At 40.1% G+C, this 72,089-nt stretch overlaps 1 protein-coding gene across 1 annotated transcript; it reads left to right on the top strand.

The window, feature by feature from the left end:
* Positions 1–36,371: 36,371 nt before the first annotated feature.
* Positions 36,372–54,585, top strand: RCN1 (reticulocalbin 1). Its single transcript, XM_060766481.2, has 6 exons — positions 36,372–36,899; positions 46,128–46,321; positions 47,158–47,336; positions 48,306–48,366; positions 52,027–52,226; positions 53,724–54,585. Exons 1-6 carry the CDS (start codon positions 36,640–36,642, stop codon positions 53,829–53,831), a joined length of 1,002 nt encoding a protein of 333 aa, XP_060622464.2. The 5' UTR covers positions 36,372–36,639; the 3' UTR covers positions 53,832–54,585.
* Positions 54,586–72,089: the final 17,504 nt, after the last annotated feature.

Below are 72,089 nucleotides of genomic sequence, written 5' to 3'. Positions count from 1 at the left end.
TTGTCCTCTTCAATATGACTGCTTTTGGGAGATTTGAAAAAATGTTACCACACTCACCTTTTGCCTTCTCTTCTCCAGACAAAACATGAGCAGTTTTGTAACTTTTACCTCATAGGGTTGGTTTTCCACTGTTGACAGTTTTCTTCCCATTTTCTGTCTTCTTCTTAAATAATACCCAGAACTGGTTTGATGGTATTTTCCTGCATAGCAGGAAATTGGATTGGATGGCCCTTGTGGTCTCTTCCAACCCAATGATGAAATAAGTGCTAATAAGTATAGGATAAACTCTCCTCCAGAAAAGCATTCTCAATGACCACTAGAAGAATACAAAGCAATGTTGACATTTCCTCCATAAAGTACTTGATATACCTATGGAATAAGAACCATTTCAGACTATATCAAGTAGAGTATTTGTACAGTAGTTAGTAAGAGTGTAAGCCAGAGGGTAGGGAAATGTTTTGTTGTTCTTTTAGCTGGAAGTGCCATGTATAATGATGGCACTAAATAAGTAAATAAATAAATAAATAAATAAAGTCATGAGGGCTGGGCAAAGACTTTTTTTTTTGCCTAAAACAAAGAACAATATGGTCAAAAGATTACTGGATCGGGTGTTGATCTTTATGTCAATAATGGTGATAGGATAGTGTTCTCCATTGCATCCTGATCCAATAAGCCAATTTAGAGTTTCTTAGGAAGTCCATGGGACACATAGTTCTGTCCATCTGCCAAACATCTGCCATCACAGATAGCTAGGTCTCTTTCACCTAATCAGACAGTATCCAAGGAAAACATGCAAAGGGAAAGGGAAAGATAAAACTTCCAGTTCTGCAAACCAACTCTTTTCCAATCTAGAGCACTTTCAGAACATATGATGTTCATTTTTTATCCTTATTTTACCAGGTAGACTAATGCATTTGTGGTAATAAATATGGAATATAGTCAAATTGTATAACCAAATCTAATCAAGTTTTCCAATTTCACTGGGAAAAATATTGGCATAGCCTGCCTCATAATTTTCAACACATAAAACTGGATTGTTTAAAAAAAACATATACGTATATACAGATGGTTAATTTCAAAGGCTCCATCAAAAACAGAAGCTTTACAGAAAGCACAATTCCCTTCTATAAAGAGAGCAATATGACTCCTTGCTTTTCTCAGGCTGGTCCAATTTGAATAGCTAGCTTTCGTTTAGTAATGCGATACAGGAGTGTATTTACAGATTGGCAGACTGTACTACATTTCCAAGCCTCTCAGTGTGCATTATGTACAAAAATACATGCCTATCACACGAGCACCTCATGGGTAGCTGACCACATTGTATGACATTCAGTTTAATAGCCTGAAAATACAGCAAGCCTTGTTCAGGTTTGTTCACTTGATAAACTGTGACAAGTCAATTGTCATGCAAGATTATTCTGAAGTCTGAGATTCCAGTTATTTAGTGTCTTCAAAAAATTGGTTCTGGAGAATTCAAGAACTTAACATTCTAATGGCAAGCCCCTGCCACCATTGTCTCTTCCCACAATTGTAATTCTATGTTCTGATAATAAAATTTCATTAGTGTCGGCACATTCTCTTCCTAGTCTTTGAAGTACTGTCTCGTGCTGAAACAATTAGCAGTACTTTACGTCCTATCACTTGACTGTTTGACAAGCAGTGTGAGCGAACTAAATTGTGAGGAATTAAAATTTCTGACAATTCCCATTACTTTTAAATTGCTGATAAATTAAAGGATATTTACTTCTACAAATATTAAAGGTTGTTTAAAATTTAAACTGACTTTATTTTATCAGGAGGTTCTGCAATGTGCTAATTCAAAATGACTACACGGCCTTATTTGAATAAATTACCAAGTCATATTCCAAACGCCAAGGACATTTCCTCCAGGCAGGTTTTTTTTTCCTCTCTCTTCCCCCTGCCTCCCATTTTCTCCAGTCTTCTTCCTCTTTACTGTTTGTGTCAGTAGTAAAAGAAAACAGAAATACTTATGAATATTTCAGGATTGCAGGTCAGTGAGTTATGTGTTTACTTTAACCAAGAATAATGGTGAAGCGGATTAGTATACATCTGATATTTAATAATAAGTATGCTCTGTGCACTATTGATTCTGTCACAAGACATTAATTGGAAAGAAAAAAAATGTTGGCTGGGATCCTGTTCAGTATTTACAAGATTGTAAACCTGATTTACAATCTCATAACTTATGGGATTCATATTTACAGATTCATGTTTACAGTCTTTTAAACCACAAAGTGCTCTAAACAAGGGGTCCAGGAGGCACTTCAGAGGGAGGCACTGGGAAGTGATGGCTGCAGAGCTCTCTCAGTACTGGGACACGTTGAGATGGGCAGCTTTGGAGACCCCTTAAGGTCTTGCTGCAGCTGCTTTTAGATGATGAGCATCCTATTCAATATTTATTTATTTAAAAATACATTGAGTAGATAGTAACACAATCTGTGAGTAAATAATTAACAACGGTTGTACGTATGCATTCTAGATATTAAAGTATTTTATATTATCGATTTACCTTCTTTATAAAATTGATTCTTCTCAATACATTTTTTATTTTCTCCCCATTTTTTGTCCACCAAATGTTCTTGAGTTCTCTTGTCCTTCTTTGGACCTCAACTTTTGGACTAGTGTAGATCTTTTTCTTAGCAGTGCAGTTGGTGTCTCTCTGCTATGTTTGGAAAGCTTTCCTTTTCTTCTCAATTAACTGTTGGATCTCTTTGTCATTTTCGTCAAAGCAGCCTTGATGTTTTTCAGTTTGATATCCAATGGTTTCTTCACAGACTGTGATGATGGAAGTATTCAGTTTGTTCCAATGTTCCTCAACATTTTCAGGGTGTACTATGGGTAGATGATCCCTTAGTGTTGTTTGGAGAAAGGCATGTTTGGAGGGTTCTTGAAGGGCTTGGGTATTCACTTTCTTCTTTGGAGTCTGTGTTTGGGGGCCAACTTGATGGTTATCATGGATCAGATTAACCTGTGGTCTGTCCAGTAGACATCAGCACTTGTCATGGTTCTTGTGAGAAGCACGTTGCAGCAGTCTCTGCCACGTGTAATTACATAGTCTAAGAGTTGCCAATGCTTTGGCCAGGGGTGCTTCCATGATGTCTGGAGAAAGAGCATGTTGCTGATGACCTGGTTGTGATCCACACATTTGGTGAGAAGCAGGATCTCCAATAGGATGGTGGCCAGCTGACAGTGATTTTTTTCCTTGATGTCTTCATCAGCATCTAGTGTTGGTGCATAGATGGCCTGTGGGTTTTTGGCGAAGTTAATCTGGATTACTGAGAGTCAATCATGAATGCCGATTGGTGCTTTGGACAGGTGCTTCACCAGGTCATTTCTGTTAGCAAAGCCAACTCCATGTATTCTCCATTCTTTTTCAGGCAGTCTCTTACAGAAGAAGGTTTAGCCTCCTTTTTCTTCTTTCAGCTGTCCCTCTCCTGCTGCTATGTCAATGTGAAAGCATGCCAGTTCCCTTGCAATAATAGCAGTCCTACATTCAGGGTGTTCGCTGTCTGTTTCTCTTTTGGCTGCAGGGTGCAGGGTGGTGACCTCTCTGGATGCAGCAGTCCAGTCAGGGATAAGAGAGGCAGACTATGTTTAGGGCACCTTTTCTAGCCCCATCCCCATGTGGGGTGAACAGAATGGATCCTCAAAAGGGCTGCTCAGTCATGAATACAGTTGCCAGACTAGTCAACTCCCTTGGACCTTGAGGTGTTGATAATGACAGCCAAAGGAAGTTAAATACAGAAAGTACTGTCAGAAAAACCAAAGTATCTGTACTACAAGCATTCAGAATGTAACAATCTGAACATTAAGTAAGCCAGAAGAACTATAAGAACCTACTATCTGAGGTCAAATAACTGGCGAGAGACTGGAAGGAACCATTTAATGAACTGTAACTTAACAATCCTTATCTCTTTTAATGTATTTGTCTCCATTTCTATTTCCTATCTATGAGTTACTTTACTCCAGAATGGGACCATGACAGCTTGAAGTGTCCTCCCCGTTTTTGAATATTGCCATTGCTGATGTCAAATTTGTGTTTATTTATTGTTTTTGAAGAGACTGGTCTGTTTGTCTTGTGTACAATTCAACGGGGCATTGCTGACAGAAGATAGCATGTATTGCATTGAAAGAGGACCAGGTGTATGAACGGCTGATACTGTGGGCAACATTAATAAGTCATTTCATGATATTGTTGGAGTAGATAAGGAGAAAGAATTAGCATCTGGTTTTTGTTTCATGAGCCCAGTTAGGAGTGAATGAAGGAACAGAATTCTACCGGTCAATCCCATTGCAATCCTGTCATGCAAATCCTATTTGATAATTTACATTTATCTGTGCTGTTTTTATTTTTATTATTTAAATTAAGTTTTGTAAAGCACTGCATAACTGGAGGGCTGTAGAATGATTCATGAAAGGGGAAGGAAAACAGGAGTAAGCCACAACTTAGCAGTTCTTCCCTGTTAAAGATAGTAGTTATTGCTCACGGAAATCCAAAAAATATCATTAGCATTCCCTAGTAAAACATGTGCACAAGGATCCATTCATATAATACTTTTATAGTGCTATGATCCCCCTTTAACAACCATAATAAGATCCTATGGGTTTGTGCTTTCCTGAGGCACCAGAACTCTCTGGCTGAAAGTTCTAAATACCGGTCCCTAAACTGCAAATCTCAGGATCCCATAGGATAGAGCCATGGTACTTAAAGTGGTCTCATAGACTTTAAGTTGTGTTTATGAAAGGAGCTCAATTTGAGCACGGTCTGGGGAGCAGTTGGTGGAACCATTACTTCTTATTGCCTTTTCCCACTACACAGAAACATTATCTTGGGCAGTGGAGAATGAGACTGGTATATTTGAGGCCTGATCTTTCCATACCAGGTTCAGCTCTAGGGCTTATCCAGAATGCCTAATGGGAAAGTAATGTGCTTCTGTGAAAGAGGAGGCCTTTGAGGTGTCCTTTGCTTGTTCATCAGCGCCAAGAATGTTTTCTAGGCTTTGAAGTAGGAAATGGCAGAGGCTAATTGAAATATAGGGGCTTTGGAAGCTCTTACTAACATTTACATCAAATGCTCCTTTGTGAGCATGATTCAAATTGCCAAAAAGCAGGAGGAATGCTTTTAAACATGTGAAGTTGGTGCAGCCGTTTAAAAACTAGCCTTGGTGCTGGAAACAATTGTCAATTTCTGGCTGCTGACCTGTGGATCTATTTGTGACTTGTGTGATTGGACCTTGGGCTGCTCCATTCTTGACCCCTTGGACACAGCTTTATTCCAGAACCTGGACTAGCTTGACCAAACTGTTGCAAATCGATGCTATTTGGCAAGGAGCCTCATTAACTGTCACTGTTCTGTTCTGTTCTCCACTCACTGGATTGGAAAACTTGAAGGTTGTGCTTCTTCTTCCTCAGCAGCTTTTGCTGATTGTCAGCTACTGGAGCATCTTGGCTCTGTGCTTTCTGAGGCTGCCCTTCAGCAGAGAGCATTGCAGGGCTCTCAGGCTCCTTCTACACTGCCATGTAATCCATATTATCAAAGCATATAATCCACATTATCTGCTTTGAACTAGATTATTTGAGTCGACACTGCCATATAATCCAGTTCAAAGCAGATAATCTGAATTTTATATGGCAGTGCAGAATGTTTCTATTAATGTGTTCTTGTTGTATTAAGTGATATGTGATTATTGCATGTGATATATTATTTATTCAGGGAGAGGGGACAGGATACAAATAAAGCTTATTATTGTAGAAGGGACCTCATATTCAAAGTCTGAAAAGGCTGTCATACAAAATCTTGTGGGGCAGATGACATCAAAGGAAGATCAAAGGTAACTAAAGGTACTGAGACTGTGGCACAGCTGGCTGGGAGTCAGCTGCATTAAGATCACTACTGACTAAAAGGTAATGAGTTCAAAGCCCGGGGAGGAGTGAGCTTCTGACCAATTTGTGTAGCTTGCTGTCAACCTTTGCAACCCGATACACAGTTGCATCTGTCAAGTAGAAAATTTAGGTACCGCTTATGTGGGGAGGCTAATTTACAAAGCCATAAGAATCTCCAGCAAGCATGCAAAGAATGAGGATGTACTTCATCAGTGTCACAAATGTATGGTGAAGCGACAGCTCCCCTGGTGGCCAGAATACTCTCATGAAAAAAGCTGGAATGTTAAATAGCCTCTGTGTGTCTGTCTATATATGTTGTGTGTCTATGGCATTGAATGTTTGCCATGTATATGTACTTTGTAATCCGCTCTGAGTCCCCTGTGGGGTGAGAAGGGTAGAATATAAATACTGTAAATAAACAAATAAATAAATAAATAACTACTTTTATACCTTATACCTTAATTTTCTGGTCTTCTACTGCAGGATTTTCAGGTGATTAGCCTTGGTAGTAACTGAAACACTAGATCTGAAATAATGACTGAATCCTGTATTATCTTGGTTTTACTTGGACTCACTCTTTTTTTTTTTTATCATTTCCAGATAATTTTCAGGAAGCGATTAGATTATGTTATGACACATTACAGCATACCATGTCTGGACATAGGTAGTGAGGTGGCCTAGTGAAACTAGTAGCAGTACTAGATGTCACTGGATCCCATATCAACAAAGTGTTTCTGAAATGTCACAGTTTGATCCTGCCCATCTCTTTTTTATTTTTGGTTGAAGAGCCATTACATGTAAAGTTAAACATCTGTTGCTAACCTTAAGGGGTATTTCCTGCTATGTTCTCCCCATTTTTTTTGAGTTTATCTCCACATTCTGTCTTTCCTGCAGATACTTTTGGCATGCCAGTAGGACCAGGATTTTCTCAATGATAGAATACACACAATAGACCACTCTCCTTGGAAGATTTGCTTCCGTACCTCTATTCTCATGTAAGTCAATGCTCAAGACACTTGTCTTTTGCTGTTAGAGTTCTTGTTTTCAATTCTTTAACATTTTTAATGGGTGAAGTTTAAAAAGCAAAGATTGCAAACAGCCATTTAAAATTTGTTGGATTACAACTTTCATGATTCTTTATCATTGGTTATGGTGTCTAAGATTAATGAAAAATGCAGTCCCACAAGATGCCTATTTAGTTTAAATGTTCTTACTTTGGTGTGCTGTGTTCTTGTATTGCAATTTGGCTGAAAAAATCTAGGAGGTACAATAAAAAAGGTAATTTATTTTCAAGTTTTGATAATGAACTCTGTGATGCTGTCCGTACATTAAAATTAAGATCAGTTCCCAGCAAAGGACCTAAAGGGATTTTCTGCTGCTCTCTGAAATCTGAAACAGCAATCATCCTCATTCCCATCACATCTTCATTCTTTCACATTTACTTTAAGCAAAGCACATTAGATTATTACTATACTTGAAGATAAAACCTGGGATAAATAACTTATTCCAAAAAAAAAGCAAATCACTTCTTGCTTCCTTTTATTATTTCAGTTCAAGACTCTATATTAAGACTGTATGGAGATGGAAAAAAGAGAGCAAGCTTTTACATTTCTGCTTTATTACCTTTGAAAAAAAACAAACACAACTACCATTGACTTCTGGATCTTGAATTTGTTTAAAGTCTTTACACATATTCACAGTCCTTAGAAGGGGATAAAAAATACATAGTGTGCATGCAGAATAAAATGTGTGCAAATGAAGGGCGAGCCCAAATTATGGGAGAGGAAGGAAATAAAAGGTCCATTGCTGAAAAGGCACATACACCAAGAGACAGATATTCAAACATAGAAACTTTTAAAAGTTTGAGCCACTCCGATTAAATGCGGGCTTTCATGAATAATGGAAAACATGTAAGAAATCTTGATGGAAAACTTGATGAGAGGCTCTTAAAGAAGGACAATTACAATGGTGTTGGTGCCTTTTGGTTGCTGTTGTTTTGAGCAGAAGAGCGGTTAGAGTGCTGGCAAGTGGAACTTGCTCCTGACGCCACTGTCAGAGCTCATTTGCTCATTTTAGGAGGTGTTCATGCACTAAACACACCAATTCACAGCAAACATTTCCCTGGTGGGGATGTTGGGGAACCAGCCTAATGTTCTGTGCAAAAGTCACAAGAGGAAAAGTAGAGAAAATACAAAGCATCTATTCCCATAGCATTAGAAGGGAACTTGGAGGTTATCTGTTTCCCATCCCAAGGACTTCAACTCAGTTGTCGCAATACTCCAAATGCCAGCTGACATAGGGTGCACCTATATTATAACAACATTTACTATGAATAGTAATCCCCTGAACTTCTGGAAAGCTGTTCTATTTTTTTTGTTTATTTTATATGTCTATAACTGTGTGGATCATAATAAATTGTGGCAAGTTCTTAGTGGGATGGGCATCCCAAGCCACCTTGTCTCTCTCCTGAGGAATCTGTACAAGGACCAAGTAGCAACAGTAAGAACTGACCACGGAACAACAGACTGGTTCAAGATTGGGAAAGGCGTACGGCAAGGCTGCATCCTCTCACCCAACCTTTTTAACTTGTATGCAGAACACATCATGCGACGTGCGGGGCTGGATGAATGCAAAGCTGGGGTGAAAATTGCTGGAAGAAACATTAACAACCTCAGATATGCAGATGACACCACTCTGATGGCCGAAAGCGAGGAGGAGCTGAGGAGCCTTCTAATCAAGGTGAAAGAAGAAAGCGCAAAAGCTGGGTTGCAGCTAAACGTCAAAAAAACCAAGATTATGGCAACAAGAATGATTGACAACTGGAAAATAGAGGGAGAAACCGTGGAGGCCGTGACAGACTTTGTATTTCTAGGTGCAAAGATTACTGCAGATGCAGACTGTGGCCAGGAAATCAGAAGACGCTTACTTCTTGGGAGGAGAGCAATGTCCAATCTCGATAAAATAGTAAAGAGTAGAGACATCAGACTGGCAACAAAGATCCGCCTAGTCAAAGCCATGGTATTCCCTGTAGTAACCTACGGATGTGAGAGCTGGACCTTAGGGAAGGCTGAGCGAAGGAAGATAGATGCTTTTGAACTGTGGTGTTGGAGGAAAGTTCTGAGAGTGCCTTGGACTGCGAGAAGATCCAACCAGTCCATCCTCCAGGAAATAAAGCCCGACTGCTCACTGGAGGGAAAGATACTAGAGACAAAGCTGAAGTACTTTGGTCACATCATGAGGAGACAGCAAAGCCTGGAGAAGACAATTATGCTGGGGAAAGTGGAAGGCAAAAGGAAGAGGGGCCGACCAAGGGCAAGATGGATGGATGGCATCCTTGAAGTGACTGGACTGACCTTGAGGGAGCTGGGGGTGGTGACGGCCGACAGGGAGCTCTGGCGTGGGCTGGTCCATGAGGTCACGAAGAGTCGGAGACGACTGAACAAATGAACAACAACAACAACAACATCATTTTCAAGCTGGCAAGACTCCCAAAGTAGCTTATAAGATATATTAAACAGTACCAAATAATACAATTGAAAGAGACAGCTGGAGAACAGTTCAGAAGCTGAGTAAAACTCCATCATGGGCTCATCTCATAGGAGCTGTGATCCTGACATTCGGCATTCATGACTATTAGCGTGCAGTCAATTTCTTTGAATTTTAGTCTTTTTTATATATAAAAACTTTCCTTTACTCCAATGGTTCCCAACCTTTTTTTGACCAGGGACTACTTGACCAGGGACCACTCTCCATTATTAGTACCAAAAGGGTTACAAATCAGTTTTGGTCAACTTTAGATTTGGTTTGGTTCAGGCCCGTAGCCAGGATTTTGATTCGGGGGGGGGGGGGGCTGAGTTTGATTGGGGGGGGGGAGGCTGAGTCTGAGTGAAAGAGGGTCTACCGTACCGTTACCCCAATACCCCCATGCATATGAGATATATTGAGCATGGTGATCAGATCATGATATGAATAAACATAACAGTTTAAATAATGTACCAGTAAGGCCATTTTGCAGACCACCATGAGAATTTCAGGGGGGGGCTGAAGCCCCCAAAGCCCCCCCCCCCCCCGGGCTACATGCCTGGTTTGGTTATTTGTGGTGCTGATTCAGAAAATTGCATTGAATAGACGATATCAGCTCTAGTTTCTGATACATAACATATGCCTTCCAGTAGTCACCATCTGCTCACCTACAGAAAACCATATTTAATAATCTAGAGCTGATGTGGTAGTAGTAATCTTTTGTGGGTAGTCAGCTTCTCCCTTCCCGACATCCCCATTGACACAGCAGTATCAGAGGGTTTCACGATGCCCTCTTATAGTGCTCTTGTTACCACATGGTTTCAAGACAATGGTGTAGTAATGGTGAGGCCACTGACAATATTTTCATTCTTAGGGACCACTGGTGGTCCACAGACCACAAAGTGGGAACCACTGCTTTACTCCAATATTGCTGTGTCACTGGAGAGAGGAGTTAGTCATAGGTAGAACTGGTTGGTTGGAGGTGAGTATTTCTGCCATGAAGTGGTTCTTTCCAGGGTTGAATTTTATTTTTTGTAAAATAAGTTCATGAGCATGGATACTCACTTATCAGTATATCAGTATTCAGGCATGTAGCCGGGGGGGGGGGGGGGGGCTCGGGAGGCTTCAGCCCCCCCGAAATTTATTTATTTATTTTATTTATTTACTTTGCTTGTATACCGCAGTTTCTCAGCCCGTAGGCGACTCAATGCGGTTCACAAGAAGAGCAAAAAGTCAATCATAACAACATACAATTTAAAAACCATTAACAGCATAGTATACAAAGTAATGACACAACAATAACAACACATTAACGTCTCGTAACTAGAGTCGTGATCCAATTCGTCATCCATAATTCCGTTCCTATATTCATCGTATTCATTGCACTGTTTATCCGAATGCCTGTTCAAACAGCCAGGTTTTTAGTTTTCTTCGAAACACCATTAACGAAGGAGCTGATCTAATGTCCATGGGAAGGGCGTTCCACAGCCGAGGGGCCACCACAGAGAAGGCCCTGTCCCTCGTCCCCGCCAGCCGTGCTTGTGATGCAGGCGGGATCGAGAGCAGGGCTCCCCCACAAGATCTTAGAGTCCTGGTGGGTTCATAGGCAGAAATTCTCATGGTGGTCCGCGAGAAGGCCTTACTGGTGCATTATTTAAACAGTTATGTTTATTCATATCATGATCTGATAACCATACTCAATATATCCCATATGCATGAGGGTATTGGGGTAATGATACAAAAGGTTTGCTAGGCTAGACCCTCTTTCACTCAGACTCAGCCCCCCCAAAACTCAGCCCCCCCCCAAACCCCCTGAAAAAATTCACACACACACCCCGAAACAAAATCCTGGCCTGTCAGTATTTAATGTACCTCCGCTTAACAGAAAATATATTTATTTGCATGAATGATAGGGTGGGTAGGGGAAATGGGGCATTCATGGCCATGTGGCCAAAAATACTGTGAAGGACTGGAAATACAGCCTGTCTCATAACAGCAAGGTGAGTTTAGCAGGGACAATGTGTAGCTGGTTATTGTGATGTCACTACAATATGTGTAGTACGTGTGGCATTAATTGGGTCACTGCTGTGCCAATGCAGACTGGGAAAATATGGTGCCAAATAAAAAAAATCACTGTAGACCCACGAGAGGACCAAAATGGTTGGGTGAATGGAGAAGTTTTATTTGTATTAAAAAGAAGTCAGACTTGGCATCAGACAAGTGAGATCTATTGCCAGTCCTCTAGAGCAGGAATTCCCAAGACTGGTATACCGTAACATCAGGATTTTGTAAACCACATTGATGATGATTGTGAGCCCCCCGTGGCACAGTGGGTTAAACCGCTGAGCTGCTGAACTTGCTGACCAAAAGGCCAGCAGTCTGAATCCAGGGAGCAGGGTGAACTCCCGCTGTTAGCCCCAGTTTCTGTGAATCTAGCAGTTTGAAAACATGCAAATGTATTATTCTCTGACCAGGTATACCCAGTGGCCTCATCTGAAGTAAGTGATTCCTGCTACAGGGTTTCCCTACCACTATTCTGGAATGATTGTAAGAGTGCTACATCCTTAGAAAATGCAGAGAATTGTAAGTTGATTTTGTGTCACACACTCTCTCATAGTACGACATGGTGATGTAAAAATTTGCCCTTGGTATGTTATGCTAGAAAGGGCAGGGGAGGGTGGGAATCCATCTTGAATTTTCATAAAGCTTTTGACAAAGTGCCCATCAAAGTGTCCTTTAAGCAAAAAATATGAGTTGCAAAATATCAGATAAGAGGGGATATATATTATATATTAAGGAACATCAAAGAGAAGTTAAGAGTAAATTGACAGCATTTACAATGGAGAGTCCATAATGATGAAAAGTCAAATTTAGGACAGGTATGTTGACCCTGTGTTCTTGTTTGATGGACTGCAACTCCCATCATTCCTAACCAGCACAGCAAAAAGTGAGGGACCATTGGAGCTGCAATCAAACAATATCTGGACATCCATGTTTTCCTATTCCTGCTACAGGGTTTCCCTACCATTATCCCTTCAATAACAAATGAATGGAGCCAGAAGTGAGCAGTGACACAGAAAACTACTGTTTACATGTGCTCAAACCATTGAAGACCATAGTAAATTCAAGGATTCAAAAAGAACATCTTTAAATTGGGTGAATGGCAACAGAATGATAAATGAAATTCAATGTAATTTAACATTCAAGGTGCTACACAATTGGTCAAACTATCTTCATTTCATATATACAGTAATAAAACCTGAAACTGACCATGACTACCCAAGAAAGTGCTCAATGAAAATGTAAGCTTAGTGTGTTCCAGCCTAGTTTCCCATTCTGCTGGAAAAGCATATTACATATATAATTAGGCATAAAGGATCAACAGATGGTATGAAGGGAAACACACACTTGTGCTAAAGAAATTGAAAACTTTGAAGTGAGTTCCTTAGACAGAGGAAGTGAAAATCTTTTGCTGTTCTGCTTCAAACATATGTATGTTTTGTGTACCTGCCTAGACCCACAGAAAATATGGAATATATCTATGTTGCTGTTATAGATTTCTGATACTACTTTAACTGCCATGGCACAGTTCTGCAAAATCCTAAGTTTTGCAGGACTGTACTATGAGACACATTTAATTCACTTTCCAAGGTCTGCAGCACTAAAGCTTTCCAAGGGACAATTCTAACTACTTACCCAAGACTGCATAAAATGAAGCCATAATTGTTAATGTGTTGCCAAAGTTTCAAAATTGCATAGGGTAGTGTTATATTTGTCTACTTGTTCTCTCTTCAGCTAAAAAAAAAAGTTAGTTGTTCAGATAATAAACCAAAATTAAAATTGTTTTGTCTTAAAAGCAACCATTATCCCAAATTGCAGAGAGTGGTCCCATAAAATCAATCGGATGTTGTCATAGGTTTTCACTTAGCAAATTATTTATTTGGAGCTACCAGTTGGTAATCATTTAGTATGTGTGTATGTATATATATACCAGACATACTTCCTTCTGTGAGAAATTCAATAATATAAAAAAATTAACATTAAGGTATTGAATTACTGAGATTATGATGAAAGGAAAAGTTGAAAGGGTAATAGCGTTGTATTTTATGTTGCTGTCATTATCTGGGTTCTGATTGAATTTTGTTTGTGTTTAATGCTTATTTATTCAAGGCATCTTGTAAACAATTTGTTGTAGGATTACTAAAGTGTTGAAAGAAATCAGCAATGAAGGCATTAAGAAAAATGTTATCTGCTCTCACAAATCCATCCAAATTGTCCTTCTATGTTTTGACCAGCAGGTGGAGCTATAGCAGTTGTTAACTGTTGATCGCTTGACTTTACAATTAATACATATAGGTTTTTCGATTTATTTTTTAGCATGAAGAATGAAATTAAAGCGAAGAAAGACAAGCCCAAATGCTCAAATTTTGGAGAGACATGCCTTAAGGTTCCTAGTATGGTATAGGTTAAAAACCTATATGTACTCACCTGTCAGCAACTTCCAATGAAATCAGTGATTTACTTCAATGTGGAGACACAGAGGATTGCTTTGGATCTGTGCCTTTTAAAAATGAAGTCTTTTATTTAAGTGTTTTATTTCCTCTTTACTTAGTCGTATATGAATGTAAGAGACCGTCAGAGGGAAAGACTTCAAGGATTGGCAAGCTATTGAAGGTTGCCCAAATTGTGAATAAGAGAAAGCAATACAGCACTTCCATTTATTGTGGTATGATCCAAATGACTCCCAAAAAGTCCCTGTTTTTCACTCCATGTCTCTAATAATTGATTTCTTCTTCCCTTTACACAACATTATGTATTTTCCTAAGTTCTTTTTCATAGGCTGGGCCCCAGAGTCTTTCTTTCTTAGGTTATTTCAAAGCACTCCTGATCGATGGCCATGCAGCCCCTGTTTGAAAGAGAAGTAGACTCCACCACTCCAAGACAATGTATTCCACTGTTGAACAGGCCTCACCATCAGGAAATTTTCTGAATGTTTAGATGGAGTCTCTTTTTATATAGTTTAAATTGATTGATCTGAGTCCTACTCTCTACAGAAGCATAAAACAAGGTGGCTCCATCTTTGTTGTGACATCCTTTCAAATATTTAAACATGGCTATCGTGCCATCTCTTAACCTTATCTTCTCCAGGCTAAAATACTCAGCTCCCTAAGCTACTCCTCATAGAATATGGCTGCCAGGCCTTTTATCATTATGGCTACCTTCCCATGGACACATTCTTTTCTGAATTCTAGAGCCCAGAATTAGATACAATATTCCAGGTGAGATCTGACCAAAGCAGAATAAAGTGGAACTATTATTTCACTTCAGCCTATTGAAGCAGCGTTGTTGTTGTTTTTTTAGTTCATATTGCAGTGTTGCCTCGTGTTCTGTTTGTGGTTTACTAAAACTCTTAGATCCCTTTCATATGTACTATTGTCTAGCTAGGTGTCACCCATACTATATATGTGCATTTATATCTGTGCATTATATCTGTGCATTGGACCATGCTTTCTGGATTATGTGATTTTAAAGTTTATATTAATATGTTTTAACTACATTTTAATGTTTAAATGTTGTTACATTTTTATGATCTAATCGATAGTTATATGATAAAGGTAAAGGTAAAGGTTTCCCTTGACATTAAGTCTAGTCATGTCCAACTCTGGGGGTGGTGGTGCTCATCTTCATTTCTAAGCTGCCGTTGTCCATAGATACTTCCAAGGTCATGTGGCTGGCATGACTGCACGGAGCGCCGTTACCTTCCCACAGAAGCGATACCTATTGATCTACTCACATTTGCATGTTTTCGAACTGCTAGGTTGGTAGAAGCTGGGCCTAACAGCGTGAGCTCATCCCACTCCCCAGATTTGAACCGCCAACCTTTCGATCAGCAAGTTCAGCAGGGCAATGGTTTAACCCACTGCGCCACCAGGGGCCCCAGTTATATGTTATTGTTGTTTTATGTTAGGTTTCATATATATGTGAGGCATTCGATTTTACCATAAATATGTTGAAAACTGCTATTATGTTTACCATAAATATGTTGGACCCCCCCCCCCCCCAGGTGAGAAGAGAAGTAAATGTACAAGTGAAGTAAATAAATAATAAATTGATTTATTTTTTGAGTTTTTGATCTAAGTGTAGTACATTGCAGCTCTCTAATCTGTTAAAATCATTTTGCATTCTGGTACTATCCTCTGTGGTACTAGCTACCCATGCCAATTTTGTGTCATCTGCAAATATGATAAGTATGTCCTCTATTCCATTGTCCAAGTCATTCAGATGTTGAATAGCCCCAGACCCAGGACCAAACTTTATGGGACCCCACTGGTCACTTCCCTCCAGGATGAGGAGGAGACATTGGTGAGCACTCTTTGGGTTTGGTCAGTCGACTAGTTATAAATCCACCTAACAATACTCACTGTCTGTTTGCAAGAATACCATGGGAGACCTTGTCAAAGGCCTTACTGAAATCAAGATATGCTATATTCATAGCTTATGGCTCTATCAAAAATAAAATTGATAAGATTAGTCTGGCACAGCTTGTTTTTGAGAAATTCATGTTGGCTTTCACAGATCATGGCATTGCTTTCTAAGCTGTCCGGCTGCTTGGATGGTTTGGACCACCTCCCTGACTTTTAAAAGATTGTAACTTTATACTCCTCCACTCTGTTGGAACTACTCCTGTTCTCCAGGAATTCTCAAAAATAATTTCCATTGGCTCTGAGATGACTTCTGCAGTTTCTTTTAATACCCTTGGATCTAGTTCACCTAGTCCTGGAGCCTTGAACTCATTTAGAGCATCCAAGTATTTCTGTGCTACAACTTGCCTACTGCTTCAACAGCTCCATTTTCTGAGGTTGAACACCGTTTTCCTTTTGAGAGAAGACCAGAGCAAAGAATGTGTTGAGTAGTTCTGACTTTTCTCTGTCCCGTTAACATTTCACTATCTTCTCCACTCAATGGCCATGCCATTTCCTTTATCTTCCTGTTGCTACACTTACACCAAAACACCCCCTTTATAGTTTTTAAAATTCTGTAGCAAGCCTGTGCTTGTTCTACATTTTAGTTTTTCTTACTTTATCCCTACACATGCTAGTTATTGGTTTGAGTTCAGTATTGCTTTGCATGTTTCCTGCATGAATTCTCTTCTGCCTTAACTTAGAAATGTTGGCATACAATTTGTACCCAGCCATGATCCCTTCTTTGCTTTTTCTTTTTCTTTTTCTAAAATGCTGTCTGGGCCCATTGGTGGATGTTTCAGTAGTTCTCTTTCTGATGCCTGTCAGGGCTCTCCAGTGTCAAGTACAATTTTGTCTCAGTCCTTTTGATGCTAAATCTCTTATGATCTAATATTCTGTCATGCATTTCCTCATTTTTTGGACATTGAAACAGTAAATGTCTCTCTCTTTCAATCTCTTCTCTGTCATGTTAGTTACACACATTCTCCTTTCTTCAATTGCTTGGCTATGACTTCTCCCATGAATTTAGGATTACTGGCATTACTTTTTGTAGGATCCTCATTTAGTTTTGAACATCTCACAAAGCTACATTCTACAGATTTTGCACAGCTGCACACAGAGAAATGTACACGAAAATGGATATGAATTTTCGTTGCTGTCATGTTGGCTACAACCTATGGCGACTCTATGACTAAGAATCTTCCAGGACATCCTATCATCAATAGTCCTGCTCAGATCTTGCAAACTCAGGACTGTGACTTTCTGTAATGCCATCATCATTTCTTCTTACTGTCTCCTAATGTACCAAGCATTTTCACCTTTTCTAATAAGTTATGTCATTTCATGATATGGCCAAAGTATGATAGCCTCAGTTTGGTAAATTTGGCTCAGGTCCTAGTGCAATTTTATTGATGAACTAAAGTCAAAAAGCAACTTAATAAAAGTCACATGTTTGTTTGTTTGTTTATTTATTTGCAGCATTTATATTCCATACTTCTCACGTCAAAGGGGACTCAAAGCAGATCACAGAACACTTAGATAGCAAACACTCAATGCCGTTACACAGACACGTCTGATAACAGAGGTATTATACAATAATGTTGAATTGTGGTTCCTGAGTGAAATGTATATAACAAAAATACCACTTGTATAACATAAACAATGATATAATTCAACAACAGTATATAAACATGCTGCACTGTTAACCTCACAGCGACAACAAACAATATGGTGCAAACTTTTAGTACAGTCGTATTTTCTTATAAGTAGCTTGAGTAACAGCCTACCACAATTCAACAACAATATATATATACATGCTGCACTGTTAACCCCACAGCGACAACAAACAATGTGGTGCAAACTTTTAGTACAGTCGTGTCTTCTTATAAGTAGCTTGTGGGACAGCCGACCATGACTGGTTTCGGCCTACCTCAGGCCTTCCTCTGGTGGAAAAATTATGCACATGAAAGTATGTTCTCCACGGGAGATACAAATCTTTTTGGGTTGGTATGAGATACTCTGCTTTGAGTTTAGTTCTGGCTGCAAGTATCACAGAACACTTAGATAGCAAACACTCAATGCCGTTACACAGACACGTCTGATAACAGAGGTATTATGTCAGCTCCCCCCCCCCCCCCCAACTTCAGCATCCCGGAGGTTGTGCTAGATTCCAGCCAGGCCTGTAGCCCGGGGGGGGGGGGGGTGGTTAGGGGTTCAAACCCCCCCCCAAATTTTTCAGGTAAAAAAAAAACTTGGTTTACTCATGAATTTTAACTGGTTAACCAAATCCCCATGCTAAGTCTATGAGGCGTAAAAAATTAAGAGTCCCTCCAGAACTGCAAGCACTATCTCAAGCAAATATTGACAATTTATTCACACTGTCATTACTTGCAGCAATAGCCAATGTAGTGAAGCAACCAAGTTGGGAGGGGGGGTGTTGAATGCTCTCATTAAGGAGGCCAGGCTTGGTGGAGGTGGTTGACGGGGCGGAGCTGCGGGCTACTGAAGGCTGCTCAGGGGGTGCTGAAGAGCCTTGATCACAGACTTCTTTCTTCCTTTGATTGATGGCATTTTCTGGTATTTCTTTTACGGTGCCATAAAATACCTCCCCACTTAACCGGTGCCTAATTTCTCTACTCACAGCTCACAGTTTATGAACTGCTTAGGTGGGCAGTAAGCTGGGCTGAAGGTCGGATGCTCACCCTGACCTGGGCTTTAAACTGCCAATCCTTCAATTGGTAAGATGTATTGCTGCAGGTGATTAACCGGCTGGGCTAAAGCCCAGCCCTCATGGAGATTTTGAATTCAGATATTTTTGCTGTTAATTGAACTCATAGAAAGCTGTCTTACATAGATCATTGTTCCATCTGCCTAGCACTGTCTCCCCTGATCAGCAATGATTCTCCAGAGTATATGACAGGAATAAAACCAGATGCCTTCTACAGATGAAGCCTATCCTCTGACATTGAAGTTTTACTTTCCTTTCTCTTCACATTATGATATTGTAGTCTTTAGGACTGAAAATATGCAACATATACTTAGACAGTTAAGTAATGAGGTTCCTACTTGAGTAGACTTGGTTTTCAGGAAGAATTCGAAGGAATTACTACCTCTAATGTAATCATGTACCAAAGAAAGCTTAGCAGTATTACAAGAGAGGAGAGTTTACACTGAGTAAAAGGTTTAAAATTCTGACCTTTTACTCAGCTGGTCAGAATTTTAAATCACTATTTCCATCTATTTTTATTCAATTGGTCAGATGCTGTCCTCAAGACTTTTATACCAACATATGTTCACAATTGCATTTCTGGAGACATCAGTATTGACTCATGAAGCACTGAGTTATGTTAGTCATCATCAGCAATGGCCAGAAAGCAGAAGAATACCATATTTAATAGTCTGACTCTTTTTTTTTTTGCGTTAAACACATGTCCAGTTACAATCACAAATCTCATATACCACACATGGAATGGCTTTAATTACTGATTAGGAAGGATGTGTTTAACTTATGCTTCTCATCATATTATGTACACACCCTACATCCAAAAATCTAGTTTCCTCTGGTCACCTTGTTCACCCCCCAACTTTTCCTTAAATTTTTAAAAATGCACCCCCCCCACACCAATTTTGTTAAAATTCCCCGATGCCTTTTGCATTCTGCATTAGTGTCATGTCCTACTGGAGCTAGCCTCCAAAATGAGGGCAAGGTGAGCCCAGATAACAGAAACCAGTCGGCGACAGAGGAGGTCGTCACTCCCATCTTGGAACCAGAGGAAACAGAAAACTCTGCTTTTGAATTAAAGGCCCCTTCTACGTTGCCATATAATCTGGCTTCCCAGGGAAGCCAGATTATCTGCTTTGAACTGGATTATATGGCAGTGTAGATTCATACAATACAGTTCAAAGCAGATAATGTAGATTATCTGCTTTGATAATCTGGATTACTGTAATGCGCTCTACGTGGGGCTGCCTCTCAAGAGTTCTTGGAAACTTCAGCTGGTCCAAAGAGCTGCAATCAGGTTGCTCCCTGGGGTGGTTACAAGGAGTGGACAAGCCTCCTGTTACAGCAGCTCCACTGGCTGTCAGTCTGTTTCCAGGCACAATTCAAAGTGCTGGTTGTGATTTTTAAAGCCCTAGACGGTTCAGGTCCAGACTATTTGGCTGACCGTATCCCCATGTATGAACTGGCTCAGGCCCTGAGATATTCAGGAAAGGCCCTTCTCTTGGTCCCACCTCCATCTCAAGCATGGTTGGTAAGAACGAGGGAGTGGGCCTTCTTGGGGGCTGTCCCTCGACTCTGGGACTCCCTCCTTCCCAGGGAAGCCAGAATCATCCTACCCCCACCCCCCGCGCTGTCCTTCCAGTAGCAGGCTAAAACATTTCTATTTAGACAGGCATTGAAAGATGAAGGTGTTTAAGATCTAGTCAGAGGTTGCTGTGGTTTTTAACTTTGAATATGTTTTAAATGGATTTTAACTGTGATTTTTTAGTACTCTTTGTGTTTAATTCTGTTTTAATTTTGTATATTTGTATATTTTAAATGGTTTACTAATGCTTTTATGTCAAGCCACTTTGAGTCCCCATTGGGGGAGATAAAGCAAGGCATAAATAGATATTATGATGATGATGATGATGATGATGACGATGATGATGACAACGACGATCTAGATTATATGGCACTGTAGAAGGGGCCAGAGTCTGGACCATTACATGCCAACTTGAAGAGAGGACATTGGATGTTAAGCTTCTTCAGTGTTGCAAAGTTAAGCAACAGCAACAAAACTTCAGACAAGGTTCAAAGCATATGTGTGCATGCACAGAAATAGAGATCTAGCATAGGTGAGTTGTAGTGGTGTGAGCTATGTTTGCAAAATGCACTCACAATAGCAGTACGTGAGTTGTCCTATCCCCTTGAAAAGTGACTGCAGACACCTTGGTCTATCCAGTCACAGAAGTCAGTCAAAATTCTGATATTTGCTTAGGTGACCACTTCACATATCTAATGATGCAGACTGTAACTCAAAAAGGCATATGCCATAAGTAAAGTTGCCAAGTGAAGCAAAAGACAGACAAGGCTTCTGTCCCTTTCATTGTTGTGCAGAAAGCAACATCTGTTGTGATTTCCTCTTCTAAACAGCAGTTAAAGAAGAGGAACTCTGACCCTTTTTTCACTTGCCATCCCTAGTCACAAAAATATGTTAATCTTCATATGCTAGGAATAATGTCTATGATCCAATGTTTTATGCATTCCTGGTTGTAATAGTAGTAGTAGTAGTAGTTATCATGTGCCTTCAAGTCATTCTCAACTTATGAGAAACCTAAGGCTATCATAGAGTTTTCTGGGACTGGGAGTATGTCACTTGCTTAGGGTCACTTAGGCCCCACTAACACTACCATATAATCCAAATTATCAAATCAGATAACCCACATTATCTGTTTTGAACTGGAATATATGAGTCTACACTGTCATATCAGCCAGTTCAAAGCTGATAATGTGGATTTTATAAGGCAGTGTAGAAGGAGCCTTAGGGCCCTTCCACACAGCCATATAACCCAGAATGTCAAGGCAGAAAATCCCACAATACCTGCTTTGAACTGCGATACCTGAGGGCCCTTCCACACAGCCCTATATCCCAGAATATCAAGGCAGGAAATCCCTCATTATCTGTGTGTAGACTCAGATAACCCAGGTCAAAGCATATATTGTGGCATTTTCTGCCTTGATGTTCTGGGATATAGGGTTGTGTGGAAGGGCCTTGAGTCTACACTGCCATATATTCCAGTTCAAAGCAGAAAATGTGGAATTTTATTCAGCTGTGTGGAAGGGACCTCAGTGAGTCTTCATGGCCCAACAAGAAATTGAACTCTGGCCATACTCTCTGCTGGAAACATGGAAACAAAATTGCAAATAAAGCAACAGAACAGTAGAGCAAAGGACTCACATTAGCTTTAAAAAGAATATAATTTTTCCTCAAACGGATTTAAAGGCCTTTAAATCTTAACATAGCAAAGGTAGTGAGCCTGCTTATGCCTTCCCATGGACCATTCCACTCATTTCAATTGCTTCCTGTCTCCAAGTTAGTTTTGGGATCTATATTTGCACCAGCTCTTTTAGCCCAGTGGCACAGTGGGTTAAAGTGATGAGCTGCTGAGCTTGTTGACTGAAAGGTCGCAGGTTCGATTCCGGAGAGTGGTGTGAGCTTCCGCTGTCAACTCTAGCTTCTGCCAACCTAGCAGTTCGAAAACATTCAAATGTTAGTAGAGCAATAGGTACCACTCCGGTGGGAAGGTAACGGCGCTCCATGCAGTCATATTGGCCATATGACCTTGGAGGTGTCTATGGACAATGCCAACTCTTCGGCTTAGAAATGGAGATGAGCACCACACCCCAGAATCAGACATGACTGGACTTAATGTCAGGGGACAATCTTTACCTTTGAAGTGATTTCCATCAGGGCAGTATGACAAGACAAAAGGTTGCATGTCCTGATTTGCTAATGTCACTGTTCAGCTCCTTCCCACTTGTTATTTCCAACATAGCTACAAATGTCAATCTACCTCTCCATTGGCCATAAGGTTTCGTCCCAGTACTTTTAAGAGAATACATAATTCTCCACAATTTTTGCTGCCATCCAAGGGCCCTTCCACACAACCATATAACCCAGAATATCAAGGCAGAAAATCTTTACAGTATCTGCTTTGAACTGGGTTATCTGAGTCCACACTGCCATATATTCCAGTTCAAAGCAGAAAATGTGGGATTTTATTCAGCTGTGTGGAAGGGGCCCAAGTTCTCCCAAAGCGAGGATAGGAGGCCTAAAAAGGCAATGGTTTCTCCTTTAGGGTGGGGACATAAGAGAAGCCTCCCACAAGGATGGTAAAAACATCAAAAACATCCGGGCGTCCCCTGGGCAACGTCCTTGTAGACGGCCCATTCGCTCACACCAGAAGCGACTTGCAGTTTCTCAAGTTGCTCCTGACATGACCAAAAAAACCCCCAACCTTCAGGGCCATTTTTAGGCTTACCAACAGAGTTGACTTTTTGGGGAGCCACTGTTTGTTTAGATCGGCCATGGTAATGTTTTTCTATCTTGAAAGATCCCTGCCCACACATCAGGAAGCAAAAGCATATGCAAAGCTGAAATCTTTTGCATCTATCTTTGTTTAAATTTGCAAGGCTATTTAATGCTCAGCACACTCTTGAGCCTTACAATGTAAGCATTTTTCTTTCAGCAGCCTTGCCCTCACTTCATTTTTAACAAGGAAAACTGCCCCTCCAAATAGAAAGCCTGCTTGTTATTTTGAAGCAGTGAGGCAAAACATGTAGCATGAAGACTACGTTTGGCTTGCCGAGCAGATGTCTACAGATCACTTGATGTTAATTTCAACATAAAAGCTATTATATTCCTGGCCTTGCCCTATTAGTTGTTAAATAATTATTTATGGTTGACGCATGAAGTCTTAGAACCTTAAAAAAAGGGCCATCAAGCCTACTAAACTAACCATGTTTGACATAAACAGTTTTCTGTCATGAAAGAGCTTCAGTGTAATGTTTATTTAATATATAATTCCATTTTGCAAACTAAAAAGTAATTTGGCATTAATTTTTGTTCCTCTTTTTCAGAAAGTTGGTCTTTAACATGATCAGCAACATTACCTTACTAGCATGGAATTAGACAGTCCAGGTCAATGATACCTACAATCATGTAGATAGGATTTTAACTTCAAAGCTTGGTTATTAGCTAGTACATTGCAAATGCAACTTTTGTGTCCCTGGTTTCACCCAAGATCTGGGTTCCTCAGTGATTGATAAGACCCAATCATAACTGTAAAACTGCAAAAAGAGTTTGAACATAGATTCAAGCATTGAAAAGACAAGTATATGCCAAAAGAAATATTATGGTGCCTTTCACAATCAACTTAAGCCATTTAAATGACAATACACCTAATAGAAAATGCATGAAACTTGAAAATGTGTGTTAACATGAGTTAACTGTGCAAAGCACTGGATAAACATTATCTGGCCTTTCATATGCTGCTGTCGGAAGCCATTTTGATGATTTGCTTCAGCCTACGAGCATTCTCTCTCTTTTCTCTAATTAAACTTTTGCATTTCTAACAGTTGAGCTAGGATTTTAGAAAGCTGAAGGACAAAGGTTCTGAATGTGGCATTAGATACAATTCAGTTGAGATGCCTACATCAATTGCACTTGCCTCTTGAAAGGAGCATTCTCTCCATTAGAACAAACATCGTGGATGTATATTTGTGGGTCGTCTTTCTCTCTGTTTATGATTTGTTTGCAGTGTCTATTTGAATAAAGAGTAGTGAACCAAAATGTTGGAGCAAATGAATCGAAATGCAGGATTTACACTTTTGTTTATATTCAATTTCTTGTCCTAAACTGCCATCCGGGGTGGCTAGGCCTGGAACTGGAAAAATTAGTTTACTGAAACAGACAATTGAGCCCCAAAGTAACAAACTAGAAGTAAATAAAGGCCCCAAAAGACCTCTGAGGTTTAGACAGAAAGAACTGAGATGGGCAGACAGTAACTTGCCCAATCCATGGCTCAGAGCCCAGGTCAATGGCACATCAAATTTAAAGCAAAACCTGCATTTTTCTTCAATTTTTCCAGCTTTCCAGTTTTGCTAGTGCTGTGGCAGATGAGTGCAGCCAAGGTATCTCTGGGTCCCAAAGACAAGTCCATCATTTTCTCTAAGTCCATATATATAAAAAAGGTTCCTTTCTTGTTGGGTGCTGTAAATTTCACCCTCGGTCAGAGCCGTCTGAGTAGCGTGGAAGGCCTGGAGAGGGCTTAATGTCTGCTTTCATGAGGAAAAGACTGTGACCAAGGAAAAGATTTTGTCATATGATTGGCTTTACAATTATTATTAATGACAGAACCATTTCTCTCTGCAGGTGTCTGCTGTCTGTGATAAATGCAACGTTTCCTTGAACATTATGGCATAAAATAAACTAGCAAAGGGAAGCAACCACCCAGGCAGAAACTGCGAGAAGGAGGGAAAGTAGCAAAACTCATTTACATCCATCTTTATTTATCAAACTTAGCAGCTTTTTGACACACTTCAACTGGAGGTAATTTGAAAGATTCCTGGTAAAGTATGCCTCTTTTGCTAAATGTTGCATGCAATTAAACTTTCAGAAGGGTAGCAATGGGCTGGGCAAACACTTCCCTATTATTGTCAATGAAGATTTTGAGTAACCTATGTTAAATAGCTATCTCATAAAGCTGTAAGCACAGAGACAAACTATGTGCCCTGTTTGCAGTTAAATTAATCTTAAATTGAATTACCTGGATTGACGGGGACACACACACATATTCAGGACCTTAAACTTTTGTTTCTGTTCTGAAGTGGAGCCCCAAATTTTGCTCTTTTTCAATTAAACAGAAGGATAATTTAAAAGAGGCTCCAAACAAATTATTTAGCATACAGCTTTCATTCCCCTGTATCAAATTCACATTTTGATGAGATTCCTAACAATGCAAATTTTGTCGTTATATGAACAGCCTAGTTAATGTGGGTTGGAGGTGGAGCTTCATGAAATAATTTGATCTTTTTTTCACCTTTTCATTTCTTTTTTATAGCAAAATTGCACTGTTTCAAAATGTCTAGTCAGCACCTCTAGATTTGATGCAGTCTGAAGACTTTGAATCCAAGATCCACAATTGCCAAGTGAAGCAGAGTTTTGTGGATATTAAAGTCTGTGTCAACTGAGGTTGGCACAGGCTGGGAGAGCTGGAATGGGGGGCATATCACAGTCCAGACATTGCTGGATTATAATTCCCATCAACTGACACAGCCAATGGTAAGGACTAGGAGTTAGGGAAGATACATTCCAGCAGCACCCAAAGCACAACATCCTTCTCACATCTGTGTTTCAGATCCTGAATTAACATAGTTCCTTCATAATGGTCAAAATATTTCAACGTAAGAGTCCATCATATTATGCAGTGTGTCAAAGGATGAGACCTTGAAAAATGCCATACTAGCATGCAATAGAGACACCTTTAACCTCGGTTCTACAGAAAGTATTGCCGTGATCACCTCAGGCCATTTCAGGATGGCCTTATATTCTATAGCAATCTACAGTCAGCTTCAGTCAATCCTTTTTTTTTTCTTCTTTCACCTATTTATTCTGGGCTGCAATGTGAGTTGTCCCTCCAGCATGTGTGGCAACTTTGAGAAGAATAGTAAATATACATTTGATTTATGTTCATCAGAAAGAGGAGGGGGTACTTACCCAGCTTGAAGACTCTAGCTTTCACACCTAGGCTAACTCTTGGAAAAGACCCTCTGTTCCTTCCTGCCAATAAACTCCTTGTGTCTTGACTCCTTACTTAGACCTTGTTTCTTTCACCTGGAAACATATGAATATAGTGGGTTGAGCACTGAACTATAACTCTGGAGACCAGGGTTTGAGCCCCTGTTTGGCCAAGAAAACCCATGATTGGAACTGAGATCCCATCACTTCCAGTTTTCTTTTTGCGGGGTGGTGGGGAGGTGTCTTTCCAGCACACTTACCCATTCTGGCTTAGTTTCTATGTTTTAATACTAAATTGAGAGCAACTGCATAGCTCCTATCTACAATTAGTTAAGGGAAGCTTCTTGAACACCACAGACTATTTAAAAGGCCTCCTTAGGTTAGACTCTTTTATACTTAATCGCAGTGGAATTTCTTCAACAATTTTCCATTTATTACTATTAGTTATTTAAAAATATTTTAACTTATAGATATTACAAAAAAATTCAAAAATAGCCATTACAAAGCAAAGGCAACCCCTTTTTGTTTCATTTACAGAAACCAGTTGGACTGGAAAGGAAGCCACTGTTGAGAAGCTCCACAGCACTTGCTGCAGCAGACTGCAGTAGTTTATAGTTTAGAGCAGCAGTTACCAAAATGTGCCCCGCAGAGTTTTTGGGGCTCCATGAAGCATTCTGAGGGGCTCCGCAGTTCCCTTCTCCTCCTCCCTCTCCAAGCTCTCCCTCCTCTTTCTTGCTCCTCCCCCTCCCCTGCCTCCCTCACTGCCCAGATAATTTCCCCCTCAACTTGCTTGCTTCCAAAACCCTATTTCCCTCCCACCACTCAGGGGGTGGTTTGATTGTGATTTTCCTGCGTGGCTGAAGGGAGTTGAACTGGATGGTCCCTGGGCTTTCTGCTGCTGCTACTACTACTACTACTACTACAAAGGCTGGTTGTTGGGAGTGTTTTGATTGTGCTTTTCCTGCATGGCAGGAACGGGTTGGGCTAGATGGCCCCTGTGGTCTTCCATTGAAATACTGTTAGGTTTATGTTGGTTAAAATTGGTCTTCATTTTAATTATTGCATTGTTCTTTCTTTCCTTTTTTGGACTACAAATGAGTTATGTGCAATGTGCATAGGAATTTGTTCATGTTTTTTTAAATTGGTTCACACAAACACTGTCCAGCTGTCAAATTTTAAAACACAATGCATCAAAAAGTTTGTCCATGCCTGATGTATATATATATTATATATAATAGAATATATAATGGAATATATAAACATTTCTTGGGGCTCCACAAGAAACTTTTGCTTCAAAAAGGACTCTTTTTGAAAAAGAATTTAAGAACTCAGCTGAAAAGGTTTAAGAATGCCTGGTTTAGCAGGCTCAGGTCCAAACATGAGACATGCACACTGTTGTCCTGTAGCAGTGTAGAAATGCTAAATGGCAGTAATAACACACTAGAGTGAATCCACTTTAAATCTGGTTGCTGCCTCCTGCAGAATTCTGGGATTTATAGTTTAGGGAGGAGCCTCGAACAGCTTCACCAGACTAAAAGCCCCAGAATTCTGCAGGAGGCAGAAACCGGATTTAAAGTGGATACATTCTCTAGTGTGATGAGGTCATGATGGTTGTTCCATTCTGCTTAATGGTAAATTGAGATTTCAGGAATACTATACAAAAGAAGAGGAATAATAGTGTCTTAATACTGTTTCTGAGAGTGCCTTAGACTGCCAGAAGATCCAACCAGTCCATACTTCAGGACATAAAGCCCGACTGCTAATTGGAGGGAAAGATAGTAGAAGCAAAGATGAAGTACTTTGGCCAAATCATGAGAAGAAAGGAAAGCTTAGAGAAGACAGTGATGCTGGGGAAAATGGAAGGAAAAGGGAAGAGGGGCCGACAAAGGGCAAGATGGATGGGATCCTTGAAGTGACTGGATTGACCTTGAAGGAGCTGGGGGTGGTGACGGCCGACAGGGAGCTCCGGCGTGGGCTGATCCATGAGGTCACAAAGAGTCGGAAATGACTGAAAGAATGAACAACAACAAAATACTGTTTATCATGTTTTTCATATGTTGTTGTTTTAACATATATGTTTCTCTATTTTTATGTATTTTCTATTAGTATTGTATTCTGTTGGAACGACATCGAATTGCTGCTGAGTGTAAGCCACTCTGAGTTCCTCAGTGAGTGAGGGAGAGAGGGAGGAATATAAAACAAAGTAAATAAACAAAATAAAGAAATAAATGAATTCAAACATTTGTTACAAATGTTTCTCCATAGAGATGTTCAATGTGTTGTCAAAGGCTTTCATGGCTGGAATCACTGAAGATGCTACCCACAGATGCAAGCAAAAATACTAGAAGAAAATGCTGCTATAACACGGCCATACAGCTCAGCAACCACACAACACCCCATTAGTTATAAACTTCTCATAGGTACTCTTTCTTTCTGGAAAAAGTAAAGGGGGTTCCTTCCAGTTATTTCTTTCCTGGTGAATCCAGGTGGCCAGATTGGCCTCTCCATTGCTGTAATGTTCTTCCTGAAAGGCAGCACCCCTTTGTTCTCTAGTCCATGGATGAGGATATTAAAACAATGTGAACAATTCACATTGTTTTCTGATGACAAATTTAGCAAATGCTTTCAGATTCTGCATCAAAGGACATGTCACCATGGGCTTTTTTCAGAGACTGGATGCATTCATTTGGTTCATTTAATGCCTTCTTCCGGTGCTATATTTCATAACTGAGTTAGCAGAATACTGTTGTCTTGAGGTTTATCCCTCTCTTAAAGAGTGCATGTATCACAAGGGAACTGACTTGGAGTTTAATGTAATGCTTTCACATGGACTTTTAACTCGGGACACTTCTACACTGCCATATAATCTATTCTAGATTATCAAAGGAAATACTTCACATTACCTGCTTTGAACTGGATTAGCTGAGTCTACACTGGCATATAATCCAGTTCAAAGCAGATAATCTGGATTTTTTAATGGCAGTGTAGAAAAGGTCAAATGTCTTATATCACCTTTTACACCATATAAGCATAGCACTGACCAAGCCAAGATCAGACTTTTTGTATTGGTAAGAGATCTTTTAGCTGGTATCCTATTTGCCCTGTTTGTTATTTCCACTTTTTCAGCTGCTTCTAAAATCCCCATTATTCCTGTACTCTCATTTTCTATCTTTATTCTTATCTTATTTCAATTGCTGCAAATTGTGCTCAAAATTAAAAAGTAGTTTGCATTCAGTTAACTCAGCAGCATAGGGAGGAAAGGGGGGGGGGAGGAATTTTGTCCTTCCCAGTTGATTCAAACAAAAGCAAACAGCATCTGCCTCCCCTACTTTTTAACAACTGTTGCCATCTATATCAAACCTTAATATTTTTTATCATCTGTGAAATTTTGTTCACCCTTGCAATACAATGTCACAATTTGAACTCAAGTGCTTTGCATGAGCCATTGTCCAGCAAATGAAGGGAGGGAGTGAAATGCCTCCCCAGATTTTGGACCTTTATCTGAAAAGCATTGAGAATGTTGGATGAAGACACCCAATAGCAAAATGATTGGGATTTAGGGGCCATGGTTTGAATGGCCCCTAGATCCCAAAGACTCTGAAAAATAGCCACTCATGGAAATGGCCAGGCTAAAAGGTGATTTAATAAGCTATCATTGAAACGAGCTATCATTGAAAGGGATAGGTGATGTAAAATAATGTGACATGGAATATTGTTTTAAGCCCCAAAACCATACTTAATGTAATTTCCAGATGTTTAGGATAGAGGTGCATATGGGTTTTGCTGGGCTGCACAAATGACCTAAGAAAGTTGTCTGATATTCACAATATTCAATATTCACAATATATATCAGTTGTTGAATATCACTGCTGATTCCATGTGTGTAGAACCATACATTTCTTGTTTTCTTTGTTGCTGTTTCCTTTCAAGTAATTTCCAACTTATGGCAATCCTAAGGCAAATGTATCATGGGGTTTTCTTTGCAAGATTTATTCAGAAAAAGTTGTACCTTTGTCTTCCTGTGAGGCTGAGAGAATGTGACTTTCCCCAAATCTCCTTGTGGGTTAATATGGCTGACTGGGGAAACCTGGTCTTCAGAGTCATAGTCCAGTGCTCAAATCACTACACCAGACTTGTTGTCCTTGCTGTGTATATTTTACACAAATGGGAATAAACTTTCTTAACTGGATAAATAAGGCAGCAATGCAGTACATGCTTGCAAGGAAGGAAGCTCTTTTGAACACAGTGAAAGTTGTTCCTGAGTTAACAGATATGGAACTGAACTGTGAGATAGATCCATAAGTGAATAGAGCTTCTTTCTAACAGAAAACAAAACTCATGTAAATTCAACCCTAATATTTATTTATTTATTTACCGGACTTTTACCCCATCCTTCTCACCCCGAAGGGGATTCAGGCCAGCCTTACAATGGCAACAAATCAGTGCCGCATATACATATACATATAGATATATAAACAAATGCATTAAAATCCAAACCAATTGAAACATAGACATTAAAACATCAATTAAAATCACACAATCCAGGTCATATTCCAGGGTAAGCTGGCTGGGGTGTCCAGGAGAACCAACATCTGCCTAGGCAGATCATCCACTAAGGTGACCAAGGCTGTTTCAGTTCCATGACCTGGCCTAAAGCCAGACTGTACCAGATCCAGATAATCAGTTTCCTCCATGAACACCTGGAGTTGCGGGACCATCACATTAAAACATTGTATATCATTATATCATAGTATATCGTTAGTCACACTTTCATCATTTTATTTATTTACAGTATTTATATACTGCCTTTCTCACCCCTGGGGGGACTCAAAGCGGTATTTATTTATTTACAGTATTTTCATCAGGTGGCAACCAACATCTTGGCTGTGTGAAATATGTGACTGACTAGGTTTCCCAATGCATTGATAACATCAGTTCAGAGCTTTTTGAATACAATTTGTCCCATTACTCATTAAAGTATTTTAAAAATAGACTATTGCCTTTATTCATTACAGTTGTGAAAACAAGCCACTTATTACTTTACTTGTTATGCTACTAATTACTTTGAGTACTTTCTATTACTCTTTTGAGGAACCCTTACAAAGATGGAGAAGAAAATTGCTTTAAATCTATGCTTGATCTATATTGTTTTTAAAATGCTGTGAGCTGCTTTGGATCCCAGTTAGAGAGTAAAGTGGGATACAAATAAAGAATTATTATTATTATTGTTAGTATTATTGGGGGCCCTGGTGGCACAGCATGTTAAACCGTTGAGCTGCTGGACTTGCTGACTGAAAGGTTGGCAGTTTGAATCCAGGGAGCAGGGTGAGCTCCCATAGTTAGGCCATCTTCTGCCAACCTAGCACTTTGGACAACACCAGCTCTTCGGCTTAGAAATGGAGATGAACACCACCCCCAAAGTCGGAGACAACTAGACTTAATGTCAGGGGAACCTTTACCTTTTTATTATTATACGTGGAAAATGCCTATAAAGACACTCCTTTATAAGTCATTAGAAACCGTTGTCACTATGGGTATATCTACACTGTAGAATTAATACTATTTGACACAATTTTAACTGCTATGGCTTAATGACATGGAATCATAGGCGCTGTGGTTTTGGAGGTACTAGCACTATTTGGCAGAAAAAGCTAAAGACCTTATAAAGCTACAGCTCCTATGATTCCATAGTATTGAGCCATGGCACTTAAAGTGATATCAAACTACATTAATTCTACACCCAGTCTCTATAAACTAATTCTGGTTCTGGGTATCAGGCCTCATGAGAGTTGTTCTTGCTCCTGCATTTAATCATACCCTAAGTATACTGGAGTTTTATTAATTCTTTCCCCCCTCACTGATGGATAATTGTGATATGGCCATGGCTTCCTTCCCATCTGTCATCCCACTTCCCTCAGTATCCATGGTCCCATTCTGGCATGTTAACTTTTAAAAAACTTTTTGTTTTTAGTGCAAAAGAGTCATGGCAATAAGGCACGGCAGCATCTCAGCATTATCACTGCAGGAAAATATGAAAGCAAAGTAAGACAAGAGGACGTGTTAAACCTGGAAACCAGAAATGGGATAAAGGAATGAAGATCAGGAAAAACCTTCATGGCAAAAGTCACACATCATCTCATCTGTGGAACCACACAGTACTGCAAAAGGAAAATGAGATGATGGATATAGATATGGACATGTATCCCTGCCTGTTTTAGGAGTGCAAGCACCCCTACTCTGAGTAGAAAACGTTCATGGCCAGTCCTGGAAATTTGTAAGATATAGACTCATGTATATAATATTAATATTTTTTAAAAATCTTGAGAAATACAGGTACAAATAATAAAAAATAATAAAACAAGGCTTTTGACAGTCTGGATGAGTCCACTATCAGTTCAGTCCTCTCTCAGAAGTATTTTAAAAATGTGAACCAAGTAGAATATCTCATAAAAACTAATCTTTTTTACCAGTAGAAACTGCCAACTCTCTGCCATTGTGATCCAGAATGCTGTTTGTGTTGCAGGGAAGAATGCAGTAAATTTTACTACTGGTGTTTGCTGTTATGAAAGCTCTCCTTTCATTGTTTGATCTTCTCATGATTTTCCCATATACACTAAGTACAAGTAAGCAGAGTTTAGAATAACCCTGCCTTGAAAAAGTATGCCTTTGATTTACTTCTGTTTGCATAAAGCTTTTCAAAGTCTTAGAGTAGTATTTTAAAGAACAATTTCATAACTCAGTCTGGAATTCACTCTCACAGTTATGAATATGTAGCCATATAGTATTCACAATCCCAACATTTTCAGTCCTCTAGAACAGTTTCTCAAACTGTACTCCTCCAGGTGTTTTGGATCTGTTGGGGGTTCTTTGAATGAGATTTTCCTGCTTTTTGGCAGGGGGTTGAACTGGATGGCCCATGAGGTCCCTTCCAACTCTATGATTCTATGACTTCAGCTCCCATAGTTTTAACAGCTGGTAAGCTGACTGGGATTTCTGGGAGCTGAAGTCCAAAGCACCGGGAGGAACACAATTTGAGAAACACTGGTGTAGGAAATAGGTAGAGATCATTCAAATCCTGCAATCCTGCTTCACGTGGCATCAACCATTACAAGTAACAGAAGTTCTCCAATCAATTGGGACATAGCAGACACAACTGACCTTTCCACCCTCTTCCCGTGAGTAATCTCCAATGTGAACAGAAACTGTGTCAGGAATCCTGTTTCTGATTCCTGATTGTCACACTAGAGATCACCCATGGGAGGTGGTGAGGAAATATCAAACTGCTATTAACAGGTGAACAGATCTTGCTCACAGCAGCTGATTCTTAGTAAATTGGGCTTGCAAATCTATCAGGAATTATAGTGCCTTTCAGAAGTCTTTTCGACCTTTGGACTTTTCCAAATTGCAGACTTTAGCTGAGCAGAGACTTACTCAAGAAGACTCATAGCTTTAGTTGTTTAATCGATCAATCAAACTTTATTTATATCCTGCCCCATCTCCCCATGGGGACTCAGGGCGGCTTACAAGATAAAAGGCAAACATTCAATGCCAGAAAAATAAACAATAAATCAAACAATACAGATAAATAGCACAAAACATTCAATCATAAAAAAAACAAATCACAATAAAAGACCAATAAAACATACTTCCCCACATCAATAAAAAAACAGGGTTAAAAGTCATATCCATAGTCCATTCCTTATTTGGTAAGGCCTGATTTTCAAACATTTGGCTCTCCGTATGCTTGGGAGCATGGGAAGGTTGTTAGCTGCTTTCTTCCTGAAGGAGGGCAGCGTGGGAGCCATTCCGATCTTCTTCGACAGAGTTCGCCCTCACTCTTGTTCCCACCAGCCAGGTTTGAGAGGGTTTGGGAGAGGGGGTGGGGGGGAGGCAGTATTACACTGTAAGTATGTTGTTGCCAAACATGCTTCTGTGAAACACTGATGACATGGAAGTGATATTTCATGAAATCAACAAATACTAGTTTATATTGGTTTGAGTCTCTGGCGGCACAGCGGGTTAAACTGCTGAGCTGCTGAACTTGCTGACCGAAAGTTTGAATCCAAGAGATGAGCTCCCAATGTTAGTTCTAGCTTCTGCCAACCTAGCAGTTCGAAAACATACAAATGTAAGTAGATCAATAGATACAGTTTCTACGGGAAGGTAATGGTGCTCCATGCAGTTATGCCAGCCACATGACTTTGAGGGCATCTACAGACAATGCCAACTCTTCGGCTTAGAAATGGAGATGAGCACCACTCCCAGAGTTGGACACGACTAGACTTAATGTCAGGGGAAAACCTTACGTATTGGTTTGCTTAAGCTACAATAAACCTATTTTGTACTTTCACAGTGTACTTTGTATACATCGGCTGACAACAATGACAGTTAAATCTGTTTCAAACCCAACTTGTTAGACAACAAATTGTGGAAAAGTCAAAGCGGCAGTGGATACTCTGCATGGATTCTGAAACATTTTAGCACACTGTGGGTTTTAAAATTGGAAACATTATCAGTGAGGGTTAGGGATGGGGCCAGAGTAGTATAGTGCTGTGTTAGATCACATCTCTGGAGACCAGGATTCAAATCCTCACTCAGCCATAAAACCAGTGACCCTGGGAAAATCACACTGTCTTGGCCTCAGAGGAAAGCAATGGCAAAGTTCTGCCGAAGAAATGTTGCCAAGAAAACCCGGTAAGTTTGCTTCAGCTCAGAAATTACTTGAAGGTGCAATTACAGGCCCAGGGATAGTATATGCCAGGCATGGGCAAACTTGGGCCCTGGGGGTGTTTTGGACTTCAACTCCCACCATTCCTAATGGCCCCAGGCCCCTTCCCCCCCCCCCAGCCGCATAAGCGGCTGAGGGGGGAAAGGAAAGAGCCTGCGGGCGGGCAATAGGAATGTGGAAGGTGAAGTCCAAAACACTTAGAGGGCTTATGTTTGCCCATGCCTGGTATATATGTATAGGCTGGATTTAGGAAAGTAACCCATGAGTGTTTTAATTAACAGTTTACGTGATTGTAACTGATTTGTTTACAGCAATTCTTTGTGTAATTCTATTTTGATATTTATACTTTGTTTCATAATTGCATTGCTTTTAATGCTGTGAGCCGCTTGGAGTCCCATTTAAGGACCTTTCCACACAGCAGAAAATCCCAGATCCGAGTGTAGACTCAGATAACCTAGTTCAAAGCAAATATTTGGGACTTTCTGCCTTAATATTCTAGGATATAGGACTGTGTGAAAGAGCCCTGGGTTATCTGAGTGCACACTCAGATAAAGTGGGATTTTCTGCCTTGATATTCTGGGATATAGGGCTGTGTGGAAGAGCCCTGGGTTATCTGAGTGCACACTCAGATCATGTGGGATTTTCCGCCTTGGTATTCTGGGATATAGGCCTGTGTGGAAAAGCCCTGGGTTATCTGAGTGCACACTCAGATCATGTGAGATTTCCTGCCTTGATATTCTGGGATATAGGCCTGTGTGGAAGAGCCCTGGATTATATGAGTGCGCACTCAGATGATGTGAGATTTCCTGCCTTGATATTCTGGGATATAGGGCTGTGTGGAAGAGCCCTTAGAGGAAAGTGGGGTAATAAGAAGAATACCCCACTTTCCCAGAATATCAAGGTAGAAACTTTCACAATACTGAATTATTTGAGTCCACACTGACATATATCCCACTTCAAAGCAGATAATGTGGGATTGTATTCTCCTGTATGGGATATAGGGCTGTGTGGAAGAGCCCTGTGTGGAAGGGGCGTAGATGGCAGCTTTGGAGCAGGCGGGAGAGTCTAGAAGGGATTCCAACAACTCCAAAGAAAGTTGGTCTTATCGCTCTTATCTTTCGCTTGTTTACTTGGGGAACTCCCTGGGGATTTCTCCAAGCTAGGCAAAAACACACAGGCTCGGGCCATGTGTCCCAGAACATGCGTTTCGGATAGCAAGCAGCCCGTCCAGACCCACGCTGGCAGTGGGCGCTTCCCACCACCCGATCTCTCTCTCTCTCTCTCTCGTGCCTCCAAAGCAACCCGAGCCGCCTTGTAAACGTGGCGGTCCGGCAGCCTCCTTTGGTCCCCGCCCACAACAGGGAAAACTTCTCTGGGCCAATGGCGAGTGTCGTAGCATTGGAGGGGGCTTAGAACGCGGCGTTTGCAAGCGCACTCCTGAGTGGCTGCGACGGGGGATCCCAGCGCCCAGCCCAAATTAGGTCATTCCTGGGCATTCCGAAAGCGAGACTTTCTCTGCCGGCAAGGGAGGAAGGAACGAGGGAGCGGGCGAGGAGGAGTCGAGACCTCTTGAGCCCAGAAGACTCAGGGGCCGGGGTTTCGGGCTGCGGGGCTTTTGCAAGGGGCGCCACTCTCTTGACCCTCCCAAGCAGCTAGTCCTCTGGACTTCCTTCTGCTGCCCTCCAGGTTGCCGAGTTCCCTCCTTCTCCTGCTACTCCTCCCCCGTTGCCTAGAGGACACAATGGGCTTGAAAGCCGGTCTCCCCGCTGGCTGCCCCGTGGTGGTGCTGGTGCTGCTGGTGCTGCTGGTGCTCTGCCTGGGCGGCGCCCTGGGGGTCCCCACCTTCAGGAAGGAGAGGGGCGCCCACCCGGAGCCCCAGCTCAGCGATCAGCAGCACGAAGACAACCAGAGCTTCCAGTACGACCACGAGGCCTTCCTGGGCAAAGAAGAAGCCAAAACATTCGACCAGCTCACTCCTGAGGAAAGCAAGGAAAGGCTGGGGTAAGGTCAAACTCCCCAGGACACTCTCCACGTGGAAAATACACGGCGGGCGGGGGGGGGGTGCCCTCACATTGTTCCCCACCCTTGTTGATGATGATGAACTGCCTTAGTTACTCGATGCAGGTGATCAAAACCATTCAAAGTATATATCATCCATTGGGAACAACATTAACAATATGTTGTCATAATAATCTCAGTGTGTCTGTGTGTATGTATTTTCAAGGTGTTTGTGTGTGTGTGTGTGTGTGTGTCAGGAGCAACTTGAGAAACTTCAAGTTGCTTCTGGTGTGAGAGAATTTGCTGTCTACAAGGATGTTGCCCAGGGAGAGGCTTCTCTAATGCCCCTGTATGAGAAGCTGGAGAAGACAGACAGGAGCTCACCCGGTTCCACAGACCTTTCGGTCAGCAGTCTGCCGACACAAGGGTACCTATTGATCCACCAGACTTAATTACGCCTGTGGAGTTATGCCAACTCTGTACCATTTTCATATGGCTTTCTTAAAGGCAAAGGTTGTCCCCTGACACGAAGTCCCATCATGCCCAACTCTGGGGGCTGGTGCTCATCTCCATTTCTAAGCCGAAGAGCTTGTTCGTAGACATCTCCAAAGTCATGTGGCCAGCATGACTGCATGGAGCACCATTACGGTACCTATTGATCTACTCACATTCACATGTTTTCGAACTGCTGGGTTGGCAGAAGCTGGGACTGTCAGTGGAAGCTCACGCCGCTCCCCGGAATCGAACCTGCAACCTTTCGATCAGCAAGCTCAGCGCTTTAACCCACTGCACCACCAGGGGCTTTCTTAGGTACATAATAATCAAGAGGTGGTTTTGCCAGTTCCTTCCTCTGAAATAGAGCCTTCAACACCTGGCAATAGTTGGTATGACCCCCAGTGGTACAATGGGTTAAACTTTTGTGGCGGCAGGACTGCTGATCAACAGGTTGCCAGTTCAAATCTGCGGAGAGCGGGTGAGCTCCCTCTGTCAGCTCCAGCTTCTTATGTGGGGACATGAGAGAAACTTCCCACAGGATGATAAAACATCAAGCATCTGTACATCCCTTGGGCAACGTCCTTGCAGACGGACAATTCTCTCACACCAGAAGCAACTTAGAGTTTCTCAAGTCACTGCTGACACAGGAAAAAAAATCTAACTGTGGCAGACCCTGCTTAGCCAGCAAAATCTGACATGATCTGCTGGCTTTAGGATATTTAAGCAACATTATTCCCAGTGGAGTATTATAAATGGTACTCTTGAATAGGCATGGTTGCATTCTCCAAAGAAGCTCCATTTCTTTATAAAGGTGCCTCTGGTCAGGTTGTAGCCTCAGGCCAAGCTCAAGGAAAATGACATAACGGTCTCTGACTGTGTGGCAGGAGAACTCTGCAAGGAGGGCGGAGAAAGGAGGAGACATGGGAATCCGAAGCTGTTGATAACGTGGCAAGACAGCCCCATCCTCTGCTGCCCAGAATGAAAAAGCAGGTTTTGGGAGTGGGAAACTGTTTGAGGAGAAAGTTTCATCTACATCCAACCTTCACCTGATGTCTTTGTCTGCAAGGTTCAAGGTTCAATTGCCTCATTGCCTCTTTTTAATGAGAGGTGAAGCAGTTTTGAAAAAGGTGTCATGACAGATGATTATGTGTTGATCCTACTGATGGAGAGGTGGCACAAAAACAACAGTCTTGTTATAAACCAGTCCAGGGTCTTCCAGATGTGTTGACCTCGTCAATCCCAACCAGCATGCCTCATACCTATGTGAGGGCAATGGATAGAAGAAGGTAGTCCAACACTTTTGTAGGCCGTTGGGCAGGGAAAGAGTTGTTTATGGCAACATAAACATTTATGGCCCAGAGCCTACCTCCAGATACAAACAAAGTCCTCAGTTATAGATCAGTTTCAGGGGAGCGGGGGAGATAAGGATTCCAGAGGAAGACCAGAAACATAGAAGTATTTGGGTTGTTGTAGGTTTTTCGGGCTAAATGGCCATGTTCTAGAAGCATTCTCTCCTGATGTTTCGTCTGCATCTATGGCAAGCATCCTCAGAGGTTGTGAGGTATGAGGATGCTTGCTATATTTGCTGAATGAAACCAAAGTGGTAAAAATAAAAGATCACATTGGAATGGGTATATTGCATTGTGATAGTCTGGAAAAGTATAGCCAAGGCTTGCATTAACAAAAAGAGAGCATTTTCTTCTCTTGGGATGTTCACTAACAGGCATAAATCCCCAAAGGGAGGCTGTGCTGGGTTGGAATGAGTAACTGTTGATACTCTCAGACTTGGACTGAGCTGAGGCTAGGAATGGGCTCACTTTATGTTGGAAGTAATTGCTTCTCTTTCAGTATTTAGTTGTATATCCTACTTCATTAATTCAGCTGGGTGATGGGCCATTCCCATATTGACTACATCTTTTACCTATATTCTGTATATTCATTGCATTTATATTCTACCTCTTCTCCAAAGGGCTTTGTAGTTTATCCTCGTATCTGGGAGAATGGAACAAGTGTGGTGGAAGCTTCTTCTTTGGAGGCTTTTAAACAGAAGCTGGATGGCCATCTGCCGGGGGTGCTTTGAATGAGATTTTCCTGCTTCTTGGCAGGGGGTTGGACTGGATGGCCCACAAGGTCTCTTCCAATTCTATGATTCTTTGCCCTTGCCCTGTGAGCTTTATTACTAAGTGGGAACTTAACCTGGTTCTCCCTAGTCCTAATCTGGCACTGTGACCACTTACACCACACTAGCTCTCTTGATGTGTGTGCTCTGCATAGCATAGCTATCAGCTTCTTAGATAAAAGATATCTCTTCTCAAGGCCAACACCATTGTGAGGCCTGCTGAAACAGGTACTTTAGACCAGCGCTATTCAAATTGCCTGTCCATGGACCAGTGCTAGCTCATGAAGTCTTACATACTGGTTTGTTCTGTGTGCCTTCAAGTTGTTTCCAATTCATGGTAACCTTTGATGAGCCTATCATGGACTTTTCTTGGGTTGAGAGAGATTGATGACTCACCAAAGGTCACTCAATGGGTTTCAATGATCAAGTGGGAAATCAAGACCTGTGTGGTCTCTAAAGTTGTATACACACAAACCACTATGCTACACTGGCTTTCCCAGTTGCCAGTACCTGATGAATTTGCAGGAAAGAAAGAAATAATTGTAATCAATGAGCACAAATATGTTACTTATCACTGGCACAGTGGAGATAAAAAAGCCAGTCCTCAACATACCTTGAGATGAACTTCATTGAGAGGGAAATGAATGTTCTGCCCTACACCTCGGTGGCATAGCATAGGAGATTTTCCTAATTCTCCTTTGATAGTGCCAGTCAACTTTCACAAGTCTTTTTCCTCAAGAGAAAAAAAATACAAAGAAGGCAATTTAAGATATTCGTCTACCACATACTGCCTCTTTGTCCTCCTTTTCCAACAGCTGGGGGGGGGGGGGGAGTGCTGGAATCCCCATTACAATTATTGCCATGTTCATTGTCCTCTGCTCTTCCTTACCTGATTGGAAGAATGTGGAGATGGCACTTGCTCTTCTTTCTCTTCTGGTGGTTTGGGATACAGCTGGTTGTTTGTTGTATGTGCCAGAACTTTGAGGGACAGTCCCCACATGAAGCAGATGGTGAGGCATTGCTGTCTACCTTCAAACAGTCTCTTGTTCCCATCTCTTGTTCTACCTTCTGTCTTTTGTAATATACTTGCCCCGTAACTACAGTATATGCAGGGTTTGTGGGGTCTTGCTGTCTTATCTATTCCCTATCTGGCTCTGGTCAATGAGATGAATAAGAACTGGTCAGTGAATCAAAACAGAGTGGAAACAGGCAGAGCCAAACTGACACATTTCTCCACTTCATGTTTGAGCTCCACTTTTTGGGTGTTGCGGCAGGAAAGTGCTGCAAAAAGTGAACTTCTAGGATGACAATTCCCAGAATCCCCCAACCAGCACAACAATTGAGAGTTTTAATTCATAAAGTCGATTTTTTCAAGCTCTAAGGCAGTGTAAATCAGCATGCTTCCTAGTTTCCTCTTTAGCTCAAGACTAGAGCTGCCAAATGTCATAACTCACCCTTTGGAATCTGAAGAAGTGGAAACAGAAGAGTTAGATTGCCAAGAGTTTATGGCTTTATAATAGGGGCCTCTCTGAGTAGCTCTTATGAAGGAACTAGCAGACTCTGAGGACACATCTTCTTTTGAAGCTTTCAGGCGAGATAAGAAGAAACCTTGTAGGGTTCTGAGGTCTGTTAAATAGGAAACTGTTGAAAACAGCAACCTTCTTCAAGCCTCCACTAGTAATTTGATTCTGTTTGCTTGCTGTATTGCATATGTATGTTTTGGTATGCAGCTTTCCCTCTGCTCTTATGTTTCTTGAGGTTATTGGAAGGGCTGCAGACCACATGATCAGACCTGAGACTTCTCAAGGCTCCACTTTAGAACACAGAGATGCTTTTAGACTTTGGACTATTAAGAGCAAACTTATGTTGCTGTTGATTATAAGGAAGATGCCCTGTGTTAACTGCATAGAGAAAGTGCTTCAAATCCATCTGTAACTGGATTGACAAGTTATGTACCCTTATGCTGAACACATGAAGGTTGTGAGTAAACCAGATATGTTACTTTTAATGAAGTCTACTGTATTTTTGTCTCTTGAGAGCATGATATAGGAACAAGATGCTTTATGGGAGAGTAGATGGGGCACTGAAAAGAACACTTCTGAAGAACTGCTATACTTTGTGCATTGGCATAATCTCTGTTCCTAACAGATCAGACAACCAGGATATCAGTCTAACAACTGAAAACCAAATTGCCTTGCATAAGTACATCTGCTTATATACCACTAAAGAGAAGATTTTACTCAAACGAGTTTTTGGATCTTCTCTGGAAGATCATACTTTTACAAAAGGTTATGATTTTCAAATGGCTATGAATGCCATTTTTCTCTAAAAGGTTATGGAGATTCTGGTTTTCCAAAAGATTATGATCTCTAAAAAGGTCATGCATTTCCAAAAAAAACATTGATTCATTGTGTCCAGAGGCGGCTGCTTATAAATCCCCCAGTAGCACCTTTTTGCCTTGGTGACTGGCAGTTTTCAAGTACTCTTTGCATTGAACTGGCTGTGATTGCTTCTTGTTGACTTCATTTATCTTGATTACTGACTTGTTGTAGAGGATTTTTGATCGGGTGATGACATTGCTCTTGTTCCTCACTTCATCTTGCTGGCTAACCTGTGACTGATTTGATTAACTATCTTACAGCTCTTTGCCTTACAATCACCAACACTTGGTCACTTGCTGACTGCAGCATAGGACACCAGAGGAAAAACTACAGATGTCTCCTGTTTTGTATAAGAGGGCAGTTCAGCAGGCGTTGGTTGTTGTCTAGTTAGATAACAAGCACTATTTGCTGGAATAGTTTCCAAGAAACCGACCCCCTTTTGAGTTTCCAATCTGGTAACCCTACATGGAGTTCAGAATCAGAGCAAGATAGCACACTCCACCCTCCATGTTTCAACCCTGAGGAAGACTTCCTTGGGGACCATATTACATAGTTTTTAGGCACCATGTGACCTCCCCTACCTCCAGCCCTATGTACCCAGGATTTTTACACATGATAAATATTTATGTGCAGTTTTATCTTTGAGTTTACCATTGTCATTAGAAGAGTAATTTTAATGCTGTATTATTATGAACAGTCCCCAAATGTGCTATTGATGAAAGCTGGCCTATCAATACTATAAATAAATAAATTTCCTCTCATCTGTCTCTGATTTTTTTCCTTGTTGAAGTTCTGTCCCTTACCAAGTGGGGACACTTCAAGGGTGCAGATCCAGCTGATTCTCTGCTTTCAAATTCTATTGTTGGCTAGAGTTTAGGAAAGTTCCTTTTTTTTGGATTACAACTCTCAGAGTCCCCCAGGATGGATTAGGAATTCTTGGAGCTGGATTCCAAAAAATCATTGTCCCATGTTTTGCTTCCACCCCAGAGAAGGAGGAAGTGATCTCCAAAGGAAGAAAAGAAGAGTTCTTTGGAAGTCAGAAAAACTTCTGCCTCTCAACAAGGGATGGCAGGTCTTCTAAGTATCCTCTGAATATAACATTGAGTGTCTTTGCCCCCTCCTTAGCCTTGACATGTGTGTACTGCAACTCTCAGCAGACTTAACTTGCAAAGTCAATGATGAGGAATTCTGAGAGCTGCAGTTCAAGAATATAAAGCAAGGAAGAGATCTGTTTTTATCTGCATGTGGGAATACAAGCCACCGCAGCTGCCACCAACCCACACTATTTCTGTTATGTGCTGGCTCCACATTTGACCTTGCATTTTCAAGTTTCACAGCATGGAAAGGATTCTGAGGGCATCAATTGAACCAACTTAGATCAGACTTTTCACTATATGTTTTTTTTTTCATGTCAGGAGCGACTTGAGAAACTGCAAATTGCTTCTGGTGTGAGAGAATTGGCCGCCTGCAAGGATGTTGCCCAGGGGACGCCTGGATGTTTAAGTATGATGACAGATAGGATGACAAATAGAATGAGTTGACAGAGGGAGTTCATCCACACTCTTCCTGGATGTGAACCTCCGACCTTTCGATCTTCAGTCCTGTCAGCACAAGGGTTTAACCCACTACGCCACTGGGGGCTCCACATATGTTATAGTGCATTTTGTGAACGTAAATATATTCTACGGTCAGTTTGAGCATTCTGTAAGAACCATGGGACCCAGCTGTTTTTATGAAGTGTTTATGCCAATACAGATATCTGAGGCCGTGAATGATGGTGTTTGCACTCCATCAAATCTAGGGAGAGGGCACTAAACTGGGGGAGGCTGTGCTTGTAGGTTTCTTCTCAAACAGTGTAAAATGTATGGAGAAATATCTAATAATTCTCTAGTTAGTAATCATACTTTTTAGTTTTCCAGTTGGATTGGCAAGCTGCACTCCTCAAAAAAAACACACATATTCAGTAAGACATACATAGGCTTGAAATGGGACTTTGGAGAATACCCCTTTTTGTCCCTTCTTTACTAAATACTGCTGTGTAAAGGTTTGTCCAAATACCAGCTCCCAAGTGGGTACATGAGAAATGATATTTTCTACCTAAGTTTACCTGGGGCTATCCTGTGACATATAAATATCCCCACATGTACATATCCTCTCATTTGTGGCCATTCCTAAACAAACAGACACTTTTTTAATGGTCCAGTTTGTAGAAGCAATGTACTGTCGATTTTAGAAACAGGCATTGTTCAGGCAAATTTGCAATATATGTAAACTACAGAGTTTTGTAAAAAGGTTCTACAAATTATGGCTGCCACATGTCCTGATTTATGCAAACAGACTCCCTGTGTAAATGTTTCCTTTCAGTTTGGCACTAACCCTAATACACTTCTCAGCAGCTCCCTATGTGATAAATGTAGTGTGTTGACGGTTCATTTAGAATACCTTTGGTTTAGATAACTTCAAAAGATTGGGAACCCTCCTCAACTTTTATTTAAACCATGAGAAAAATGGGGAATTATTTGTGGGATTTGAAGATTAAATATATTATTATTTTGTAATTATATGGTCGAAATTAGATGGATATTACAAATATTGCTATTTTTTCATAGAGATGTCCAAGGATAGAAAGTGGGAAGTCATTTTATTTATTTTTATATAGGGAGGGGAGATTTAGATTAGTGGTTTAATTGATTTTGGGTTTTTTTACATAATTAGCATTAACTTTTGTGATAAATTAGGGTTATTTCTGTTTTGTTGTAACATTGTACTTATACTGTATTATAATAATTTAAAAGAATTATAAAAATAATAATTTTGGATTATCTAGGTTATTTGGCCTCCTAGACTTCATAGTTTCAGCATGTTCCATGCCACAAACCTCCATTTATACTCTTTTTTGCATGGAGTCTAAACTCTACTGCCCGTTCTTTTTCCATAAGAATGAGTGAGGAATGGAAAAGGAAAGATAAACCCTTGGGTAGCAGAAAGAAGGAAAAAATCTGGATGAGTTTGGAAAGCTACTTAAGTACTGTGTACTATCTGTAAAAGGCACACTTCATTTCTATATATTAAATTCTTGCCTCATAGTATATAGCTTTTGGTTTTTTCTCTCTTCCTGCCTATGGATAACTGTTACACTTTCCAGTTGATGAGGAAACATAGTTCTACATCTTCATTTAATTCACACACAAATATACATCCCATCAGTGATGTTCATTACAGAGTGGTAAAAATGTCTAACTTTCCCTCAGTAATTGAATAAATTGTTGACATTGTGAGCGTCCATTCCATCCTACTCCTTTCCAAAAAAAAAAAAAGGGAACAGAAATGAAATGAATCTCTCAAATACTCATGACAAAGACGCTGAACAACATTGCTATGAAATTGCTGCTGAAAATACAAAAAAGGTTATTTTAGTCATTAAATGCCAATGTAAATTTTTTTTAGTAATAATTAATGATTTTCATTCATTCCTTTTTAGTCATTTCAATTATTATTTCATTTAATGATTTCCTAAATTAGTGAATACATCTTTTTTATAAAAATTTCTTAATGTTTAGACAATAACTAATTTCTTTTTAATGATTTCACATTCATGGACTAGCAGTCACACTAGCAGGTCCAAGCTTTGGTCACAATAAGCACCATTCAAGAATTTTGACCTGCTAAAGGCTGCAGCAGGCCTTTCAGCATTGTAGCTCAGCAGTTGTGCACAAGCTTTGCATTCAGGTCCTGGGTTCAATTTCAGTTTAAAAATCTTCAGGGTGGGCTGGTAAAATCCTTACTGAATTGATTTCATCCAGTAGGAGCCCCCGGTAGCACAATGGGTTAAACCTTCGTACAGGCAGGGCAGGACTGAAGACAGGTCAGAGGTTTGAATGCGGGAAGAGCGTGGATAAGCTCCCTCTGTTAGCTCCAGCTCCCCATACAGGGACATGAGAGAAGCCTCCCACAAGGATAGTAACACATCAAAACATCTGGACATCCCCTGGGCAACGTCCTTGCAGATGGCCAATTCTCTCACACCAGAAGCGACTTCAGATGCTCAAGTCACTCGGACATGGGAAAAAAATCTTCCATCTAGTTGAAAGACTACTGAGCTGGTGTACTAGTGGTCTTATAAGATATAAAACATTTCTTGTGTTCCTCTGACCTACAGCAAGGATTAAGAATCAAGAAATAACATATGAATTCTTACAATGATCCTAATAATCAGTTTGCTTTTTTCTATTATAGAAAAATTGTTGATCGAATAGATGATAACAAAGATGGTTTCGTCACAACAGAGGAATTAAAAAACTGGATTAAAAGAGTGCAGAAACGCTACATCTTTGAAAATGTGGCAAAGGTCTGGAAGGATTATGACCTCAACAAAGATAATAAAATTTCCTGGGAAGAATACAAACAAGCCACATATGGCTATTACTTAGGTAAGAAAAGTAAGGACATAACATTTGAATAGAGATAGAAATAATATTTGTTTTTTTTGAAAAGGGGTTTAAAACATGCTTTTTGAATGTCAAGCATCCCTAACAACAAGTTCAATACTTATTCTGTACAAAATTCCTGTGTGGTCATTTTGTGCAGAAAAAACGATTTTCTCTTCAAAGAAGGAAGAGTTTCTATTTTTAGCGGACTATCAAAAATGCTGAGAACAGGTCCAAAGTTTCAGGAACAGTCGGCTTCACTTTACACAAACTTGAATGTAGATTGAGTCCAAATATCTCTGAAGGAACATAGCTTCGGTTAGACTTCATCAGAAGGAGACACACAACTCTGCTTTCTTATATTACGTTTTCTTTACCCTAAGATAAGCCCTGTGGTAAAAGGACCTACAGTGGCATGTATAAAATGTAGCAGAACTGCTTGTTTCACTAGAAGGACTTGAACTGGATAGCTTATAGCCCATCTCAGAGGACAATACACTTAATGTCTCATTGTTTCCAAATGGTAAAAATACAGCATACAAAGGTGACCGTTTCAGATATGATGTGTGTGATTCACAGCAATCTTGGATCTAAAGGTTCAATCTTGGATTGAACCGCTCCGAATCGCCTCTGGGCTGAGAGGGGCGGTATATAAATATAGTTAGTAAATAAGTAAGTAAATAAATAAAGCCTATTCTTAGCATCAATTAGCTGGTAAAAAAACAAAAGCAGTTAGCTTGATTCAGCCAGATGACATAGCTTTGTGAGTGACGCTTGAGCTTTTGTGCCACCAGAAATTGTGTTTGTCTCATCACACTGTGTTTCTTCTGGGTTTCTAGAAAATCCAGTTGACTTCCAAGATGCAACAGAGCAGCACAGCTTTAAAAAAATGCTACCTAGAGATGAAAGAAGATTCAAAAGAGCTGATCTGGACGGAGACTCTGAAGCCACTCGGGAGGAGTTCACAGCATTTCTTCACCCTGAGGAGTTTGAGCATATGAAAGACATTGTTGTTCTAGTAAGTGACAGCCAAACTAATCTCAGTCCTTTGGTTTTCTGTGCAAAAACAGACTTGCAAGATAGCATCCTCATCTTTCCCAGCACAGATTCCTAGACAATAATCTCTGGATATGTCCACAGAAAGAAAGTCAGTTTAAGGAACCTGGCTTCAGTTATACAAATAGTTCCCTAATATTATGTACTATCAATAAATACCATATGAGGTGTCTTAGGGGCTGGGTGATATGAATATTATGTGCTAGTGCACACTGCTATTGTAAAAAAATAGCCTGGCTGTATAACTTATTTGGCTGGAAGTGTATGAGAATTAGAATTAGAAATGTGGGTGTCCATTGCACTTAGCTTTGGTGTGTTACCTTATACAGAATCAGGCAATTGGTCTTTCTTTCTTAGTCCAGAGTGCCTGGAAGCAGTTCTCCATTGGTTTAGGCAGTAGGCTTTACCAACTATTCTTGGAGATGCTGGGCACCTCTGAGCTAAAGCCCTGCCTTCACCATAGGGACTGATTAAAAAGTAAATTGGTTTTATTCTTGACTTTTCAAGAATAATAGATTTTACTTTACTATTCAAACATGGAGAAAATCCTTATCTAATGTTATGGGATATTTGTATATTTCTGTGGCACCTTGAAGAAAAAATGTTACAGGTTTCTACATATCTGAATTCGTATGCCATTATTTTTATTATTATCATTTTTATTATTCAAATAATAGATGTATATGGATGTAGATCCTTATATCCTTGTTCCCATCTAAATCTATCTATCATATCTAAATCCATATGCATGTATTATGTATATGTATGATGATGATAACAACAGCATATGGATTTAGGTATAAGGACATTGATGTTGATGTGCATGTGTTTATGTGGTCAGATAACAGCTTAGAATAAAAGGGTTTTATAATGAAATTTGGTCAAAAATGATATATCCTTCTTATGGCAGATTTCTCCCTGATTGTAATAGGAAACGCTAGAGGACATAGACAAAAATGAAGATGGATTTGTAGATCAAGATGAATATATTGGTAAGTTATGACATGAAGATTTCCAATATTTATTATATATCCAAACTATGCAGTCATATACACCTCACCTACTATTATATTGCACAAATCTACTTTCCTTTTACACCGTATAGTTACTGTGCTATAACTTACTGTATATATTCGAGTATAAGTCTAATTTTTCAGCCCTTTTTAGGCTAAAAAAGCTCCCCTTGGTTTATACTCGGGTGAGGGTCCTGGCGGGAAGGCGTGGGGCTAAAAGAAGGTCTTCTTTCAGCCCCACGCCTTCCTGCCAGGACTCTCACCTCTCCGCACAGCAACCCAACTCTCCTTCCTCTCCTTGTCTCTCAGCTCAGCATGTGCCTTCCTCTTCTCTCTTGGTGCCAGCGTTTCCCACTTTTCCTTATTCATATGCACATAGTATTTTCCCCAAAATGTATAGTTAAAATAAACTACGGTGACTATTAGAAGGATACGTAAGCACATTTACATTGAAGAAGGTTAGAATAATGATTTAATCAGAGTTGGACAGTTTTATCTTAAATTACAGTTTTATGTAAATATTCAAAAACATTTAACCTATGGATGCCTCACTTAATGTAATTTTATTCATATCTATTTTTATTTTAAAATTTACCAGTAGTTGATGCATATCCCACCCTTGGCTTATACTTGAGTCAATACATTTTCCCAGTTTTTTTTTTTTTGTAGTAAAATTAGGCACCTCAGCTTATATTCCTGTCAGCTTATACTCAAGTATATACGGGTAAATTTAGCTGCCATGGTTTTCTCATATAGAATCCTGATATTTTGTGAGGCTCTAGCTGGGGATTCCAAGTGCCCTTCCCTAAACTGTAAATTCCAGGATTCCATAGGAAGTTGCCATGGCAGTCAAATTGCAACACTATAAATATGTAAGTGAAAGATCCCCTGCTGCCTTCCAAGGTGATTTAAAAAAAAAATGAGAGTATGCTAAGAAAGAAATGTGAAAATTAGTTCTCTAATTTATTTTTAGAAACATGTCTCAGGATGCTCTTAAGATGGCAGGTTTTTTTTAAAAAAACTGAGAAGTATATTTACGAAAAAAGTGGGCCGTTCGAAGAACCATCTTTTGAGTGTCTTGAGCTGTCTCCAGTTTCTTCTGTGGTTTTCATTGCATGCTCCCCAGTTTCTGCTTCTCTTAACAGTTACTTTTGGTCCGCCACAACCAATGTTTGTATGGCCCCATTAGTCCTCCATTCCTCATCCTGGAAGTGCGTGCCTTTGGAGAGATGGTTCTGTCAGCCCTCTGTATCGCAAAAAGTGGAGTGTTCTGGATGCATAACAATGAAATGTGCCCCTGCTGATCTCCTCCAGTTCTTGCATTTCCAAAGCGCCATTGGCATTTTCTGCAGAGTGCTTGGTGTTCAGTACTAAGCAGTTAAAAGGAGAGTTAATTAAGAAGTACTTCTCCTGCGTGGAGACCTCTTTTTTAAAAAGCTTTTCTAAAAGCTATCCAGTCTCATGTAGCTGGTTTTTGTTTCCCTAAGTTTCCCTGTGCCTTTTTATTCCCTCTCCCACTCCTGCTTGCTTGATTCTGATGTTATCCACACAGACACTTGCTGGCAGAGACAAGATGCAGTATTGCTCTGGGTCCTTTTTTCTCCCATACTTCTGAACCTAGCATAAAAGATTTTGATTGCGTCTTAAGAGGAGATCTTGAAAGAGCTCTGAGTCTCCCTTCTTCTCCAGCCTTAGAAGAAACCCACCGGGTAAGAGGCATTTAGGGCCAAAGTTCTCCTTGAAATGCTTCCCTATCAGACAAAATAAGTGACAAAAGGTGGTGAAGCAACTCTCTTGATCAAGATGCCGCATAGATATCACAGCATAAACAGCTTCAGTAGTGGAAAGACAAAGAAGGATATAAAAAGTATGCAACATGTGGATGAGTTGAAGAGAATACTGGGAGAGACCCTTTTCATACTAAGAAGCATAGCCATTCTTTCATGAAGGGTACAGACAGAATATTGTCTTGTTTGTGGTTTTACTTGTTAGTTACATTAGTAGATGGTTATCTGAGCCAGGACCCTGTATGAGAAGATGGGGAGTAAGTTTCACTCCATCACTCCACTCACTTCCTGCAAGACTCACCTGTCTCTTGCAGGGGTCCCACATCATGGCTATTTCTTGGCCAGTGGGGAGCAAGAAACAGCATAGGGGTGTCAATCTATGCTCCTGTAGCCTTACTTACTTAGGCAATCCCTTGTAGCTCAAGGATAATGGTCCCCCAAGTGTCTTGGCGGTGGGTCTGTAGGTGGCTGCAGAGCCCTATTCTCGAACCACATGTTCTCCCGCAGTGAGGACATTGGTTTCCAAGGGGAAGGTGGTTCTGATAAAGGTTGGCTTGATGGGACTTCCTCTTGGCACATTTCTCCCTTTCTTGGTGCCTCTTTGAATTCTGCAGCACTGCTGGTCACAGCTGACCTCCAGTTAGAGTGCTCAAGGGCCAAGTCTTCCCAATTCTCAGCATCTATGCCACAGTTTTTAAGGTTGGCTTTAAGCCCATCTTTCAATCTCTTTTCCTGTCCACAAACATTACATTTCCTGTTCTTGAGTTGGGAGCATAGTAACTGCTTTGGGAGACAGTGATCGAGCATCTTTTCTGCTGTTGGTGCTACCTAGTTTTTTTTCTTTTTTGGTTTTGGAGACTGATATTGTTGATTTGAGCATCAAACATAGCTTAGAGGAAAGAATGTGACATAGCATCAGTGTGAAATATTTAATTTTGCCTTTGTGTGTGAGATGGGGGGAGTTGTCCTACTTAAGCAGTGACAGCAGTGAGAGTAGCAAAGTATTTTGTGAAGATGAAGCTGCTGACCAGAAAATAGACAAAGAAAGAAAAATGAAAACATGGTTCAGCATTAGGAGACCATTTGGTATGAAATCCTAACCTTCCATCAGTCTCTTCTCTTTGAAATGTCACTAATGTTAACTATAATTAGCAGAACGCAAACTTTGCTTCTAACCCAGCATTTGTAACAGATTGAGGAAAAAAACTGGTTTGCATTAACCATGATTGATGCTGGTTTGAAGAATTGAGTTCCCCAATCCATTTCCAATCCCTTAAACACAGTTGCGGCTTGTATCATGTGTCCTAGATAGGGACATGTATCTTCACTTTGTTTTCCAACACAGTCATGTACATTCATACTTCTCTTTATACGTGTCTTATAGGGTCATAAGGAGAAGACAATAAACACTAACACATAAAGAGCAAGCATATAGTATTTTCTTTAGAAGTATCTGATCCTCCTCAACTACTATCAAATTAGTAATTTTTTTCCTGAAAGCAGATTAGCTAATGACCAATGTTGCTTTCGTCTCTGGGGTATGTTGTGATCCTGGGGATAAAACTTGGAAGTCTGGAATTCTGTGCTTCTTGGGGTGTGAAGAGGGGGAATACAAAGGGTCACATAGAAAATGCATATAATTCTTTTTAATTAATTTAACGTGACTTGGGCACCTTTATATTCCAGAACTTGAAGTGCTTGTTAAAAGCGTAAATCTTGTAATTCTCCTAACCAGCACAAAAAGTGTGAAGTTCTGGTCCAGAGAAGGAGCTTTTCCAAACTCTGATATTTCCTTTGTTGTATTGTACATTAAAGGATGATTTTGCAACATGATACTGTTTCTTGCACCCAGCTGACATGTTTGCACATGAAGATGGTGGACCAGAGCCTGACTGGGTAATAACAGAACGGGAACAGTTTGCAGATTTTCGAGATCTGAACAAGGATGGGAAGATGGATAAAGATGAAATTCGCCACTGGATTCTCCCACAGGACTATGATCATGCACAGGCTGAAGCAAGGCACTTAGTCTATGAATCTGATGTGGACAAGGTACTTTTTTCTGTCACTGATGTCATATGTGTTAGATGGTTGGTTTATTTTTTACATAATGGCAGCCTATCTAGAATCAAGGCTTCATAACTACCTTTTCAAAGGTAGATAATTAAATTGTATTAAGATGGGAGCATTAATGCCAGTTAATAATCAATCAGGAAATATATGAAAAATAAACTGTAGTGGTGGACAAAGAGAGTCTTTGTTGGATCCAAATAATATTTCCAATATTATTTGAAAGGGACATTCTAATTGAACATAAAGGACTCACTACAGATCTGGGAAATTACAGTTAGGCTTGCAGAAATAGAATTCCCTGCATGTCCTTTCCTGTGTCATCCCTTAGATCAGTGGTTCTCCACCTTTCTAATGCTGTTCCTCATGTTGTGGTGATCCCCAACCATGTTTTTTTCATTGCTAGTTCATACCTGTAATTTTGCTATTGTTATTAATCATAATGTAAATATCTGATATTCAGGATGTATTTTCATTCACTGAACCAAATTTGGCACAAATACCCAATACACTCAAATTTGAATACTGGTGAGGTTGGGGGAGGGATTGGCTTTGTCATTTGGGAGTTGTAGTTGCTGGGATTTATAATTAACCTACAATTAAAGAGCATTCTGGACTCCACCAATGATGTAATTCAACCAAACTTGGCAACAAAACTCCCATGACCAACACAAAAAGGTTTGGTGGGACTTGACCTTGAGTTTTGGAGTTGTAGTTCACCTACATCCAGAGAGCACTGTGAGGACTCAAACAATGATGGATCTGGATTAAACTTGGCATGAATCCTCAATATGCCCAATTATGAACACTGGCGGATTTCAATTAATTCACATAAGCATTCTCCATTCATCTGCCACTGGCCCAACCCATCTGGCGGATTTTGGAGAAAATAGACCTTGACATTTGGAAGTTGTAGTTGCTAGGATTTATAGTTCACCTAGAATCAAAGAGCATTCTGAACCCACCAATGATAGAATTGGGCCAAAATTACCAAACAGAACCCCCATGACCAACAGAAAATACTGTGTTTTCTGAGGGTCTTTGGCAGTACCTCTGACACCCCTCCCCCTCACGACCCCCTCAGGGGTCACGACCCCCAGGTTGAGAAACACTGCCATATATATATATATATATATATATATATATATATATATATTTGCATGGGGTTGGAAACCCTGATGAATGGGGTAAATGATGAGAAGAGGGGCAATCCCCCAAAATTAGATGCATACACCGTCAATTAGCAGAAGTCAGTTCTTGGATCCAACCAAAATAGTGTTTAGATTACCCTATTGTCAAATATGTACAGTTTATATTTTCTAAGCACAGTGTTCTCATCCCTTTTGGGACCTCTATTTAGCAATCCTATCATAGGGTCATGTAATCTTTCTTTTAGTTTTAAGACACAGTGTTGAAGGTCTCTTTATAGAGACTGGGTATTTTGCTGTTGTTCTCATATGTTTACATTTTTCCTCACAGGATCAGAGGTTGACCAAAGAAGAGATTATAGACAACTGGAATATGTTTGTTGGAAGTCAAGCTACAAATTACGGGGAAGACCTCACAAAAAATCATGATGAGCTATGATGTTCTTTGAAAGGCAAATGCATCAGAGACTTGAGTCTGGTTTTCCTATATGTGACCAAAATAACAGTGTTGTTTTGGCAAGCTGGTTTTGCACCATTGTATTTTTTTAAGGAAAGCTGTTTTATTGAATGCAGTAGTTACCACTTTTTAAAAAAGTATTTGCACATTTTTATGATAGTTTTAGTTATTGTAGGACTTTCTGATTGCAGCTTGATACACTCTCACCTCAATCCTAAATGTGCACCACCCACTCAAATCAGTGGGGCTTGTCTAAAGTGTAAGATGGGACCAGTCTCTTATGATGTTGACCTGTGCTATATCATACTATAAGGCAGGATGAGGCTGAAATTTTGAAACTGCCTCAGTATCTTAAGAAAATAGGTTAGATGTGGCCTATGACATGTTAGTTTTCTTTGTGTGGGAATCTTTTTCTTTGTGTAATTCCACATTTTGATTTCCCTACCTGTAGACCACTAACATCAAAAGAGACTGCCAACTATGGAAAGCTGCCTTTCCCAAGCCAATGTTTGGACTAAAGTACCCATCATCCTTACTAGTATGACTAGGAGCAACAGGACTTGTAGTCTGACCCAACTGGAGGCTACTACTTAGAGGAGGCTGGTGTAACCCAGGATATTATTCATGGAGGAGAGGTGCAACAAGGAGCTGTGTAAGCCCTGATGCACTTGCAGTGATCCAGTGAGCTGGCAAATGGTCAGAACTGCCATCTCAGTCATTATAAGGTGGCCATCTTTCATTTAAAATCTTAAAAGATGATGCTATCAAGGTGATGCATGCCATATGCCAGCAAATATGGAAAACACAAGAATGGCCATCAGACTGGAAAAAATCAACTTATATCCCCATACCAAAAAAGGGAAATGCGAAAGACTGCTCAAACTTCCGTACAGTGGCCCTTATTTCTCATGCCAGTAAGGTAATGCTCAAGATCCTGCAAGGAAGACTCCAGCAATACATGGAGCGAGAGTTGCCGGATGTTCAAGCTGGGTTTAGAAAAGGCAGAGGAACGAGAGACCAGATTGCCAATATCCGCTGGATAATGGAGAAAGGCAGGGAGTTTCAGAAAAACATCTACTTCTGCTTCATTGACTATTCTAAAGCCTTTGACTGTGTGGATCATAATAAATTGTGGCAAGTTCTTAGTGGGATGGGCATCCCAAGCCACCTTGTCTCTCTCCTGAGGAATCTGTACAAGGACCAAGTAGCAACAGTCAGAACTGACCACGGAACAACAGACTGGTTCAAGATTGGGAAAGGCGTACGGCAAGGCTGCATCCTCTCACCCAACCTTTTTAACTTGTATGCAGAACACATCATGCGATGTGCGGGGCTTGATGAATGCAAGGTTGGGGTGAAAATTGCTGGAAGAAACATTAACAACCTCAGATATGCAGATGACACCACTCTGATGGCCGAAAGCGAGGAGGAGCTGAGGAGCCTTCTAATCAAGGTGAAAGAAGAAAGCGCAAAAGCCGGGTTGCAGCTAAACGTCAAAAAAACCAAGATTATGGCAACAAGAATGATTGACAACTGGAAAATAGAAGGAGAAACCGTGGAGGCCGTGACAGACTTTGTATTTCTAGGGGCAAAGATTACTGCAGATGCAGACTGTAGCCAGGAAATCAGAAGACGCTTACTTCTTGGGAGGAGAGCAATGTCCAGTCTCGATAAAATAGTGAAGAGTGACTGGACTGACCTTGAGGGAGCTGGGGGTGGTAACGGCCGACAGGGAGCTCTGGCGTGGGCTGGTCCATGAGGTCACGAAGAGTCGGAGACGACTGAACGAATGAACAACAACAACATCTTTCATTACTTCATCCCTTGTATACTGATAGTGGGGCTTTAAGACAGGCACTAGAAAGCTGGTTTTGGATTTGGGTCTTTCTTGAAACCTCGTTGTAATTATGTGCCTTCAAGTCAACTCAGAATTTTGGCTACTCACTTCTAGATGTAATTGGAAGAAGTTTACCATTGCCTTCTGCTAAGATTGAAAATGTTTTTTGCCCAAGATCACCCAGTGAGTTTCCATGGTTGAGTGGAGATGTGAACCCTGATCTCTTTGAATTCTAGTCCAACACTCAAACCCATTATACCACATTGGCTGTCCATGTTCTTGAAATGTAACAAAAGTGAATCCAGCATTCTTCAAAATGTGCGTAACTATGTATACACATACATTTATACATACACACATTCCTACAGGAACATAGTCACAGGCTATCTCCCCTTCTTTCTTTGAGGCACAAATGGCAGTGGGTGGAGGGCTTCAGGTGCTTTATGGTGAGCCCAGGGTATGGCAAATGGCTCAGCATAGCATAGTTCAAAACTCACACACTACTCTTAGCCATGCAGGATTGCAGTCAAATATGCTGGTGCTGAGCAGTCTATTTCTCTATTGCCTTTCTTCATAGCTGCTATGTCTTTCTTCTCCTGTTGTCATTGCTTAGGCCAGCATAGTTGAACCATTATAATATCCCCGCAGAATATCAACCTGCCCAGATTCTGTGTGGCAATGCAAGGGACTCTTCAGTTTCCATATCTAATTAAATACATGGCAGTTTCCCAGCCATCCCATGGAGGGTCTAGTTCTTATTCTACCATTCACTGGTTGAATACCATACACATTGTTGTTGATGATCCATATCTCCCAGCATCTGATCAGAGGTGACCATAAGATTTAAAAGCTCACTTATATCTCCCCATGTGCTTCCTGAATGGATGTATCTCATCCTCTTCCACTAGCTTTGCATATATGTTTCCAAGTGAGGGGAGAAAATATTTTGAGTGGAGAAATTCTATTGAACTCCTGCCTTGGCATAAAAATATAACCCTATCTTTATACCAGTGCATCTTGCAATCATTTCAAAAACAGTATCAACACATTATGAGCTTTGCTTGATCAAAGGAATGTCTAATGCAGAGCTGCTACTTTCTGCATATTCACCATGTTAGACAGAATGATTTATATCAGGTTTTGTTTTGTTTTGTGTGTGTGTGTGGTTTTGTTGAATTGCTTATTATGTGTGAATAGCGATAATTTCAGTGGCAAGGCAACAGTGAACAGGCAGTCCTCAATTTATGAACAAGATAGGTTCTGTAGGTTTGCTCTTAAGTTGAATTTGTTTATAAGTCAGAACAGGTACATTTTAAGTACAACTCCAGTCACACACACATATGTGTGCAGGCATGTTTTGGATAGCATAGCAAAGGATTAACACCACTGTGGTGTTTGTTTTGCTGTCTGTGCCTCTGTTCAAAACATTTCAAAACACTTTCAGATTTTGAAAAAAATGGCTTATTGTGGTAACAAGAATTGGTGAGAAAGCTTCAGTGGAGACACCTTTTCCCCATGATAACTCTTTCAGAAGTGAATTTCCCTTCCTCAGGGTAGATTTCTCTCACTTCCTGTTGTCTCATCCCCGTTTGTAACTATGAGTCATTTGTAAGTCGGATGTTTGTAACTTGATGACAGCCTGTATTTTCAACCAGCTCTTTTGGTTGGGATGTAGAAGAGTTCTTACATGAGTCTGAGTTGGTGGCCATGTACTTCTGTATATACGGAGAAAGATATGCATTGCCACTTTAAGGAAATGTTCTGTTATCAGCTACTATAAGCTTTTAACTTTGCTGTATTTTATAAACATATCAGCTCTTCCATGTACAACTGTATTTTTTCTGCCTGTATTGACTTGAAGATATGAACAATAAATGGGCAACTTTTAGGGAATAATTGAGAGATCCTAAATTCAGCATTAAGTTATTGATTAGTTAAAGTGTGGTACTGTGCATCTTTTCTTTGTCAATGCAACTAATGGGGCTACCTGAAGCCATAGGAAAAGAAGAGGATCACTTCACAGGTAGACAGAAATCAAAGAAATCACAATACTAAGTCTGCAGGACCTGAGCAAGACTGTTGATAACAGGGTGACTTGGAGATCTCTCATCAATTAAGTCACCATCATTAGAAATCAACTTGATGGCAGTTAACAAATGAAATAGCAGTTCCATTTAAAATTATCTTTCTCTCTAATAACCTCCACAATTTTCTGACATAGCTGTGCAGAATATTTTTCTCTACCGGTCCAGGCCAGTAATGTGAAGTGTAGAAACACCCAATATATTGATGTCAGTCTCATCCAAATTGGGTTCTGCAGATGAGTTTATTTATTATTTATTTATTTACTGCTCTTATATACCGCAATTCTCAGCCCAAGGGCGACTCATTGTGGAGTTGGACTATAAATCCCACTTTCCCCATCAACCATTACATGTTACCTGTAGAATTATAGGAATTATAATCTAACATGAAAGATAGCAGGACAGGTACAGCTAACACACCCTGTGCATTGAAATGTAGTTCAAAAGGCATGCCATTTACTCTGTGTAGCTGCAGGGTGATAATACTGTACTCTGTTCCATCATCTCGCCACTTAACCATGCTGATTTCATCTGATTTTGGAAGCTAATCAAGGTTGAGTCTAGTAAAGTTGGATGGGAGGTCCCTAGGGAATGCCAAAAACCTCTACGTAGAACTTTTGGAAAACTTTGTTGGGGCTGCTGTTGCCAGAGTTGACAATACTGGGCAGCAGGTTGATTTGATATAAGGCAACTTTCTCTTTCCAATCAACTTTTATTTGGTAAATCATTTGTGTAAATTCCTTTGATTCAACAATTCTTCTGTAGTTGCGATTAACATTTAGATCCAAGAGTGCCTCTTTTAAAGTGGCAGAAGGCCATTATGATAAGAAAACAGCATCATAAGTATGGATGGAATTACTACAGAGAGAGGTCAACCCTCCTGTTTAAGGAGCTCCACTGGCTGCCGTTTATTTTCCGAGCCCAATTTAAGGTGCAGGTGCTCACCTACAAAGCCCTGAACGGTTTGGGACCACCCTACCTGCGTGACCGTATCGCTGTCTACGAACCCACACGCTCACTACGGTCATCTAGAGAGGCCCTGCTCGTGATCCCGCCCGCGTCGCAAGCGCGCTTGGTGGGGACACGAGACAGGGCCTTCTCTGTGGTGGCCCCCCGACTGGAACGCCCTCACGAAAGATCTTAGACAAGCCCTTACGCTGGCAGTCTTCAGGAAGGAATTGAAAACCTGGCTGTTCCGATGTGCCTTTTCAGATTAGGAACCTCCAGTACCAAATCCTAGAAGCACCTTAGTAGAACCAAGATCACTGCACACTGCACACTGCACTTATATTTAATCCCACATCCCTCCTGCCACATCAGCACTTTTAACCCTGTACCCCTATTTCGGCCGGCCCAGTTTTAATAGTGTTTTGTTGTATTGTCACTGTTATTGTTTTCCTGCTTAATTGTTTTTAATTTGCTTGGGTATTGTATTGTTGTATTGTGTTTTTTGAGGCTTCGGCCTGTGTAAGCCACATCGAATCCATCGGGAGATGCTAGCGGGGTACAAATAAAGTAATAATAATAATAATAATAATAATATAGATATGACACCCAATGATTCGTCTTTTCCAGGAAAACAGCAGCACCACTTCCTTGCTGAATTATGGACACACACAAAAGTGAGAATAAACTGAACTTGTTTTTTTTTCAGGCATAAACTGGGAAAGGCACTTTGTCCTTTTGGCTATCAAGTAAAGTAACTCATTGTTGAGTCTAGCAACAATTTGTACCTTTGTTGTTTTGGATCCATAGTATATATCTACCAAATATTTGGAGACAAGTGTCTTTCATTCATTTTTTGATGTGTACCATCAACAAATTAGCACTAATTTGCAGGTGAAGAACACAGTTTTTCAAAAGCAGCCTGCATGGCTCAGCTGAGATTTGGAAGATTCAGGTTGTAGTCCCTATTCACTTGGAAGGAATTCACTGAGTGACCTTGAACTAGTCACTCTCATCCTAAAATACCGCACAAAGTTATGTGAACATGAAGGTGGAAGCAAGAGAGTGATGTATGCTACCTTGAATTCATTGGGAAGATATAAATGGGACCAATCAATCATTTTTGTGATGACTCCCATCCTACCACATTATGTTCCCTGCCCCTGATGTATGGGTCAGTGTGAGAAAAAGACCCACCAGGAAGAAATGTATATATAGACCTGTTTGGGTTTTGGAACCATTTCCTATGATTACTAAAGATTGTACTTGGTTTGTCAACCCAATTTGGTTGGGTAAGTCAAGTAGCAGCAAAATTAGATTTTAATACATTGACAGGTGAAATGAACATCTTTAAAACTTTAGGTAATCAATTTTTCAGAGCAATGTGCTCCAATTGGAAAAATATTTACAAGTGATTCACAGCAGCATAGACCTTTGCACATGCCATTCCCGTTAGTCTTCCTGCGTGCCTTTGCAACTTCAGGAGCGGTGAGTGAATATGTGCACTAAATTCTCCTTTCAAGCTCAATGCACCGAGGAAGAGTAACTCTAAAAGAGACTAGGGCTCCTGGGTTTAAATTTAACACTATTTAAGGAAAGCAAACCTTTGCTAGGGGACATAACTGTTAACATTGTGATTTTTCAAGCCTCGGGTTTCTAATGGAGTTTGACTGTTCCAGAGATAACATATTTTTTCCTAGGTAACATATTTCAAGTCCGATTACGAGCAAATGCTACAAAATTTTACTGTAATGTGAAATACTGTAATGTCAGATAGCATTATTTATCTGCTTAATATGACAAAAAGCATTAATTGCTCGGAGCCATGATTCAGTCCAGCAATATGGAAATCCATTTTGTGCCTATCTCATCAGTTCTTGCCGATTTTTTCCTAATGAATTGTGATAGGAGATTCTGCTGGGAAATGTGTTTGTATTTTTTTCCACCTGCAGGTTCTCTATGCTCACTATTGCAACATAGATCCTCCATTAACTAAATGCGTTCGTTATAGTGATGCCATAACACATCAAGGGCGCATCTCTTTCCTCTTCAATATCTGAAGTTGCCTTAATCATTACTGCACATGCAGTTTTAATTTATTAGGATTTAACAAACGGACTAAGTGGCTAATGTTCATTGTCTTTAAGGTCCCATTTAACTATTCAATCAGATTGAATGTGTCATCCATTTCCAATCAAGGTAGTATTGTGCATACCCCATAGGGGAGGAAAAATGCCGCACACACCGATCTAATGATTTTTACATAAGGATTGCCTTAGTGCTTTACATTTTGCAACACAGAAGATGATCTTAATCCTGTTGAAGTCAGGGGTAAACTTCTCATAGCATTAGGAAGAGTGTGCATCAGACAATGGCCTAAATCCAGTGTTGCATTGGCAAGACAGGGAAAGTAGTGGTTTGAGCATTGGACTATGACTCTTCAGAACAGGGTCGAACTTCCTGCATCTCAGTGGAAACCCACTCGGCAACTTTGGAACTCATGCACTCTCAGCCTTAAAAACAGAGATCCTTGTTCATAAGTAGGCTTCTAAGCAGAGCCAATGCAGATACAAGGTTGCTATGGATGTCCATGTCCAAAATGCTTGTCTGGACCCCCATTAATTTCTTGCATTTTGAGATGAAAACACTCTGCTCAGCTAGAACCATTATTTTCTAGGTCAGGGCTTCTTTAACTTTTTCCATTCATAACCTTCTTCTGTCTGTGTATATAGGTATTAAAAAGATATAAAATCAAACATTTACTGAAAACAAGGTTTGCAAGGCTGATTTTCCTTTTTGTGGAATACAGCTATAGCATGTTCTGCAAAGTCACAGAATCATAGCATTGGAAGAAACTGCAAGGGCCATCCAGTACAATCCATGCAGGAACACACACACACAAAAACCGATGGTCATCCAGCCCCTGATTTAAAAACCCCCAGAAAGCCTCCACCATGATCTGAGTCCACCATGATCTACACATTCTGCTGATGTATTTGTGTAAATGTCAAGGTGGCATTCAGAAACCTTTTACTGTTGCTAAATTTTTCATGACCCCAATACAGAGCTAAGGGGACTCCATTTGGGGTCAACTCGCAGTTTAAGAAGTGGTGCTGTAGGTAACACTAATTGTATACATGACAGATGGTTTATCAAGACCCCAGCCATAATAACACCACTAATGGAAGTGATGATGTCCATTTTTTGACCACATTTATCAGTGGTTGTCTTTACTGCCCTTCATAATGTGTGAGACTAAGTAACATGGATAACTACTGATCAGGCATGTTCAGAAAGCTTTGTACAGAAGCATTCAGAATACACTGCCATATAAAATCCAGATTAACTGCTTTGAACTGGATTATATGGCAGTTTAGACTCATATAATCCATTTTAAGCAGATAATGTGAACTATCTGCTTTGATAATCTGGATTATATGGCAGTGTAGAAGGAGCCTAGCTCTTCCTGAATGACATGATGTAATCATGGAGAGTCATGGAGACATCTTTAGATCCAGAGCAGACTAAAGACCCAACCATCATGGCATGTCACACTGTGGAACTCATCATTAGCAAGAACATGCTGAATCTAGTGAAGCTGATATACTTCCCTTGCTGGCAGAGTTCGTCTCCACTTATAGACTTCCAGCCAATGTAATCACCTTGGACAGGTTAATACTGCACTTGAAGAAAAGTAGGTTGTACTGCTTTTCTATGTAGTCAAGCTGTATCTGTTGGACATTGTACACTGACTCAGAAATGCAGAAGAGGGCAAATTAGCATTCCTTCAGAAAGAGTAGATTTGGAGGCAGGTAAATTTAACTAAACTGGAATTACCAGATTTTCCCTGGCTGTAAGAGTCAAGGGGATACAAAATCTAGTGTGGCAGCCCAGGATGAACCCGAGACGTTAATTCTGAATGGCTGTATATGTATTAAATGGGTATTTTTAAAAATAGTATTTTTACATATTGCAAGATAAGTCACATATCAGTTTGGCCAAATAAACACAAATGCATCAGACATGTTAGGCAAGCATATGCAAACAGCATTTGACATTGTGCTATTTTGGGTGTCTGTTTCTCAGAAAAGAATTGGCAGTATACTTCTTGGTTTCATGGTATTTTACATGCTTTTTATGAAACCTATATTGCTCAAATCAGAATGCTACATTAACCATACATGTTTAAAGCAAAATGTTCAAACTCTTTATCATGGAACTTATTTTGAACAAAGGTTGGAAAGGTCAGATCTCAACAATTCCACACATTAACCCATATTTTACAATACAATGTGAATTCTAACAACACTGGGAAGTCTACAATGTGATCTACATTTTGTTGTCATTGTTGTTTTCCATTGAGTCAGTTTTGAATGGTGATGATCCTATGAATGAGAGACCTCCAAGAGCTCCAATGATCAACAGTCTTTTTCGAATCTTCTAAACTCAACAGTTGTGGCTTCCTCCATTGAATCAATCCATCTGTACTGTAGTCTTGTTTTCCTAATGCCCTTTACTTTACTAAAAATTATCATCTATTCCACTGGGCCATGCCATTCTCTGATATGTCTAATGGTTTATTTCCTCTTCCATCAAAAGAAAATATGAGATATTTCCTTAATTTGTCACATCCTTGGTTATTTGAAGGTGCATGCACCTTGTTTGGCACCACTTTAAGTGCCAGTCTGCTACCGAGCACAATTCGAAGTGCTGGCTTTAGCCTATAAAGCCCTAAACGGTTATGGCCCAGCTTATCTGTCTAAATGTATCTCCTTCTATGGACCATCTTGGAGGCTAAGATCTTCTGGGGAGGCCCTGCTCTCTGTCCCACCTCTTTCGCAGGTACGGTTGGTAGGGATGAGGGACAGGGTCTTCTCAGTGGTGGCCCCTCAGCTATAAAACTCCTTCCCCACCGAAATCAGATCAGCACCCTCCCTTCTGACCTTCAGAAAAAAACTAAAAACACGGCTGTGGGACCAAGCCTTTGGCCAGTAATGCTGTGCAATAAGAGAAGATGGAATATGTGAAATCACATTTGGAATGGCCTTTGATTATGATTTCGGATTGTGTGGCTTTTAATAATTGGTTTTAATGTTTATATGTATTTAAATTTTATGTTTCAATGTATATGTTATTATATGTCTGTTTATATAGTATCGAATTGTTGCCTTTTATAAGGCTGCTCTGGAGCCCTTTCCACACAGCTGTACAAAATCCCACATTATCTTCTTTGAACTGGGATATATGGCAGTGTGGACTCAAATAACCCAGTTCAAAGCAGATATTGTGGATTATCTGCCTTGACATTCTGGGTTGTATGGCTGTGTAGAAGGGCCCTGAGTCCCCTTCGGAGTGAGAAAGGCAGAGTTCAAATATAGCAAGTAAGTAAATAAATAAATAAAGTGGCATGGCTCAATGCTATGGAATCTTGGGAGTGGTTGTTTGGTGAGGCAATTTCTCTGTTTCCATAAGAACACAAACTGGGTGATCCATCAGCATGTTGCTGCATGTTGTGGTTTGCTGTGAGTGGCCAGTAAGTCTATCTTCCACATAAAATGACCTCTCTGTGACAATGTTGCAGAGATATTTCTGGAGTGAATGAATATTTCAGATATAAAAGCAATGTCAAACACTTTATACTTTAGAGTAAGAGGATTCGACACTATAGTAAAAATTAAATCAATAACTAATCTTTACAGCAATTATATTATTGTCTGTCTGTCTGTGACATTATTGATACTATCTTCAAGTTTACATCTATTATGGGAAACATCACTAAATTTTAGTGGTGAGGTTGTTTCAGGTGCAATATCCCTAAGTTGAGAGTATCAGAAACACCTTTCCACCTCTGGAATGGGAGTGATTTCTAGTTTTAACATCACATATTTACTAATGCGAGTGTGCTTGGTAGCCTGGTATGGTGGGTATACATGTAAAAGACTGAAGTAAAAGTTTTCTGCTAGAATTTTAAAGAGTGATACCTTCTTTAGTTATTGCCATTGTTGCTGTTGTTATTTGCCAAAATGCTCCTACCAATGGAAATGGAATACAACCAATCGAGTGTTCCTGACTATAGTCTCAACAATGTAACAGTACTTTAGGAAAACTTCTAGTTGTTGGCTATTCCTACCATTACTATTTAGGATAATGAAAGCAGATCTGAGATGTGTCATGCCAAGAAAGGCTTTAACCCAGAGGGATGAATTGAAGTTAATGAAGAAAATTCTGCATGAAGTTAACAAAATGTGCATTACTTTGTTGCCTGTGAAGAAGGCTCTTAACATAACTCAGGGGACTAGGTTCTAGGCTGATGGAAATTGAAATACCCCCATTAGCTTCTATTCTTAATTTGCTTAATTGAATTCAGCCAGAATTTGATGGGTTTTTCAAAGTTGCTGATAAAGAAAAGAATCAGAGCTGTATAGCATCATTGGGGAGCATAGTTTTTTTCTTAAAGTAACTAAAATCACCCCAGGCACAGAAATGGCATGAAATTCAAACCCCAAGATTCAATAGGATGCAGACATAGCTGTTTAATAAGTAGAAACATAGTGCTATAATTGTGTGGTTTGAGAAAGCCCTGGGCGGAGTGATAAAGGGACTGAGGGCCCTTCCACACAGTCCTATATAGCACAATATCAAGACAGAAAATCCCACAATATCTGCTTTGAACCACATTATCCACTCAGATAATGTGGGATTTTCTGCCTTGATATTCTGGAATATAGGGCGGTGTGGAAGGGCCCTGAAAGAGAAAGGAGAAGAAATGGAATTGAACTAGATGTACACTATCTATCATTAAAAGAGCAATGCACAAAAGCAGAAAGCAGCATGAGCCTTTATTTATTTATTTACTTACTTACTTATTTTATTTGTATACCGCTGTTCTCAGCCCTTAGGCGACTTACAGAGGTTAACAACAGAACAGTAAAAATACAGTACACGGTAAAAAACAATAACATCATAACACTTAAACAATCCTATATAATTAACAATAACCATTCACTGGCGACTCATCACTGAAAACATGATCCAAATCCGTCATCCATTGTTCCATTCCTATGTTCATTACACTCATTGTGCTAACTATTCGAGAGAGGATACCAGAAGTATAATCCCCAGGTCAAGGAAAGGAATAATGTCACTCTATTCTGTTTTGATCAGACCTCATCTGGAATACCATGTCCATTTTTGAATACTGCAATTCAAAAAGAATATTGACAAACTGGAACATGTCCAGAAGAAGTCCATCAAGATGAGGTGTGGGAGCAAATGCCTATGAGGAAAGACTTAAGGAGCCAGGTATGTTTAGCTTGGAGAATAGAAGATCACAAGGTGGCAACTTCGTCCTCTTCAAATATCTGAAAAGATGAAAAGATATAAGATGGAGCGAGCTTGTTTACCCCAAACCAGAGTTTAAGATAGAGATCAATGGATTGAAGGATAGCATATTACTCCTAAACCAATGTTTCTCAACCTGGGGTCCCCAGATGTTTTTGGCCTTCAACTCCCAGAAACCCTAACAGCTGGTAAACTCTTGTAGGCCAAAAACATCTGGGGACCCCAGGTTGAGAACCACTGACCTAAACATTAGGAAGAACTTTTTGACTCTAAGAAATATTAAACACTGAGATGGAGTGCCTCAGAAGATAAACTCTTCTTCTCTGGGGGCATTTCAGCAAGGTTGGAACATCAATTTTTCAGCAGTGTTCTAGCTTGATCTTCCTGCATGGCAGGGTTTGGAGTAGATACTAGTCATTAAGGTCTTTTCCAATTTGACGATTCTATGTGCCTTAGCCATCCCCCACCCCACTCCCTTTCACAATGTCTGCATCTTGGGGTGTGTAGGTACATCAGAAATTTGTATTCTAAAGTAAGCAGGCAAACAATAGGTTTATGGGAATGTCTCTTATTTTTAACCATTTATTCTTCAAGTTCAGTTAAGTTGAATGAGCTCCAAAGGAGCAAGCTCATATACCTTGACTGAAGAAAGGAGGCAAATGACTCTAAATCATGCTGTTGTATACTTGATAAGTGAGTTGTGGGGAGGAGAAAAACTCTACTGAGTCTATAGCTGTGAAGGAAAGAATCAGGCCCTAAGTATTGGTTTTAAAAGTTGATCCTCTAATAGTAGTTTAAATTAGTGAATGTTGCTTGAAAAATTGTAGCCACTTTTCAAGAAACATTTACTGACATTAACTATACAAGACATATAGCTTTCTGTAATTAGTGTGCACCCTTTAGATGTGGCTAATTACCTCTTATCAATTATTTTTTTCTCATTAGATACTGTAGTCATGAGTGAGAAAGAGAGGTCCAGACTCATTCAGCAGCAGAAAATTCAGCTAGATAATGTCTCCGATTTGGTTAATTCCAGGTGACTATCAGGTTATTCAACCTAGGAGAATTTAATGATTCTGGACAGTTCATGCAATGAATGTCCCTGTAAATCATTTATAATTACAAACATAAAAATTAAAAATCAGTCTGAAGAGAAAGATAACATAATATTAATGATGGAGAGCAATAAGCTAGAAATGGACGCCTTGGCCTTTTAATCAAGGACATGCTGATGGCAGACCTGTAAACCTCATAGGGATTGTACTGGAAATTCAGAAGTATATAATTTAATCAAATTAAGTCATTAACTAAAAGTAGGGCTCATATTTTCTCCACAATAAGTGGGCTTTTCCTACTGTCAAGAAGAATCTAATCTATTCTACTTGCTATATTTCTGCTCTCCTTGGAAACTGGGATTATTGAATTGAAGACAGAAAGTTCTAACTCACTTCTTTGAGTAACCAGAACAAAGATATTAACTGAAATCCTCTGTTCCAGGATCTAAAAAACATTTTACATCTGTAAAGGGAGAACATATGATAAAGATAGTCATTTAGGAAAACAGTTTATTTATTTATTTATTTATATTTAATTTATTTACCACCTTTCTCCCCATGGGGGACTCAAGACCTCTAACAACAATGCACTTTGTTCACTGTTTAAAACAAAGTGAGTAGAAAAATAAAAAAACAAATAATACTGTGTGGGTTAGGCTAAAATACAGTTAAAATATAGTAAATACAATTAACAATACACTTCAGTTATATGGCTTTAAAGTGTATTATTAATTGTATTTATTCTATTTTAACTGTATTTTAGACTTATCCACACAGTAGTATTTAATTGTTTGTTTGTTTATTTATTTATTTAAAAAACACAATCAGTTATATGGCTAGGAGCTGCAGTGGCGGGATGGGTTAAACCCTTGTGCCAGCTGAACTGCTGACCTGAAGACTTGAACATTGGCAGTTCATATCCATGAGACAGGGTGAGCTCCCATCTGTCAGCCCCAGCTTCCCATGCGGAGACACAAGAGAAGCCTCCCACAGAATGGTTACACATCCGGGCATCCCTTGGGCAACGTCTCTGTAGACAGCAGATTCTTTCACACCAGAAGTGGCTTCCAGTATATTCTCAATTCGCTTCTGACATGATGCAAAAAATGATATGGCTGTAATTTACCAATCTTTGTACCCACCTGTTTAACCTACATTCTCAACCCACACCTATTTGTTGTGTCAATTGACCCAATCCCCTTCTTGTGAAAGTTGTCATTAGCTCATCAGAACTTAAATTCTAGTGCTAAAATGTTACATACAGAAATGCAATAGAAATAGTATAGCGGTTTTAATTGCCATTTAGCTTGCATCCCATTACCAGTTAGCCTCGCCTCCTCTCCATGATTCCCCCTTCACTAGCTACTGGCAGGCAAAATGCATCAATAGTATACCACCCAATCTCTCAATTCCCACCGTGGTGTGAGGGGTCCCTTCTTCTGTTGCAACATGCTGGCAGTAACATGGTATGAAAAGCTGGGATTCTCTTCCTCTCCTCACCCCACTATTCCCAAACTGGCTGTTTTCTGATGCTATCTATATCTATATCTATCTTTGCCTTTCTGTTTTAAATGCTGAAATGGAACAAGCATGCCGAAATAAACCTAATAATGCTAAATGAAAAGAACTGCATTGGTGCAGAGACATGGGATTATAAGCGTATCCAGCAGTATGATTGTGGAACCCTGGAATGGCAAATTGGTGCGATTATGCTACTGAAGAGAAGTGCAATACTGAAGGTGCTCAATGCAGTATGCATTCACTATCTACACTAACATGACTAGAATAATAGGTTGGTGTGATAAAGTCCAGAGTCTTCCACCTAAAACAAAGCATTCTTGAAACCTTTCTATTCCATCGTATTTATAGCATATCAGTCTTTGTTATCTCTATAAAAATGCACAACTGTAGTTACATTAGCACATTTCAATGCAAGTTAGCAAAAATAAAGTGAATATAGCCTGATACTAATCTTCCATGACAGAAAATTCCTAATACAATAAAACTTTCATATCACATTAGACAGAATAAAGTCTGTTCCTATCTGCTTCAGGTCACTTTCAGGATTGCCCTTGAGCATCAAACAACTGCAAGCGTTGTCTCTCTGCATGCACACAAAAAATCCTCATAAAATTAAATGGCAAATAAAATATAATAAGAAATCTTACATTATCCCAGGTATCATTTGCCCAATATAAATTGCCTGCATTTAATCAATTAGACTTCATTTCTGTGCTATATTAATTCCTGCCATGGTTCAGTTCCAAATATATTTAAAATCATTGTGGTCATCTGTGTTTCTCACATGTCTCACTTGTGTTGTGGTTGTGAAGGAACAAGGAGTAAACCATATGCTACTTGAAATATTTTTGTTCAATACAAAGGAAAATAATGTGATTGATATCTTTATCTATCAATATGTTCTTTTATTTTTAGTTTAGTTTAGTAAGATAGTTTCCAGTAGGGAATATAAATGACTTACTTGAATGGATCATCTACCTTTATTGTATTCTTCCAACAGTAGTTTAAAGTTATCTAGAGTGGGGTTTTTTTACTATTATTCTAAGGAAGACCAAAATCCATACTGCAAACTTTGTAGTAGACATTACTTTTGCTCAATAAAATCTTTGGTGGTGTGTCTTATCTTTTTCTTAACCTTTTAAAAAGCTGGATTAATTATTAGGAAGCAGGATAAAGGGTTTATGAGGCCAAAGTAATACCTACTATGGGATTTTAACGTGTTAAAATAAGTAAATAAATGACTCTTTAAGAAATTAGTGCACTAAGCGGTGTTATTTTGAATGGTGCATTTGGATTTAATGTTTTGGCAGTCTTAAAACAGGGACAGTTCAGATTAATCCTATCATTCTACTTCTTCAGCTGCTTTGAAATATCCCAGTTTTGCTCTCCTTTGTCATCAGCTGACTTAAATTCCTGTGAACTGAACTGAAAGTAGAAAAATAGTTTAGGCTTCTTTAACTCGACATTGAGGAGAAAGGAGGGGGTGCAATCTCACCCTTCCTAGTATGTAGATGCCAGTGAAAGTAGGCAACTTCAACTCTCCTAACTTGAGAGTTCTTTCGGATGAATAATTTTTACCATCCCGATCATGCAGTGATATTGCTTAGTAACATATGTCCCAGTTTGCATCAGTGAAATGTTGAAGAGAGTGTAATCTATAGCCATGTTGGCGTATTAATCTTGATAAGTCTGCAGCAAAAAAAGTTCTATGCTTTAACAACAGTGAAGCATCTTAGGACCCTTCCATACAGCAGTAGGTAAAAGTAAAGTTTTTCCCCTGACATTAAGTCCAGTCGTGTCTGACTCCGGGGGTTGGTGCTCATCTCCATTTCTAAGCAGGAGAGCCGGCATTGTCTATAGACACCTCCAAGGTCATGTGGCCAGCATGACTGCAAGGAGCGCCGCTACCTTCCATCTGGAGCAGTACCTATTGATCTATTTACATTTGTATGTTTTCCTACTGCTAGATTGACAGAGGCTGGGGCTAACTGTGGGAGCTCATACTGCTCCCTGGTTTCGAAACTCCGACCTTTCGGTCAGCAAGTTCAATAGCTCAGCACTTTAACCCACTGTGTCACCAAGGGCTCCCTACATACAGCACTATATCCCATAATATCAAGGCAAAAAAATCCACAATATCTGCATTGAACTGGGTTATCTGAGTTTTTGCTGTCATATATTCCAGTTGAAAGCAGATAATGTGGGATTTCATTCAGCTGTGTGGAAGGGGCCACAGTTAGCTGTACTTTACATTGCACACTTTACATCCTTACCATTAGGCTGGGTGAGGTAGCTACCACAGGTGATAGATGGAGTGTCCTTCATTCTCTAGTTCCTTTCATTTCCCCCCTTTGCTTTGCTTTGCTTTTCATTTCCATTTCAGAGGAAAGAACTAGCAAAATCCTCTCTGAATAAGGAGGAGAATGATAGATCCCAGGAGGATCAATGGGTGGCCTTGGTGACATATTATCCAAAGGCTTGGAGGAGGGGGGCCAGGTCCAGAGAACTGGAAACTCTGCTTATATAAATAAACACTATACACTTTATTATTTAACATAGATGACCATTTCACTGAATAAAACATTAATAAAATACATCTTGAAATATCTGTTCTGCATTTTCATTTTATTGCTGCTTTAATGGAAAAAAAGAGGAGAGAGGAGGAGGAAGGAGAAAGAAGTGACCAGGTTACAAAAGAAGTGCAAATTTCAACAGTATCACTGGCTGTGAAATATTACAAGTGCAAAATGTAATTACCTTAATGCTATTTTTGATATCATATCAGCAAATTGCACCAAGTCCCCACTGTGACACTTATATTAGGGTAAGAATTATCCTGTTGTGAGTGTCGATCCCAGGGGAAAATGAGGCAGCACAAATGGCTGAGATGCTTCAGCAATTAGGTACCTCAAGACAGCAGCCACCTTCATTTGAAAAAAAAACTTATGGAATGTTTAACCTGTAAACATCTAGATCATTTACATCCTGCTTGTTTTCATATTTTTAAGCAATTAATTCTTTAAAGGTTTTCGCACTGCGTGTATATCTTCTTTAGCTTTATTAGCCCTCTTCTCCCACACCTCCTCTCTTTCTCAAGCTCTCTCTCTTCCTCTCTCTCTCTCTCTCTCGCTCTAATAATGAGAAGAGGGGAGGGGGAATCCCTTATTACTCTTGAAATACACACTGTGGAAATTTGGATGTTTGCAACAAGCATGCCTTATCATTAACTAACGTTAATGCCTTAATGCCACAAGACAGAACTATAATGTGCTGGAGGATTATATAACTTCCTGTTGAGCAAACAAAAATTAGACCTGCTACAACCTTTTTCATATGATTTTTCCTCCTCAAAAAAAGCTTTCACGGATTAGGAAGCAGAGAGGAAAGAGATGCTTATAACATTACCACTCTTGGCTAAACTTGTCGTACATTATCTTGGTCAGTGAGAGATGCCAGC

This window comes from Anolis sagrei, chromosome 1 (genome assembly GCF_037176765.1).
Source record: "Anolis sagrei isolate rAnoSag1 chromosome 1, rAnoSag1.mat, whole genome shotgun sequence".
Lineage (NCBI taxonomy): Eukaryota > Metazoa > Chordata > Lepidosauria > Squamata > Dactyloidae > Anolis > Anolis sagrei.
Note: the sequence above shows the minus strand (reverse complement) of the source record. Positions and strands in the feature narration are given on the sequence as shown.

Excerpts from the sequence above, each read along its gene's own strand:
- RCN1 (XM_060766481.2), top strand. The coding sequence starts at position 36,640 with ATGGGCTTGAAAGCCGGTCTCCCCGCTGGCTGCCCCGTGGTGGTGCTG. Across the intron at positions 36,900-46,127 it reads GAAAGCAAGGAAAGGCTGGG|AAAAATTGTTGATCGAATAG; the intron begins GTAAGGTCAAAC and ends TTTCTATTATAG. Across the intron at positions 46,322-47,157 it reads CACATATGGCTATTACTTAG|AAAATCCAGTTGACTTCCAA; the intron begins GTAAGAAAAGTA and ends CTGGGTTTCTAG.